The sequence below is a fragment of the Hyalella azteca genome, unplaced genomic scaffold (genome assembly GCF_000764305.2).
Source record: "Hyalella azteca isolate HAZT.00-mixed unplaced genomic scaffold, Hazt_2.0.2 contig4574, whole genome shotgun sequence".
Classification (NCBI taxonomy): domain Eukaryota; kingdom Metazoa; phylum Arthropoda; class Malacostraca; order Amphipoda; family Hyalellidae; genus Hyalella; species Hyalella azteca.
In genome coordinates, this window is record NW_025934787.1 from 116813 (window position 1) to 188901 (window position 72089).

Genomic DNA, 72089 nt, shown 5'->3' on the forward strand with positions numbered 1-72089 from the left:
TTGCCAGCGAGTTGAGGGAAATGTAGAGCTTAGTTTTACTGACGGGTAGCGGCACTACACTCTCGGTCCTACAACCTACTAGCTAAAGTGACGGAAACCAAGACTTTGAGGTGGGGCAGTCTGAAACTAAGCCAGTGTGTGTCGTCGTCTCTCCTCACTACACTTTCTTAACAAATTAACGAAAAAGATCACCTTAATCGCTCCAATTTTCGAGATTGTGGGACAGCCTGACAGGTAAGTGTAGCAGGATGCTCATATTCAGTTTTTTGGAGAAAAACTTGCAGACATTTGTAAATTGATAATGAGGGCACCCAAAATTAAGTGTTGACGAATCGGATGCTTATTCCATTACAGTCATAACTAATGTTTTATTGCTCCCATCATGATGCAGACCTGCCCTGGAAGGGTAAAGAGAAAAATAGAATAACCACCAGTCTTTACTCATCTTACGGCTAAAATTTATTTTAGCATCAGAATTATAGAAGAAGAACATTGGATTAGTCTGGTGTCCAAGAAACATGGGCGTGACATGCCAAACCCACCCAAATATCGAGCCAACTGTTCGTACATTAAAATGAGGCATAAAATTAGTCAAGATAAAATGGAAACTAAAACAAAGCCTTCGAGCTCGAGATGGCAAACCTATGTCATTTTTAACTTAGTATATAAATTAATACATAAAACTAAAATATCGCGTAAGATCACCGGTCGCATCGTACGAGTTTGCCTTAAATATTTTCTAGTTTTTAGAGACACTAATCGAATAATTTGTAATGAAGCTACGTTCGTTATGATGAACACTGTAGTGCAGATAGTCCTCACAGCTGAACACGCTCGCTCTGACCAAACTTTTGTTCACATTTGCTTGCATCTCAGTAGGATAAATCCTTCTTTATCAAAGATTTGATTACTCTTGGGAACACGTCTACAGTGCTGCGTGGAGTCTGCTCTGCCAACCCACACTGTTTTAAGTTGAGGAAAAAAACATTCGTGGATGATGGTACGTAGTGTGAACACGGCGAGACAATAATAGCTTTTCCGAATGCCGATTTTCATGACAAAAAACCTCGTAACGGTGACCGCGACATGTGTACAAAAACTTAGTAGCTTATTAGAGATACAAGAAGAAGATATTCCATTCAGTTGTCACAGGCAGGAGCTGCTACTACAGTACTAGCCAACCGAACTTTAGTTGAACCTATAGTTCACTACTGTCAGGGATGAACGCCCGCAGCTCCAGGCCAAGACAATATATAAATGAATTTCAGGCAACTGTGCTTCATTTATCTGACCTACAATGCTGTTTCGAACTCTCCTAGTCATCGTTAGTATAAAAGCCGGTGCAATGGCCATGGATTAAAATAATGAAAAATCACACTTAAAATAGTTTAGCAACTCACTTTTTGTTAAAATCGTAGCCACACAAACATGATAAAACAGTTTATTAGAAATCACTTTGCTAAAATCGTAATTCCGCAAAGTTAAAATACTTTATTATGCTCAAATTCCGATTAAAACCACTTGATTATACGAGAAGTTCAACACCGTATTGCACAGCATTAATGCATGTAGTTCAGGAGAAGCATTAATCCACATACGTGAAACGACAGCAGGGACACTGGTAATAGTCGGCAATACTCGACCAGTTAGCAAAACTAGACTGACAAACTAGTCAGACATCAGGTACTGTCTAGTCCGCCTTCGTAGCACTGGGCTGACTGCACAGGGCCACGGTCAGCTAACAACTGCCTAACAACTCAACAAGACTTCAGCGACTGCTAATCTCTGCTAACTACCTCGCGTTCAGTAGCGTACAGGTTCCTCTGCAGTGTGTATGATACGATTACTTGACGCGTGCGTGTCTCTTACATTTTTGTGAAAGATAACAATGATTTAACAGATACCACATTTAAAAATCCTACGCGTGAATAATTAAAAGCAAGTAATTTTGGGAGCGACAGTTTCTTGTCGTTCATACAGGTTTCAAGTGTGATATAGACGAGCAAGAGTCTGAGCGAAATAGGAAAACAATAGTATACAAATCGAACACAACGAATTAATACAACTCTAAAAAACAGAAAAATGAAACTCACTGTGAATAATCTAAAAAAAAAGAAACCTGATGTTGTAAATAATCGCTAATTGAGGGTTTCCTAGGACTGCCCATACTTTTGGAACGGAATTAGGAGGGCTAGGCGGGGACTGGTCGACCCTAGTTATCCTGCATCACAGGGCTAGGTAGGGTCTGATCAAATCTAGTTATCCTGCATCACAGGGCTAGGTGGGGTCTAGTCGAGCCTAGTTATCCTGCATCACAGGGCTAGGTGGGGTCTAGTCGAGCCTAGTTATCCTACATCACATGGCTAGGTGGGGGTCTAGTCGAGCCTAGTTATCCTGTTCCTGGCGAGGGCCCCCAAGGGGTCCCAGGCTGGCAAGACGGTCACGGGCGTCGTGAAGACGTCGAGCACGTCTTGCGGCACATACTTGCGGTCCACCACAACCTGCGGGTCATACACAACAGCGTTCTAGTGCAAGCGGTCCATGCCTCGTCGGTTACGATGCTTACAATTTACCATGGCCACTTTTGAATTTAACTTAGCATGGCGACTTTTTAATTTGATTTAGCATGGCGACCTTAATGGGTCGAAAAAACAGTTGCGAAGGGTCAGAACTATTATATTTTCCCTTGGGTTGAAATGCTATGAGTCAAATGCTACTAATCGAAACACTTTAACAAAACTTTAAAAATAGTCAAACGACCAATTTTAGGGAAGCGATGACTAATTATGAAAGAGCCTTTAATTACGAACGTTTGATAAACTAAAGAAAAAGTTTATATTCTATTACCACCAAATTGTTACTACATCACATCGTTCATAACTACGATAGAAACCTCATTATTTATCTCTCGTCGTCAAAGAAAGCTATTTCAGTGCACTTCAGTTTCTACTTGTATGCTCTTCGTTAGTAAGCCCATGCTGCATAATTCTCAGGAATCCACGTGATTTCCTGATGACCGCGCTAAGAACGGACTAGGCAGTTATTACTTAGACAACGTTATGACATCGTTTCTATATCAGAAATTACCATGACAGGCCTCGTATGTAGGGTATCAAGTCTTCAGTTCTGGGATTTTTCACTGTAAAAATAATCTAACGTAACATAAAGCCTCAATTAGATGGCATGTTAGGCATGTCTGAACCAAGAAGCTCGTTTAACAATTTTTGGAGCATAGACCAGGAATAACCATACCTTCAATATTAATAATTCACCGCCAACTGATCAACACAGTTCTCACCTCAAAAAATAGACCAGGAATAACCCTAACTTGGAAATAAATAATTCACCGCCAACTGATCAACACAGTTCTCACCTCAAAAAAATAGACCAGGAATAACCCTAACTTGGAGATAAATAATTCACCACCAACTGATCAACACATCGCTCACCTCAAAAACAAACTGCTCGAACCAGGGTCTGCTGAGCACGTGGTAACCTTTCTCGCCGCGCTCCTCGCCCCAGCTGTTCTCCACCCGCCACTTGACAGGGAGGGCGTCCGCCTCCTTCTCTGGCGCGCCATCGTCAACTTCGTTGCTCTGTAGATGATTAAATTCACTTTCTGTTCTGGAGTATTCACGATTTGAATACATACATAAATATTAACAATAAATACTTACAAATTATAACATTATGATAATACAATTCTGCGGCTGGAAATAAATTTTCAAAGTCTTTATTAAATCAAGACGGAGATGGTGAGGGCATACCCATGGTCACCCAGCGCTTTATGTATGAGAAGAGCAGAACACGAGTGTTGATGAAGAAAAGAAGCAACTGATTTCGTTCAGGATAATACGGGAGTATAACTAAAATATGAATTATTCCTGGCATCAGAGGGCAAGGGTGGAGGGCAAGGGTGGAGGGCACGAGTATTAGAGAGATCCGAAAAATAAGAGAGGGAGACCAAGAAGACAACCATCTCGATGGGAGTATTGCATGAAGCAAGGAGAGATGTAAGGGCAGAGGAGAAAAGGAAGCCCCCACCCTAAACTTGAATGCCCTTAGAAGCTGCAATGGAGCAATGGAAACAGAGCCTCTGCTCAGCAGCAACTCATTTACGAGGACTGCTCGCAAATACGAGCGCTGCTCGCAAATACGAGCGCTGCTCGCAAATACGAGCGCTGCTCGCAAATACGAGCGCTGCTCGCAAATACGAGCGCTGCTCGCAATTACGGTGCAGCCGAGCAACAAGTGACGCAGTAACGGCGGCATGGGCCGATTTGTGGCGTTTTGATCGAGAAGAAAATGCACCTAAATTGCAGCGACAAAGAAAGAACACAGATTTGGTTGACATAAATGTCACAAGTAACTCATCAAGTCGGAAGCAAATAAACGATGCTTCCTAGTAACAAGACTTTAAAAAAAAACTCATTGAAAGTGAAAATTTCTATGTTAATCTTCGTCTAAGCGACGAAATAAATGCACTTCATATCCAGATGACAAAAATCGAGAGTTTCCATCAAAAGACAGTGTTGCAGATCCGGTCCCAAGTAAAACATTTAGAATGTGAAGCAACATAGGTGTGCAAAACATGGATTATCATTGAGAGTGAATATTGAGAGCGCCTACAGGCTGGAAGTGGCAGGCTGTGAAGGTCATGGCGTGCGTCATCTGGGAGTCGCCATAGAAGAGGCGCTCAGCTTTGTTCAAGCCTTTGTTCACATCCACGCCCAGCAGACGTCGGTAGTCGAACCTGGTGGCCACGTCCATATTATTCCTTCATCATCATTGTTGTTATAAATTATTATTATTATTATTGAATATTTAATCTTGAAGTCTGGAACAATCCGAACTTCCAGGGTGCTTCACATATTGTTACATACTACTTCTTATAACGAGTCATCACAAACACCCTGAGGAATGGAAGCAAGCATAGAAATTGAGATAGTGTAGCAAAGGGCAATTAAATTTCTATAATAATGATCTACCTTATCATATAAATATCATCGCAATATTCGTGTACAATTCAGACTCACGCCTCCGTGTCCTGAATGCCTAATTTTCTAACGAAGCCTTTATCAACCTCGCTGCCAAACCAGACAGCCTCTCCATCTCTGATGCTGTCGCCCGACACCTGCACACAGCATAGTAATCAAGTCAATCATCAGCACCTGATAATGATGAAAATGATGATACCCAAACTTCTCTCCTAAGTCAAGCAATCGACCTTGCTACAACACCACGGGTCTACAGAAATGCTTGAGAGATAATGAGATAAAGGAGTATTTATCTAGAGCATTGCTAATTGGGGGCTACCTTCATAAGGGTCTATGGGCTATGTTGTAGAGCTACCTTCATAAGGGTCTATGGGCTATGTTGTAGAGCTACCTTCATAAGGGTCTCTATAGGCTGGTTGTTGTAGAGCTACCTTCATAAGGGTCTCTATGGGCTGGTTGTTGTAGAGCTACCTTCATAAGGGTCTCTATGGGCTGGTTGTTGTAAAGCTACCTTCATAAGGGTCTCTATGGGCTGGTTGTTGTAGAGCTACCTTCATAAGGGTCTCTATGGGCTGGTTGTTGTAGAGCTACCTTCATAAGGGTCTCTATGGGCTGGTTGTTGTAGAGCTACCTTCATAAGGGTCTCTATGTGCTGGTTGTTGTAGAGCTACCTTCATAAGGGTCTCTATGGGCTGGTTGTTGTAGATCGTCATGCGGCCGCCCGCCATGTTGCCCAGGCAGTCGACGCTGTAGAGGCGGCCGTAAGGGTTGCTGGGCCTTGGGTCATTCACCAGGCACACCTAAATAAACAAATAAATAAATTGAACAAACACACAAGTTATACAAGATTTAGCCCGAGGTGCCAATGCATATATTTAACACACACATATTATACAAGATTTAGCAGAAAGCACGCGCGAGGCGCTAATGCATATATTCAAAACACACATTTTATATAAGACATAGTAGAACAAGGCACACCTGAAGCTCCAGATTTATAAATTAAACACAATTATATCATATAAGAATTAGCAGAAATGAAAATGAAATCAGTATATCATAGATGACTGATGAAATCATAATAGTTTTTAAAGATATTTTATAACTCTAAGAAGTCAATTGGCCAGGAAAATGGCTTTGCTTTAGTTTAACTCAAGGTGCTGATAGAATGATGTGTTATTTCATCAAAAGCAGCCGGCAATTCAGAAAAAAATTATCCGTGTTCACAGAAGGCATTTTGGTGCATGGAGACACAGTTATCAAAGCCAGCAGGCACTCTTTGGTTGTTTTTGAGCGTTGTTTGGTATTGCATTACATCTCCTCATATCTATCCTTTTTGTTATTTTTTAGCTTATATCAAATTTCTTTGGTTGGTAGTAATTAAATGAAGTATATAAAATGACACAAGAGACGAGAAGCCTAAGGAATATTACTGTCATCTTTCTGACATCGCCAGGTAGTAAAACATCACAACACACACAGTCAGCCTTCACCTTCTGCTCAACATCAAAGACCGGCTTAACGTGCTGCTCATAGAACTCCTTGGGACTGATTGGCCCAATCTCCTTGTAGGCCTTGGTCTTGTCGTAGTACTGCCACGTGAAGGCTGAGGGCGGGACGCCAATAGTCACGGCCAATATCCTGTAGACCTCGAGCATCTGGCGCCGCAGCAGCGCCCGCACCTCGTCGTCCGGAGCGGCCTTGTCCTCCAGCAGCGTGCGTATCTCCTTCGTGTACTCCCGCAGCTGACGGGGGATAACTCAATTAGGAAGGATAATTATTTCGTTGACAAAGAAGAAAGGTTATCACTTAATGATCGCGGGCAACAACAAGAAGGAAGTTGGAATCAGGAGGCTTCTATTTTGCATTAAAGTTGATGGAGGAGTTTTCACAAAAGAGAAAAAATTCATAGCAAAATCATTATCCACTCATCGTTCATCATCTCAATTTCTTATGTATACCCTGGCTATGATTATTAAACAACCAACTACCATCATTCACGAAGTACCTCACAACATAGCTTGACAATGATGATGTTAACCAAACATTAGTGATTCGGATCCAAACGAGCGGAATTAATGAGTGATGGATCATAGCACATCACAGAGCACATATACCTATTGTTTGCATCACCCATGAATGCAATGTAGCTAATTTTTAAAGAAGATAGAACTTTACCATTTTATATACTCTAAATATTTTCATATGATTTCAAGTCAGCAATTCAACACAAAACCGAGCAAATAACGATTTCCAAACAATGAACACGAGTGCCGTTCATTGAATAACCTAAAAATTCAAGAAAAAAGGGCTACAAGAAACTTTTGATGTGACATTTTTCATGAGACAAACTCGATGCAAAAGAGCATTTAGGTAGTATACAGATGAGCCATTAAATTTTTAAAATAATCTTAGGGCACACTTATTATTTACATCAATCCCTCACCATATTCTGTAATGGTGAGGGGATTCTTCATCTGTAGTTCTTTGTATCACAATTATGACTCCCGTACAAAATATTTACAAATGAATATGACACGAGAATAAAATAACTCATCATTCATGAAAAACAATAAGCCAACATACATTTTTAGGAACTCGGATTGCTGGTGAAAAAGTGTGAACAAAATAAAAATTTACTAAAAACATTGCTTTCATAAAAAATCAACTAATAGATAGGAAAATTTGTCGGGACTTGAAATAAAACAAGAAACTAAGTCACAGAGAAAGGAAATTATAATATAACTACTTGATGGGTTCATTAAAAAGGCTGCATCCCCTACCTTGTGCCGCAGAACCGAATTCATTGTTCCAGAATTTTCTGAACTCTGGGACTCGGGAAAGCATTTCTTGGGCATCAGGCCGTACCTTCAACACAGAAACAGTAATGAGGCTTCAATTTTCCTATTAAATGGATAATTAATGCAGGTCTAGTCATCATTTCAATCTATTTAGGCCAAGAAGCAAGCATGGTTTGTCAATATTGAGGTCTAAATGATTTAGTGTTATGAATAAAATTCAGCTGCCGCAAAAACATGTAAAACGACTTGCATATGAGCAGGCGCTCTGGTCATCAAATTCCCTTTTTAATTATAAGGGCATTTCAACAAAATAATTTTAATGAAATTGTAAGGAAAATGCAATAGTTTGCAGTCAATGTTATGAGTCTTGCTGAGCATAGATCACGTAAATAAAAACGCCCCTATATAGGTAGTCAGGTTGAATAAACATGTCAAGCTGGCCACCGGCACCATCATTGATGAGGTCTGCAGCTAATGCTAATATAAGTCATCTTACTTGTTGACAAGGTTGAAGAACATGTCCCACTGGCCACCATCATTAATGAGGTCTGCAGCTAATGCTAATATAAGTCATCTTACTTGTTGACAAGGTTGAAGAACATGTCCCACTGGCCACCATCATTGATGAGGTCTGCAGCTAATGCTAATATAAGTCATCTTACTTGTTGACAAGGTTTATGTCCCACTGGCCACCATCATTGATGGGGTCTGCAGCTAATGCTAATATAAGTCATCTTACTTGTTGACAAGGTTGAAGAACATGTCCCACTGGCCACCATCATTGATGAGGTCTGCAGCTAATGCTAATATAAGTCATCTTACTTGTTGACAAGGTTGAAGAACATGCCCCAATGGCCACCATCATTGATGAGGTCTGCAGCTAATGCTAATAAGTCATCTTACTTGTTGACAAGGTTGAAGAACATGTCCCACTGGCCACCATCATTGATGGGGTCATGCAGCAAGAAGCTCATCAGGCGGCCATCAACGGGTTCTCCGGAGCGACAGCAGTCAACCATGATGTTAAGGAAGTAATTGCAGCGCTCCAACTGCAATGAATATTTTATTAGCTGACTTGTAATTGCATAGCTGGGATTTGATCCAAGTGAGCATAGCTTTTTTCAAACTAATTACAATGAAGCTGGGGTTTAAATCAACTCTAGTATTGGATTAGGCCTGAAACGTATGGTACGTACTTCCACATGAAGTAAATGAATTTCGAAATGTTGTCTTCTACGAGTCAAAATTACAAATTTATTAAATAATATGAGTGGAATTAAAAATAATAAGATGAATCCCTGCGAAGTAAAAGTTAGTTTCTATATAATAGTTCAGCTACATATATCACAGAAAAATAAAATTCGAATAATTTTACCCAAAAGGCTTTATAATTGCAGCCTCTTCTTGAATGTAAAAGAATTGACTGCACAGCAAACAGAACATTAGGCAGATAGGATTCAACTTAAAACAACAATATGCTCTTAACATGATTAACATCTATACTGAGGAAACTTTCCAGGAACATCTATGCTGATCAGACGTATTATTATTATACAAAAGATATGGTGCTAGAGTTAACCACAGAGTTAGTGGAATCAGTAGGCCTCTGTTGTAAGATTGATGAGAACTCTTGTGTCTGTGTTTCTTACGGCACACAAGATGAACAAAAAATAAATGAAAGCATGACATTAAGGTCAGAAAATTTAGGTAAGATTCACTTAGCTGATTCCATTCACTTAACAATCAATCTATCATAATGAACATTCATGATAAGTAAAATATGAATTCAACATTGGCTGAAGCCTTACTGCAGGCTGATCATTTTTTTTTTTAAATTCAAGACTTGGCAAATTATATTAAAAAAAAAATAGATATGGAAAAGTTCTGAGATGATCATTTGTTTATTAATATCAAGCAGATCAAAACTCCCACTGCAATTTCAAAAAAGATCATCGACAATTTCCTGTTTTTTCCTGTCCTGTTTTGACAATTAGTTTTCAACAATATTATTCAGTGTCTACTTGAAGTTTTATTTTGATACAACATTAGTTAAGCACCTTGTGATGATGCATCACTGCTTTCAATTCCCGTCATTCTAAAAACTATCCTTCTTTTAAATGAATATCCTCATCAGCTTCAAACTAAAGTCTCTGTATGAAACAAGTTATTTTCATACTCGAGCGTGAAATATACAGCTAACTAAACACATTTAGCAAGCTTGTGCACAGTTGCATGAAATCAAGGATGTTGTAACATGTTTGAAAGAATAAGAACTAGCTTCATTAATACTCAAAAGTCTACTTTTATGTACCTTATCCCAGAAAAAAATGTAAGCTTGAGAAAACTCAAATTCTTCAAGCCCAAGGCTCTTGCAGAAGGGAATACGGATTGCATTGAGGGCTGCAAAAATCCAACAGCGGCCAGTCACGCGCTGGTTGGTGACGGGCTTACATTCTGCTTCCACCTGCAAACGCAAGTCCAGTTCATTTACTACATTAAGAAATTCATAGTCCAAGTTTGATTCTATACCTCATGAACAAAATTTTATGTAACAAATGAACTGCAATGATAGCCAAGGTCAAGGTGTTCAGCCTAGAAGTGCAAACCATTTATTGGGATAACATTTTTGTAATGATGTTATCAATGTTATTGATTGGAACAAATTTTGTAATCAGAAACTAATTTTTCTTGACACCAACCATGATCATTTTACAAGTAAATGATTGGCCTCAGTTAATGCCTTAACATCTGCATGGAAGGAATGGATTTGTGGGATCAATCATAAACTGATTCCTCACTAGGTCTATCAAATTAACATAATGAACATAAAAACTTTCAAAAACCTTCTTTCCTGTTTTCCATTTAAAATTCTATGATAAACTATTTCAATCATAACTTTAGGTAGTTTAGCATGGATAACTAAGCAAAATATGTTGAAGCACAGAAAATATGATAAATTGAAACACAGTTGCAGTACTTTGAAAGACTATCTCTCAGCATAAAGTATGTTTCTACACCTAACTGCACTCTGAGTTTCTTCGGATCTTGCAGAGCATAGCCTAATGCCATTTTTACAGCTCTACGCCGTATAAAATAGTTGCAATACATGACATGACACAATTAATTGATGTTTACCTTGTGTGAGTACACATGCTGCAGCTGAGCCACAACTTCCCTCTTGAGGCACACATCCTGCAGGTCATTTTTAAAGCAGGCAGTGTTGCCCAGCCATACGGTAGGATCCTCTTGAACATGGCGGTTACATTCTTCTATTGCACTTGCATCTATACCTAGGAAATATTTGTAACAATAAATTTCAAGTGCATTCTTATAACACATTTCAAAATATTTCTCAATCATAGAAGTAGCATGACAGAGAGTTATTCATGCTCACATGCAATGGCATCAGTAAATCTAAGAAACAAATTTACACAAATAGTCTAACTTGATATCATTGCTAGTCTCAAAAGCCAAGATGAGGTATTAGGTGCAGCTCATTTAGTCATTACCTATGTATTTACACAATTTTTTGGCAATTCAAATCTATGGGAAAATGTTATATACATAAAAATAATAGCAATGATCAAGGTTTATAACTTTTTATTTGATGTGGTTTATCTGACAAATTAGCTGGAATATTTTCTTCTAGTTCATTTACAATATTTGGTGTTCTAGGGAATGAATTTTCAAGTCAGAGAACTGCAATAATTCAGCTTTGGGTTAAAAAATCCTCTAGCATTATCATGAATTTGGTGATTAATTTCCTAACAAGACATCTGCATCTCCAACATTTTTCCTTCTTGATTCACTTGATGGCCAAAGCTAGGATACAGGCTAAAACTCTACTAAACACTGGATAACAAAGTTTTAAACATACACTTACCAGTTATATAACATGGATATAAAACATTACAGATATAATGGTTCAGATAGAGATATTTTTTATTTCTTTCAGATATTTGCAGATTCAATGCACACTGGGCTAACCATGATAAAAACTTACTTAGAGTACAATGAATTTTCATCAACATAAAGAGTGTGAACCTGTTACATATTTTACTCACATTTATCTTAATATGAAATAATATACTTTATCTTAATATGAAATTGCATTACTTACTGAAAAGTGGAATCTTTTTCAGAGGCAGAGTTGCATTGTTTGTAACATTGGCCATCTTCAAAATAACTTGAAAAAAAGGGAAAATTTCTAAAACAATTAATTGAATTTTTAAAACAACCCAACAATCCGAGATCATAAAACGTGCAACATCTGAGGAAGATGAGATGCTGTCAGGATGGACAGAGAAGCTTACATATTTGCCTATATTTGACCACCTAATGCCAGCCCTGATGGGGTAACATAGACCAGCTTGATAATTAATTTAAAATGACCATATATAACATTTCATGTTTGATACTTATTAATGTATTTTCTTCATGTTTCAGACTCTACAGACTCTGATTATTGTTAGATATAGAGTTTAAACTTATAAGTATTGGCCTTAGTTCAAGATGCCTAGGGGCTAGGACCTACAAACATCCGAAGGGGGCTCGTACCTACCAGAATTACAGCGGAGATCTTGTTGATCAAGTAGTGCAGAAGATCAAAGACAAGGAAAGAAGTTTGATAAAAGCTGCAAAGCAGTATGGCATCGGCAAGTGTGTTCTTTTCAACAGAGTGCATGGAAAAACTGTGCTTAGTCCTGGATGGCAGACTGTTCTCTCACAGGTAGAGGAGGCCCTTATAGTGAAGAGGACACTTCAGTGCAGTGACTACCTATGGCTTCTCTCTCCAACCAATGGACTTATGCATCATAGTCAAAAGCTACCTTGATTCAGAAGGGTGCACCATTCCCATTTTTTCTGTGAATTTGCCAGGCCCAGACTGGGCCCAGTCCTTCATTAAGCAGCATAGTGAGATTAGAAAGAGAGTAGCCAATGATACAAGTAATACAGGAACAGTTAGCTCTTATGTTTACTTCTTTGAAATATGTTCAAAAAATGGAAATTTTTTGCTAGTTGTGTGTTCATTGCTAAGAAGTTAATATTGTATTCCCTGTACAGGTACACCAGCAGGCACACCATCAAAGGTGCAGAAAGAAATACCCTCTCCTAGTTCTGAGACCCCTACAGCAGGTAATACATCTAACAAAGTAAAATCCACCCCTACCAAGAAACTAAAAACAACTGCTCCTATCAGTGCCACTGATGAAGGATCCTGTACCTCAACAATAACTAAAAGCAGTGCACTTAAAGTGGGTAGCTTTGTGATTACCAAAGTCTATGTCAACAACAGCAGTGACAAACATCGAATATTTAGCCACTGTTGAACAGTTTGATGAGACTGAGGTGTGTGTCACATTCCTCCATGCAAGTGAATCCAAGACAGGGTTGGCTATTTTTTTTATTTTTTTTTAAATCAAAAAATAAAAAAATCAAAGATTTTTTTTATTTTTTCATGATTTTTTTTATTTATTTGATTTTTTTTTAGCTTTTTGTCTTTTTGAGGTGTTATTTTTATGTTGCAATTAGCCTACTAACAATAACAGTATAGGATCATAATGGATGGCTAAAAAGGGCACTTATTGCCTTCAATAATGGCCAACAGGCCAAGGTGGTGTTTAGCACTTAGCAATTTTTGGGTAAACAATTATTGATAAGTCTATTCATTAGCTTTGTAAAGTTTGTATGGAGCAAGGTAATGAGCTAAATATTGACCATTTAACTGGCTTCAATATAGAAAAAACTTCAGGAATGCAGATCTCCTAAACATTGAAGAGTCACATAACAGATAGGTAGCTGATAGCACAGTGCACAGCACTATCAATAGTCGAACTAGTTTTATGTCCTATAAATCTACCAGACTCTACCCTCTATATACACTGACTAGTAGTGACTGAGTGACTGACTGCACTGTTCCCATTTAATTCAGACCAATAAACCAATACTAAACATAAACTGAATGATAACCAAACAAACCTCATTCGACTTGAAACAAGACTTAAGTTATGAGAAAAGCTAACACTGTTTGAAATAAACATGTGCACAATTCAAATATTTCATATCCATTCACTGCATTTAATTATTTTATATATAATCTTATAATTGTAATTGTTTTGTTTCTAGTTTTAAATTCACATATTTAAAGATTGAAAATAAATATTTTAATTAGAATACTCGTATTAGGGTGCAAAATCTTTCTACTTGCCTAAAAGGCAATATATAGGCAACCTCTCAATATATAGGGTGGAGCAGAACTGATTGAGCAGTTTTGAGGTAAAATAAAAGAGTAATGGAGGTACATAAAGAAGAAAGTTTATTTTCCTAGAGGTTAGCATAACATACCATTTAGAATACTTATGTTTTGAAAACAATATCTGGAAGATGGGGGCTGTTAGCTGCAACACACTGTTGGAGTCGTTCTCAGAGGAGGGAGTAACCATGACAGTGAATTCCGATTGCTATGCTGCAATGTTGCAAAATTTCTTGCAGCCCATAATGGAAAACATTGTTGAAAATGATGCATTGAGAGACCTGTGGTTCCAGCAGGATGGGGCTACAGCCCACACAGCCCAAATGTCACTCAATGTTTTGAAACTCATGTTTCCCGGACGTCTGGTGTCTCTGAGGGGTGATTTGCAGTGGCCTGCAAGGTCACCTGATTTGACCATTTGCGATTTCTTTCTTTGGGGACATCTAAAAGAAAGGGTGTTCAGAAGTCGCCCTCACACCCTACCACAGCTAAAGGGACAGATTATTGGAGAGGTTATGGCCATGCCTCGCCATATGTGTGAACGTGCTTTAGGAAACTTCAGAGAACGACTCCAACAGTGTGTTGCAGCTAACAAACCCCATCTTCCTGATATTGTTTTCAAAACATAAGTATTTTAAATGGTATGTTATGCTAATCTTGAGGAAAATAAACTTCCTTCTTTATGTACCTCCATTACTATTATTTCACCTCAAAACTGTTCAATCAGTTCTGCCCCACCCTGTATAAGCTAGCTAACACATTTAAATTGTATATTGTAATCAATATATAACAAATAGGTAGTCAAATAGTTAGACTACTTATAGCCTTATAAGAATTAGCTAAGCTGCTAGCTACGTACAATGTATTGCACACTTGATGCCTCTGTACCAAAAACATTCAATTTATTGGAACCTAATACACACTAAAGGCAACAAGTTTATATACCAATTTGTCATTTATAGTACATTTATACTAATCCATGAATAACTTCCTTAATATAAATTAAAGACTGCTACTCAATATTTTTAAAAATCAAAATCAAAAGCTCTGGGAGACAGGATCTCAACTTCAGGGGTACAATGTTGATGAGTCCTAATAAACTGTCAAGAACCATAAAAGTGGATAGCAAGAGTACAGGTATGAGCTGCACCTTGATGCCCTCTCCTGAAACTGAAAAAAAAACCCACCGAGGCAGCCTCCTACAGGCCCATTACACTCCTCTGCACACCATCCAAAGTTGTAGAGCGCCTCATACTCTCCATAACCACACCTCACATTCCCCTCTCAGACACACAACACGGTTACAGAACCCATCACTCCACCACCACACTCCTCACTAACCTCATGCAACGTATACAAGATGGCATTAACTCCAAGCGACCTGCACATCGCACACTTCTGATCACAATCGACATTAGCAAAGCATTTGATGCCATCCCACGCTTCCCACTCGCAGACAAAATCTATAAAACAACACTACATAACAACACCAAACATTGGCTTGCCAACTATTTAACAGGCAGACAGTCATTCGTTCGCTACAATGGCATATCATCACACACAAAAAACATACCAAACAGAGTACCCCAAGGATCAGTCCTCTCACCTACACTTTTCAACCTTTACATGCACGACATTCCAGCCCCACCAGACAACATTCACATTTCGTCTTACGGAGACGACATCACAATTATATCAACACACACCAATGCTAACACATGCTCCACACAAGTACAACCGTACTTGTGTGGAGCACACAAGTCTGTTGTTTGTGCTCCACACAAACAACAGACTCAAAGTAACCCCCGCCAAATCAAAAAGCACACTACTAACAAGCCACACAAAGGATCATCAACACAGACCCACAGTCACTCTAAACACCATCATACCACACACACATGAAACCAAGATCCTAGGTGTCACTTACAACACTTCTATGTCTTTCGGACCACACATACAGGACATCAAAATAAAATGCAGACCTAGGCTAAACACACTCAGAGCTCTCACAGGAACAACATTCGGACAGAACAAAGAAACCCTCACACTAGTGTACAAACAATACATACGCTCAGTGCTAGACTATGCAAGTCCAGCCTGGGCACCCACAATTTCACCCACACTTCACAAACTCCTACAAACCATACAAAACCCAGCCCTCAGAATTGCAATTGGCTGCACCCAAACCACACCATCCAGTCACGTCAATGCAGAAACCAAAGTCCTCTCTATGAAAGAACACCTAGACATGAGAGGCACTCAATTCCTTGCATCAGCACTCCACAACCCCCTCAGTCCCTGCCATTACTTTCAGTACCTACCCCCCCCCCACCCAGACAAATTGCCAACACTCCATACAACTATTATCTCACAATAATTAATTTCATACCTCCGCCCACAGACCCAGCCAACTTCATTAAACACATACACACACACCTAACCCGGAATGCACTCTTATATCTACCAATCAACAGCGTCATTGATGACATACCACCAGACATCAGCCATACAGAACAGCAGTTGAGCCGTGCAGACAGGGTGCACTTCAGCAGACTCTGCTGTGGTCACCATCCCTCGCTGAACTCTTACAAACACCGCCTGGACAGCACTCAAATGGACCTGTGCCCCCAATGTCAAGCACTCCCCCACACCGTAAAGCATCTTCTGCTGGAGTGCCCGGAGCAGGCGGCACCCAGGCCCCGGGCAGGCATAACATCCACAGTGCAGCTATGGTCCAAGCCGGCTCGGGTGGCGGCTTTCCTGCGCGGCGCGGGCTTCCTGGCGTGCCCGGGGCTCGGGGAACATCAACAACAACAATCTTGATGCTGAGGATTATTGCTGACAACCACAGGAACAGAAAGCACAAGTACAGGTATGAGCTACACCACAATGCCGACAACCACACAGGAACGGAAAGCACGGGTACAGGTACAAGCTGCACCACAATGCTGACAACCGCACCGTAATAGATAGCAAGGGTACAGGTACAAGCTGCACCATGATGCCGACAACCAATGCAAAGATCAGGGATCCAACCCCAATTGCACTGCCAAGAACACAAAAACTGGGTGGCAGTTACGCCTTAAAAGCACGACTATTGAAGGGTACGAGCCTCCAATAAGCCGCTGACAATTTACTCAAGGGCAGAGGTTATTAGCCTGTACAACACAAGGGTGCGAAAGGTACAGCTGTTAACTGTCCAATGCAGCAGAAATCTGGAACTAGCCAAGAACTCCACCTATGCCGTTATTAGTCCATTAGATTAACTAATGAAGAGTTATGCCTAGAAATAGTGGAGTTTATTCTTGGAAGCCCAGATTTGGCTCCCCTGAATTCAAGCCAAAATTGCAGCACCCCAACCCAGTAACACTGAGCACACAACTTGCACTTGCCTACAAGGGGCAATTCAGCCAAAACAATGTCAACACAACACCCCGCCTATAAAGAGCACAAAACAGACAATTAACACTCTAAGTGCAAAAAAATAGGTAATATAATAAAATAAACTGAATAAAGTCATCATAATTTTAATCATTTGGCAGACTAATCACAGTTAATAGTCGAATAATCTTAAACCAATTCTAAAGTGACCAAACTCTCCACCGTCCATGACTGTCTAGAGAAATAAGTGTGCACTGTTGCGAGGCTAGGAGCAGAGCTCAACCAATCACGTTGGAGCTACAACATTCAGTCTAGCTCCAAGATGCTAACAACTAAATCCTAAGAATTAACAAAATAATATCACAGTTAAATAAGATTGAATGTTGCTGTCTCAAAATCAAAACACACTGACATTACTTAATCTTATTCTAACGCAATATATAAAATCAAAATTCTTATCTTATAATGAAGTCGGATCTTAAAATTCCAGCCATTACACGTTCTCAAAAAATGTATATATATTTCACAGAATTTGGGTTCCATCACACTAGGTTCACATAATCACTCATAGCCCTAGGCTGTCTCATAAGTACCTAACCAACCAAGGATCACCTTTCATCTTCATGTACCATTGAGTTTATTTAATATATTTCTGCTTGGTTCTTTACTCCATTCGTTCCTCTGAGTTTATTCTGCTTGGTTTCATGTGCTGGTACTATACCGGCCGGACCGTTGACCTTTAGAGGGGCCGACCCACAACAGAGTGATCTTGACCATTTTGCAGGGTTGTTTCTGTAGGTCTAGAAGGCATTCTATGTTGAAATCCAGGACTACTGGTCCAATGACACCCAAGCAGGAGCCAGGAATTGCCCAGATTGAATCATTCCAATGTCAGTCTATGACATTTGATTAGCCAGTTTCCAAGCTTGGTTGCTGAAAGTAGTTTTTCCCATTCCTGTTTTTCAGAGGGTTTAAATTCTACTGCAATAATGTTGTGCTGTTTATTAATGCGTATGTCATGGCTTGAGGCATTCTTAGTTATTTTTTGTAATTGTCTTGCAACTATGATGGGGTCCAAGGAAATTTTTCTAGTGTCAGAAGACAGCTGCTTGATTATCACCAATTCACTGTGTTGTTGTTTCCAGATTTTTTTATCGCTTGCATTGGTTGGTAATGCTTTATTTTGTTCTTTTGGCAGACAGTCTAGGTTGATCTGATTGAGTTGTCAGATTCTTTTTCACATTCTGTACCAATTTGTTATTTGTGCCTGCTAAGATAAGGGAACTTTTTCTTGCAAGTCCATGCTTGATCTGGTTCTTCTGTCATTTTCTACTGCCTTGGGGGTTTGGGCTTAGCTTGAAAGCAGCAGGTGATGTCATCTGATTGATCTAAAGATGGTTGAAGTCCAGGTTGCAGGTGAGAAGGCCAGCATTATCTTGTGATGGTGTTTCTTGAACAATATTCTCTACATCACTGCTAGGGCTAGCCTGCTAAGCATGTCAGACTCAGATTCTGACATTATGCACATGCTTTTTCCAATCTCAAGCTACAGCTTGCAATATTAATGCACAAAATAAAGTATATGCCAGTATAAAAATGAAAAGTTTATGTAGCAAATAGGGTAAACGTGGTATATTCCGTCACATTAAGGACGCATCGAGAAATGAAAAACTATAAAAAAATAACCGTATGCGTTACTCAAGTTCTGTTTGCTTTAGGTGACTCTCAAAACACCGTAGTATGCGTCGGCAACAATGAAACGTCACAAAATGTTGCCATATTTATGTAAAAGCCTTTAGAATGCAAACCTACCAAATCCCTATATTCCGTCAATGTGTGTGGCAATATTCGGCACGTGGTGAGGCGTATTCCGTCCGCGCTTCAAATTCTACTGATACGTAATGCCGTCATCCACATGTTCAAATTCCATTCGCTGTGTGAGCTGTATTGGAATACAACACGGCTTTGAATTAGAACACTAATGAATATTGAATGCTACTTAATTACGCCTTTAATTAACAACTATTAAGCTTTTAATTAAGCAAATTTTAATTTTTGTACATAGCTTGGAACGATCTGTGTGTGTCCAATTCAAGAAGTTGTGACGGAATTAGTTTTCATGTGTCTAAATCCATTTCTCAACTTGATCATCTATTTATTTACCACTTGAAATCAGCTAATACAAGTATACTTAAAGGATTCCTAATGTATTCACAGACGTATTTAAAAGTCTCAAACCATAATATTCTTCCTATACAAACAGTTATTCACTATTTGGTAGAGCAAGTTCAACTGTCAAATTTGACACATTTTTCGATGATCTCACTGCAGTGTGGAATTCTAGAGGGATATTAAATTAACCAGTACACATAGCATATTGGAAAGCAGGACCTGAAAGGTTGGAAAGTCCAGGAACTTTCCACTTCCAGTCCATTTTATTATATACATTATATAGTCAAATGGGGTAAGACAGGATCGCAGCCTTCATGGGGTAAGAAAGGACCAGCCCATATCATGCATTCTAATTGCACTGAATTTAATTTGATAGAAGAATATGTTAGAGCAATTATTGCCTGTCATTTCAGTGTGTGTTTCAACCTTCTTCTGCAAATAATGAATTTCTGGCTAATTTTTAAAGAAAACTTATGTAAAGAAGGGTCACAAAATAGTTAACCCTGTTTGGGAAATAAGCTCTGTCTAATGACAAAAATTTTTTTGGCCAATTTTGTGGATTTAGGCATGTAACCTCAAGTAATAAGCAACTTTTGAGACATACTAGGCATTCCCACCTGCTACCATATTTATGGGATTGTGATTTTAGCCCCTTCCAGCTTTCCAGCTGTGATTGGTTAATGGAGTTGTAATGTTATCTGCTTTCTACCTGTGATTGGTTGCTGGGGATGCTTTCAAGCTGTGATTGGTTGATGGGGATGCTTTCCAGCTGTGATTGGTTGCTGGGGATGCTTTCAAGCTGTGATTGGTTGATGGGGATGCTTTCCAGCTGTGATTGGTTGTGCCCATAAGGCATAAGCCCTGCCCCCAAATGTGGTATATGTACTACAGTACTGGTTAACTAAATACTTAACTTAAACTTGATCATTACAAACAAAAAGCCTGGAAAAATTTCAAAAAATCTATTAAAGAAAAGAAAAATAGAGAATATCTATCAAACAAGAGACATTCAAACAATTTTATAACAAATCTGAGGTACTATACAACTGAAACAGTTTGTCCACTTTTGATCCTCCTTTTCATTTATAGTCAGTCACCTGGCAGAGCACTGTATCTAAGGAAAGCATTCTACCTTGGGTGGAAAGCTTTTTTATAAGTGAACCTCCATTTCTAGAATTCCACCCTGTCTCACTGGGTAGGCTAGCGTGCATTGTCTCTCTTTGGATCTCAATATTTTCCCGCTAGATGGCCAAAACCTAGTGACTAGTGTTTTGGCATTAGTTCGACGCGCAAATGTATGACGTCACCATTTCAACCATCAACGAACGCATGGAACTAAAACAAAGCATAATATAAAGGAAAAACTAGAGAGGTGACGGAATTACCCACGATGACGGAATATACCGCATTTACCCTAAACAAAAACAAGTAAAAATTTTCCCCAAGACCTCACCCCAGTAGTGATATAAAGATGAAGTATAGGCTAGTATTGATGTAACAATTTTACATAGGCAGAGTTTGATATTGATAAAGTAGTATTGATAAAAAGAGTTTGATATTGATAACAAAAGCAACGGTTATATTCAAGCAACAAAAACTATATAGGAATTCTACATAGGTAATTAGTCTTCGAGACATAAAACATAAACTTGACAAATTTGCAGTATATGTTTGATTCTAAAAGATGAAAAATATTAATAATAAATAAAATTATAAACAAGTACAGATGACAAGTTAGTACACAATGACAGAATGACTTAAGTTAGACACTTGAGGCCTTTCTGTGTTTCTCAGAGCCTCAGAGTCAGAGGCCTGTTCGTCTCTCCGAGACTATACTAACTTTTGTAATATTAGCAAAATTCAGGGGCGGCTGGGTTGCAAAAAAAAAAAAAAGTTAGTGTCTACTTCAGGCATGATGGAGCATAGAGAGTAGGCAGATGAAGCCAATGTTTATCGAGGCAACTCTTGAAAGTATCGGGAGTCGGGACGACTGAAATAGCCCAGCACTGCCCAATACCAGCATAATTTTCATACTTCACCTCGTGCGCAAGCATGCTGGAGAGCAAATTAGCCAACATGATTACTTGCTGAAAGCCACAGGGACTAAATCCCTTCATGTATGTAAACCAGCGAGCCAATGACCTGCAAGCCGCCAAAACAATTGTCGTAACCCACACGCTAAACCCCAAAATATTTCTATTCCTTGCAGCCTATCCCCTTCCCCACTTTTGATAAAGAACGCCCTGCGCCACAGTGCTACTGCTATCAGTACACTGCTAGTCTGCTACCTCTCCAGCCTGTCCGTTCTTCTGGAGGCTAAACCTCCACGCTTACCCCCTGCTCCCCCTCCTTTTGGTACCAGCTTGCGGAAGAATTCTAACCAAACCTAACCTAACCTAACCCTTTCGCGGAAAGGTGGAGAGAAGGGGGTAAGTGTGGAGGAAGAAGATGCTGGTGAGCGTCAGGGCTGGGCTTACGCCTGCGAAGTGGGTAAGGTGATGCGACAGTCCGGTGCGGGGCCGTTCCCATTTACGACGGTCTGGTGCGGTCTGCGGCATAGTGACAAACCAGAGATTTTTTAGAATCAGTTCATTTTTAACTTCCTCATTTACCTAAGATTTAAACCAATTTCTTATGAATTATAAGGCTGGTATCCAGGATACTTTACTGGTCTACTTATGGGACTCAAAAATGAACTTGAGGGAGAGTCTAAAAAAACTCTCTGCTTTGCCACTATGGTCTGCGGACCCTGTGGCTTACGGCATTTGTAAGAAGTGACGGTATGGGCTTAAATCATTAGTGTAGGAGCTATTGGGCGACGGGCGTAATCCGTTTGGAGTATCAGCTTGTGGGGCCTGTGGGCTGAGGCATTGCTTGTTTAAAGCTGGTGCCTGGTGTGGCGAGATGAGGCAAGTAAGAACAGCTGCATAGGATTTAGGTTGACTATTTCTATTGCATGTAGAGGGTTGGCATTGGCTCTTGGGCTGATTTAAGAGTCAAATTTTTGGGCTACGGCAGCGCTCCCAAAGTATCCATACCTAGATGGTGCTTTGACGACATTCTCTGGCAAGCAGTTCCAGTTTGTGACAATACGTTGAGAGAAAATATTACCTATAAAGTTATTGTGACTGATGTAGCCAAGGTTTCAAAAGAATAATTCAGCCTTAATTAGAAAATGATAATACTGTTGACAGTTGAAATACAATCCAAGAATTGTAACTGCTTAACTTTGGCTGGCACACAAACCTACTTACTACTACGGCCTACCTACGTAACCTACTGCTTTTTCTCATAAAGAGGAGGGGGAGGGGAGAAAACGCCAGCCGGATTCTTGACGCTGGAAGGACCCTTCACTAAATATACTCGTCAAATAAAGATCTACCAAGATCAAATAATATGTGATTAATAGGTGATTATTTACCGGTTAACTTTACGAAATCAAGGGCAATAGACAGTTTAGATGTTTACTCGGTGAACGCAGCTGACTCTCCATTCGATGCAGTGTACCTCGAGCTAGATTTTAGTGCAGTGTTGCCAGGTTTTTTTCTCGGGGAGAATACCAGATTGCTTAGCTCAAAATACCAGAAATTCATTTGTTCATAAACAGACTATTACCTCCACATTTAATGAAATTATGCTTCAGAAACGTTGGTTATGAAAAAAATATTTATCTTATGTACTGTGAATTTCTTTAGCTTGATGATAATTAGCCAAATTGAACACGTTATATTTTTTCCCTCTGTTTGGAACATTTTGACTTTTCTTTTCCTGTGTTTGATTACATTGTCACTTTTTCTTTTTTTTACCACAGTATCGCACTTCTCCCCTTCGCTCAACATGAGCAAGCCACGGAAACAGGTAATCTTGCTTTTGCTTATTTTCGTACATGCTTGCATATTGCATTCATCTAACATATCGGATATCGGGTTTGATCACTTGTTGCGGCTGAGCAGATAGCTTTTGGTCCGAATAACGGACTCCAGTACCATAGTTGAAATTTTATTTCGTTGCTTGTTTTTCACATAGGTGACTTGTCAAAACATTCGCTCCACGAATGCGTTGGAGACAGGTCAAAGTGGAAAAGCGATTCAGCAGGCTGGCAGTTCTATGAATGGATGATGGTTTTCAAGATCACTGAAATATTGAATGGCACCCCAGAATTCAAGTGGCACACTAGAAATCAAAACCACCAAACAAAAATGGTGGAGCTTGCGTCGCAGAGATCGGTTCGACAACCTCACTCGTCCTAGGCCAGATCATCACTGATCAGTAATTAATCTAGGATCGTCACTCTCGTGCTTATATTGTACTAAACAATGTTGTTAAATGTTAACAATTAGATTGGGGTTATTTCATCAAGCGGTAAACTTGCGGGTCCAAATATGGCGGGAAAGCTCTAGTCGTGCCGCTCTGAAGGTAATCAATATAATCCGCGCCTACGCTGGAGGAAGTTCAAACTTCAAAGGTGGAACTTGATGCAGTAAGCAGAAAACGCCAGAATAATACCAGATTTAGGCAAATATACCAGATCTAAGATATTCATACCAGACACCTTCTGAAAATACCAGATTTGTGCAATTTGGTATAGAAATATACCATCTGGCAACGCTGTTTTAGTGTTGCCAGGTTTTTTCTTGGCAAGAATACCAGATTGCCTAGCTCAAAATACCAGAAATATACCAAAAATTCTATTCAAAAACAGACGAATACCTACAAATTTAATGAAACTATTCGTCAGACACGTTGGCTAGAAAAAAGAAAAAAATTATCTTATGTAATCTGCATTTATCTGGCTTGACGATTATTGGCCAAATTGAACACGTTCTATTATTTCCCTCTGTTTGGAACATTTTGACACTTTTCCTGTGTTTGATTACATTGACGCTTTTTCCTTTCTTAATCAAAGTGGAGCACTGCTTACCCTTCGCTCAACATGAGCAAGTCACGGAAACAGGTCATCTTCCTTTTGCCTATTTTCGTACATGAATGCATATAATGCAGCATATTGCATTAATCTAACATTTCGGGTTAGATCACTTGTTGCGGCTAAGCAGATAGCTTTTGGTCCGAATAAGGGACTCTAGTACTACCTTAGTTGAAATTTTATTTCGTTGCTTGTTTTTCACATAGGTGACTTGTGACAACACTCGCTCCACGAATGCATTCGAGACAGGTCAAAGTAGACAAGTGATGCAGTAGGCAGCCAGGTCCATGAATGGATGATGATATTCAAGATCAGTGAAATATTGAATGGCACCCCCAGAATTTAATTGACATTAAAATAAGTGGCACTCTAGAATTCAAAACCAACAAACAAAAATGGTGGAGCTTGCGTCGCAGAGATCGGTTCGACAATCTCACTCGTCCTAGGCCATATCATCACTGATCAGTAATCAATCAAGGATCATCACTCCCGTGCTTATATTGCACTAAGCACTTTAGTTAAATGTTAACATTTAAATTGGGGTTATATCAGCAAGCGGTAAACTTGCGGTGCCAAAAATGGCGGGAAACCTCTGGTCGCGCCGGTCTGAAGGTAATCAATATTCAATATAATCCGCGCCTACGCTGGAGGAAATTCAAACTTCAGAGGCGGAACTTAATGCAGTAAGTTAGAAAATACCAGATTTAGGCAAATATACTAAATACCAGATCTAAAACATTCATACCAGACACCTGAAAATACCAGATTTATGAAATATGGTAGTGAAGTATACCATCTGGCAACGGTCGATTTTGCCAACGCATTTGATAGTGTTCCGCATGAGCGGTTGTTGCGTAAAGTATTTGGGAAAGATGAAAATGTACTCCAGTGGATCAGATTTTCTAGCAGGTGGACGACAACGTGTCAGTATTAACGGAACCATGTCAGACTGGGCATCAGTGCGCAGTCGCATGCCAAGAGGATGCATTCTTGGGCCTTTTATGTTCATTGCTTCTATAAACGATCTGCCAGAACTCCAGAAGTAGTGTCAAGCGTGTGCTCCATGTATGCGGATGACACGAAAGTTTATAATACAGTTAAGGACGCGTCAAATAAAGTACAATTGCAAGATAATCTTGATAATGTCGTTATTTTTCGACTTTACCATCGTTTGCGAGTTATACGGCTTTACGTATACGACTCTTGGTCAATGCATGGTTGAACTAGTATAAGGTTAACCCATCAGAAGCTCATTTTTGCGGATGTAGTTCGTTGTTCGCCTGTGACATCACTGATCTCAGTGACGTCACGGGCATTAACCAATCACCGAAATGCGATCAAACCAGTCGACCAATCCGTCATGGGAGTAGGTCGCCTGCCGAAGACCACAACTGCCCTGGATGTAATGGACCATCATGATTCCTGCCTTCCGGAACGTAGCCTTCAACACTTCAAGTCGTCCGTATCTAGGCCGTGGGTCGAACCAGCCCTCGGTCGAACGGCCACTTGTCGAAGGACGATACATTTTGGAACAGAACCATGCTATCTAAAACCTAACATCCAGATGCGGTGAACGTAAAATTACGTAATTTAACGATGCCCGGAAGTCAGATTCGATCCACGGACTGGTGGTGCACGGCAGGTGGTGGTCAAGGCCGGAGGAGGACAAAGCCGAGTGGTGCACGGCTGATTTGTGGATATCCGGAGAGATTCAAGGCGTTCGATTCAGGGCTTATTGGTGCACAAAATTGGTAGTGCACGGCTGTGCTCCCATGGGAATGACGGGTTTGTTTACGTTTCTCGATCTACGTGACGTAACAAGGAAGCTGAACTGAAAGACGGAACTTCTCGTGGGTCAACCTTATATAGTTCAACCACGGGTCAAGCAAGTTTAAAAATCAGCCTGAGAAATGCCTGTCGTTTCTCCCAAACTCGCGAACGAAGGCAAAATCGAAAAAATTGTCACGAGCTAAACCTCACTGTTGGGAGGTCAAGTATTCATATACGAAGTTTTGTTCAAACATATTCAGTATTTTAGAAGTCTTGCTCACTGCGAATTTCGGCACGTATTGTTCATGGTTCAACCGTGCATATTGCTGTTTAAATTATGAATGAAGGAAAAATGAGAAAAAAAACTCGCGAACGAAGGCAAAATTTAAAAAAAAAGTGTCACGAGCTAAACATCACCGTTGGGAGGTTAGGTTTGTATATTCCAAGTTTCGTTCAAATCTGTTCAGTATTAAGGCTTGTAGTCAGAATGCAGCGAAGTCTGAGAGCGAGGTTTTCGCGACCATCGTGTAAAATTCTTGATCTGACCGAAGCTCGGCCAGTCGCTACCCTCGAGCTTTGTACTCATGTACTTTCTCGCGGCAACTGGTCGCTTTCAGGTCGCCGAGGAATGGCCAACGGTCGGCTATAACTAATTGGACTAGGCCGACCACTGGCCAGGTAATAAAAAAATGGCACGTATTATTCCTCGCCCCTCTTTGAGTTCGCCTTTACCATGCCGCCCGTCGTGAACCGACAGTCGAGTAATATATGACGCCTCTTTCCCTTCATACCTTCCACAACGCTTCCATTTGAGCAGCTAGTATGCGGGATTTTCCCTCCGCGTATCAGCAGGCTCGATCATGACTATATTTTGAGAAATAATATTTACAACAAGGAGGCTGATCAAGGAATACCGAGCATGCCAGTCAATGGAGAATAAAATTGACAACCCGTTTACATTTCGACAAAAGTATAAAAGTGACAGACTTGATGAACAATAATATTCAAAGTTCTTGAAATTTCCTCTCATTGAAACTCTTTAATACAAAGTTTACATTTTTTGTTACTGGTCGCCGCTTATAAATAAATAGCTGTCTAAGCATGGAAAAATCTACATTGGCATCTCATTTACGAGTGGAGTAAAGTCTATTGTAATTTTTTGAGAAGCGCTTAGGGACGAGCCGAGCCTGTTCGAAGCCTCTCGGTTCTGAGCCTTAAGAAAAAATTTCTTGGTCACTGCAAATTTCGGCCCGATATGCTATATAACTCACAACAAAAGCAAATATTCCAAAAATTTTCACGAGCTAAACATCATTGTTACTCTGTTTGGTCTTGATGAATATGTGTACCAAGTTTCATCGAGCTACGTTCATTACTTTGGGAGATATTCTTGTTAACTAAATTTGGGGATTTGCCCCTTGACCGGCCGCAATTCAGGCCGAAAATTTGTCCGAGACGTTGGTATGAACGCGTTCAAGAACCGAATATACCGTAGATAAAGTCATGCAAAATAAATTGTCGGACTTGAAATGCAAGCACCATATCGAACCCGGTGTAAGTCTAGTAGCTATTTCAAACTCTCGTCAGTTTCGATGACCCGGTCAAAGGACATGTATTCATCTTCTGTGAACAAGTCACGAAAAGTACAAGATTCGGTGACAGTCCACATCAGGCCTATTCTTCAGCGCCGACATCACTACGATATGATATGAAATCTTAATAAAATTTAAATTTTCTTCATTTCTATTTGAATTATTCAGTCCGCACTAAACCGAATTTTTGCTCTGTCTGTGTTTTAATATCTAGACTGCATTTCTAGGCTTCCGGCACTCACCTGGTTTCCCCTCTCCTTTGAGACATCATACTAATACCTAGTCTTCACCTTCTGGGACAATATCCACTAAGATGGGGAATGTATGATATTCATATCGGAATATTATAAAATTTCAAGCAAATATACATTAATGATTACCAATCATTTCTCACTTTCAAGGTCCAAGGATAAGAAGGTACGTCTTCAAAAATTTGGAGTTTTGGAACATACGGGCGAACGACACGGGAATCGGGATAACGGGAACAGTGACCATTTTCTATTCAAGCTATTGATAAAAACTCATGGTAGGGTACCTACCTATTGCTTCCAACTTGCTTGGGGCTTCTTGGAAATTTCTGCCTACAACAGTTCAACTTGAGCCTTCCAATAGCCTGGCAATAGGTACAAATCCAAGCCTGGTGGCAGTAGAAACAAAAATACAATAATTATTGTGTCATTGGTTTGCCGTTTTGGCATTTCCCGTTTGTGCAATTCTGGCCTCTGGGCTGCCCAACAATAATGACATTTCAAGTAGGCAATTCAAATGTCATAGTAGCTCATAGGCATACCTAGTGGCAAACCAGAGCTTTTTTGGAATCAGTTCATTTTTAATTTCCCCAAAACTCAAGATTTAAACCAATTTCTTAACTTCTTAAGTATGATAATGCTGGTAGCCTATCCATGATACCTACTTCACTGCGAGGCGCATCTGGCATTCTGGCTTGCCTTGGCGTACATCCGCATCTGGGTGATCTGGCTTGTCGTTGTCCCGACATACGTATCTGGTTTTGAACATTTTAGTGCATACTAATGCGTTTTAAGGCGATTTAGGGCCTTCTAATGCGATCTAGTGCGTTCTATTACGATCTAGTGCATGCAGTGATATTTTGTGTTGCAATGTGTTGTGTTGTTAATACCATATTGTTAGTGTTACCATATTTTGTGTTATTCGCTTGTGTCGATCATTAGGCATCGGCCACTTTGATTGCAAACAGCACAAATCAGTGTTGATCATTGGGCATCGGCTAAACTGATCGTAAATCGCGTGCGCTTGTGTCGTTCATTAGGCATCTTCCACTTTGATCGCAAAGAGCGTGCATCAGCATTGATCATTGGGCATCGGCTAAACCGATCGTAAATCGCGCGCGCTTGTGTTGATCATTAGGCATCTTCCACTTTGATCGCAAAGAGCGTGCATCAGCATTGATCATTGGGCATCGGCTAAACCGATCGTAAATCGTGCGCGCTTGTGTTGATCATTAGGCATCTTCCTCTTTGATCGTAAAGAGCGCGCAATTCAGTATTGATCATTGGGCATCGGCTATATAGATCGTAAAGCACGTGTGTTTGTGATGATCGCCAGGCATCAATCGTAAAGTACGTGTGCCTGTGTCGATCATGCAGCATTGGCGAGGGTTACACTTCCGTTTTTAGCAAGCATATTGGCAACTTTCTTTCCTGGCGTACTGGCGTACATCCAAAAACGAACCTCCGGCGTACACGCTGCACCTTCCTGACCATGGCGACTGCGTGAGGGAGAGTCTAAAAAACTCTGCTATGTCATATTGTCATTATGCATTTATGCTCATAGGTAATTGGTAAATGGGGGCTTCTGCCTATTTATTGCCTAATTTTCAACTCTGGCAATGCATAATAAAATTCAGGACCACATTCAGAAAGATGTTTATAAACGGTGAAATTTCCCACGCATTTTTAGTTCTTTATATTTTCTTCGCGCATGCGTTCGTGCAAATCACGGTCATCAATTCCACGGTGCGCAGCACTCGGCGCGCCGCACGGGCGGCGGAGCTGTCCAACACAGTTCTGATTTAGACACAGGTCACAGTTTTCATCAGAATGGAATGGCAACATTGTCTGTAGATTTCAAGTAACGCTGAACGATCTTCGAATTCGAGTGTGATGTGTCCCTCTGAAGCTATTCTCATTTTTATTAATGTTTGTTGTTCGCCTCTATAATTAACCTTCATTATTGCAATAAAAATGAAAATTTATAATTAAGATAGATTTCTTCCGGTGCCTGTGTTTTTTATGCAATTAGCACTTAATAGTGAATGAATGATTAGTGGTGTGGTTCTTTAATCTTGACTTCTGCAGTTCGCGCAATCCCGGCCATCAATTTTCTACGCCGCACAAGAGCAGTTTCGAGGAACAGATGCAATACTCAGTACAGTATGCCTTTATTTATCCTTCAATAATATATGATTTTTCTTGATACGAAAATTTGGTAAATGAGAAATCTAGAACTTTATTTTGGAAGAAATTATCTCCAAAGTCATATGGCAACACTGAACACTGTATTTTTACATTTCGTATGTTTAATAGCCGCAGTTTACAATTACTGTATGTTCTGTATCCAACAAGCAGAAGAGTCAGAAGTAACCTGGAGTCCCGGACATTTCTTACATTTTATTATTGTTAGTTCGACTCGCGTAGTTGATATAAACCTTGATGACTAACGGAATATAACTTTTCAATAAGGAAACTTCATGTTTATTATACTACAAGTAATGATCTTTATTCAATTATAGCCATGTTTAAATGTTTTTTTTTTTTTGTGAAGCCCGCTCCTAGATCAGATCATTAATGTTTTTATATACATCCTCATATTATTAGGGACGCTTGCCGCTTCCATCAGATCTTAAAATGTAAAAGTCTAATAGATACAGATTTGTATGAATGCCATTCAATATTGTTAGCTACATTAAATTGAGGGTGGAACATGGGAATGGCAATGATTAATTTATCTGAAGCAACCTTTACAAAATTAGTGTCAAACAAGCAAATGGATGTCTTGTCAACCGAAACTCGAATACCACAGCAGAGAGTATTTTATGCAGCTAATGAATTTCGCAAAATTTGCTGGAAGAGAGATTATTGAATTTTAGAAAAAGGCGGTATAATTCAATGAAGGGTGGTGGCAGAACTGCAATCTTGATACTCTATTGCGATTCGTGCTGTGATAACCTATGTAACAATTTTCACATGATAGTTATAATTTTTGCACATTCAAAGTACGCATGACATAACATAACGCACCCAGATTTGGAAACCATAATTGCTCAAATGAAGCAAAAATAAACGACAGACCATTGACTTATCTTGCAAATATATATATTCATATTTTGTATCACGTAGCATAATTACGCTCTGTAATTATGCCATATTGACCTAATTTGTATAGTCCATTTACGCGCATTGTTATTAGGTATTGATCGTGATCGTGTCGATTTTGCCAGCCGGGAGGATGTCGGTAATGTAGTCCCAACATTGACATGCAGGATCGTACTGTTGACGTACAGGTTCATACCCTACTTGCCACAACCAGTCCAGTCATTCATTAGAAGGCACCGATGGCACATCTAAAGCCATGTTGCCTTCTTTAGTTCTGTAATTCATGTCCGATTGAATTGTGATCTATGAATGAATATTCATTACTGTGCTGACTCTTAGAACCTGAGTCCTGAGTTGATGCATTAGCAATCTAGGCAACTCATATCCAACCACAACACAATGCGGAATTGCGGATAGCCTACACGTTTGTGTGTACGGTCAGTGAGATTATGTAATTTGCCTTGCCGCGTGTCAATATTTAAACTATTTTAGCTTTCTAAAAGTATGGTGCACGGCGCATTTTTTTACCAACATAGTACGGCGCACCGCGCAGGTCATTAAAATGACAATATAAATTCCCGCGCTCCTGGCACAACTTCCTGACCATGGATTCAGGATTGGAATTTTCCTGCTTGTTTCAGAAATCTGGCGGCTCTAACTGGACGACAAATTTTCAATACATTTGGAATCTTGTGGCTTGATCCTGCACTTTTGTTAAAAATTAGATAGGAGTTAATTCATCTGGCACCTGGCGGAAATTGCAAATTCGCATGGTTCCAGAAATGGTGGGATAGCTCCAGTTGCGGCCCTAATTGTAGAAGTTTTCCATGCTTGCATAATTCATAGAGTCTAATTAGAGAGATTGCAAGGAAGAAAATGCAAAGCAAAGTCATTCTCTCATGGCTCGCTGGGCACTGGCTGAAGCCTAAAGGCTAGTTACCGCTAGTACAGAATTTTCATGATTATTACTGGAATCTAGCAGCCCTAATAATGTGACTGTGACCTATTTTTTATATGCAAAATCCTGTGAGGCTGTGACCAGAATCCAGTGATGCAGCTGAGGCTATGACCACAAAGCTATCGTGAACTTGACATCCTAGTCCTAGCAACCGTTGCTTAGTTCCAGAATTATTATTGTTCATGTTACTATTCAGTATTTACTGCATGCGCCGCTTGTGCAGTTGTGGTCTTTCAGATTTTCAACTATTTTCTAAATAGTTGGCTGAAGACTGGCAAATATCTAGACTGCAATAATTTCATTCAGAATGTGTTGGAAAGATCTTCTGAAGGCATAAATTTTGCTGCTGATATGTAGCCAAAGATCTTGCGATATTCCTCCGCCTTCTGCACAGTGGCCAGCCTGCCACTTTCATAGCCCATTTGAAATATCTGCTTTATCAGGCAAATATTTCCTATAATTTTATGTGAAAACTATTGTTTTGCAAGCAATTTTTAAAAACCACAGGTAAAATTAGACTATTTTACTTATTTTTTGCTGAATGAATTATGAAAGGGACATTGAAATGTGTGAAATTGGTCACTGGTCAGATATCCAGATTCTCAGGTGTTGTCCAATTTACAGCATTTTTGTTGGTGGTTTCTGCCCAATTTTCCTGCTGGGCTAGATAAGAAATATATATATGTGTACCTATATATATCTATATAAAATTAAAACATACTACCCTATGATGCCCATTGGCCAATCCAGATTGTTGTGAATCAGCTGTGTGCTTATGAAAAGATGGGAAGTAGGCTCTTGATGGTTGAATAGTTGGCACATATATTTATATTATTTTAATCTGACTTTGAGTCTATTAAAATCTTTTCTTTTCAGATTAGTGCTCAAAGCTCAATGCAAATCATTTAAATTTTGGTCTGGGTTTGTTGACTTATTTCTGTGAAGATTGTAGAGAATAGTGATAAAACAAAGATATTGGTTTCTAAAATAGAGATTCCCATTCAATATTGTCATTGTAGATGAATTGTTGAAATTTTTTTATTTCAATAGAGAGAAATAGCTCAACATTATGCAAGCCACAGCAAAGAATAATTATATGCATTCTCTGATTGATTTTACAATTTCACAAGGTATAATCTTGTAATTGTGTATATTAATTTCAAGCTGATTCAGTTTTACAATTTGAGAAAAAAGGAATTTGCCTTGATTAAATTCTGTTATAAAATATGTTGGGGCAGTTTTCCTTGAAGAAGTATACCTATTAATGTAATATTTAAAATGTAGTGGTATGCATCACTTTTTTGTACACTAGGTATATTTGATGCTTATGAATTCATGATTGCAAACTACAATTCTTATTAACCTAAATCAATTGCAGGAGAGATGGAGGTACCAAATCATGAAGCGAGAGTAGTCAGGCAAGATCCTCAAGGTGAAGAATCTTGCATCAGTGGGGCCACATCACCCAAAATACCACCTCTGGCCTGGTCACAGCCCTGCAGTACAAACAATTTACTGGAAACTGGTTTGTCACTCCTCTCTTATGGCTGTGTTTTATATTCAAATTATCAAAGTGTCCCTATCTTCAACAAATATTTTTAATGTGCACAGAATATTGACTGTTACTTACTGGAACTTCTCCCACAATTCCCATCCTGAAACTGCGACTACAAATGTTTTAGGAGATCTTGGAGGAGACCATATCCTTTTCAGTAGTGCCCCTTAAGCGTAAGGTGACCAGAGCACTGAAGGTTCTTCTGGTGCCCCAAAGAACATTTTGGCCTCTTCTCAGCTCTTGTATTATTAATATTGAAATTGAAAATGGGTTAATAAACACTCGTCTCTTTTGAAATGTGGCTATGCCCTCAATATACTCTTCACAGTAGATTGCAAACTGCAAGCTCTTCTATTTAATAAACAAAACTATATTCAATTCAATAAAACTTCAAGATCTTTAAGAAAGTATGAAGCTTCCAATCTTCATACTTTCCAATCTTCATGACTAATATCTTTCTCATGTGCAGAAAAAGGTGGTGAGCACCTGCCTGTTCAGGAGAAAGTTCCGAGCACGTCATCTTCAAGTGTGCCTGTGCTCAGTGACAGCTCCTCCATCAGCAGGACTGGTAGCCCGGGGCCTCTCAACAAGAATGAGTGAGAATGTGCCTAGTATTTCAAAGGTCTCTTTTTTTTTGTGTGCAGGTGAAGGACTAATATTAACAGCTCCTTTAGTTATTAGTTATCCATTTTGCATTGTGCATCTGGAGCCCTGAAACATTTGTCACTGGTACTGGGACATTTTTGTTGCTGGGACCGGGACATATATGACACTGGGACTGGGGCACAATTTGTATTTGGACTGGGAAATTTTTGTCAATGGGACATAATTTGCCTAAGCTTAATTGTTCACACGACTTCTGCCCGGACTGGGACCAGTTCTTAGTTCTCTTCTAGAGGTTGTCTGCTGTAACACTTGATGATCTATTCTGAGTATGACACTACAATGATCATTCAGACATATTTGTGCACTAGATGTTTGTCCACAGCATGCATATCACTGTAGTAGCACACATTAAAATTCGTATTCCGTTTCTTCTCTATCATTTAATCTCCTAGATTTAGGTAAAATGTCGTTTATCATAGTTAAAATGTCTTACAACGCCATGCTCTTATTAGGTTACTACTGGTACTTTTCAGGTTTTGTTTATTATTGTTTGTTCATATTTATCAATCCTGTCTCCAAGATGGTACCTTCTTTGGAAGATTGTTGATTGCTTCTAACAAACTTAGTATTGGCAGGTCATTCCATGTATGTCTATCCATTTTCAAATTATTTTTTGCCACTTTATGCAAATTTCAGATTTATACTCAGCAGCCCCCCACAAAACGTAGCTCAAATTTGAAACAGGTTTTGTTTGTTTTGCAGCAGCGGCAGCAGCAGCAACAACACGCTGGTCATACACGGCTCTTCGAGTCCTGACTCACCCTGGTCCCAGAAATGGACAGGTTCCATGGTGCACTCCAGGTGGGTGGTCTTCACCTACATCACTCTACACACTTGCTCTCACCTGCATCCCTCTACACACTCATTCACCTGCATCCCTCTACACACTGCTTCACCTGCATCCCTCCACACACTCCTTTACCTACATCACTTAACACCCTAAGCTCTTTATGACTAAGCTCATTTTTTCGTGAATCTGAACAATAAAGAACGCATTCTGTTTGATAGTTTATCCATAAAATATTAGCACAGCACAAAAGGGATTTGCAATACAAGCTTTTTATTCTCCGTCACAAAATCCTTCTTCAGTATTTTTGACAAATCTGAAAATTTGAGAGCCCATTTCATGTGTCATTCCTCATTATTTATGAACAATTTTTCAACAGTTGAGTCTTGCAAACCTGCAACCGTAATTGATGAATGGCAAGTAGATATATATATTTTTGAAAACAATTCAAAACCCTTTAAACCCAAAGTGTCATATAAGTTTGATTTGGAGTTTAAACCCAAAGCATGTCGTCTTGAGAATGCATTGGAACTGTATTTACGGCAGTTGTAATGGGTCCCACTTCTTTTTATCTTCTTACCTTCATCTTATAACACCCTTGTGCTCTATCAACGATGTGGAGATGGCTGTAAAGTATTTGCATGTGGGCAGAAATGCAAGTGCAGCCCTCATGGACCCGCAGAGAACGGCACCAACCTCTTCGTCTTCCAGCTCATTAGCGAGGCCAGCCAACGCCACAAGCCAATCAGCCAACACCACGAGCCAATCAGCCAATGCCACGAACAGATCTCCTGAGCTGCTCAGAGGCGTAGCACATCCATTAGACCATTCAATAGTAAATTTTTCAAAGTCTTCTTACTCGGCTTCCACGTTGCCTTATCTAAATTCTAACTCTTCTTACCCATCGATTAACTCTTCCTCATTGCTTCCTGAGAATTCCATGCATTTACCTCCCAGCTCTTACTATAACCCATTAACATCATTCTCGACTTCCATTAGTGCCAACCAGTCACTAGACTGCGCAGTTCCTCTCAACCATTCACTCTCCTCTGACCTGGCCACTAGAAACAAAGTCTACGGTTACCTCGCCCAGTCCAACAACTCCCCTAGCATCACATATTCAGACTTGGACCAATCGGAGGTGCTCAAACATCTCCTCAACTCCGACATTGATGGTCGTCACGTCGACAGACGCCGGCACGACGATGCTGCCATCAGTTCGCTGTGTCGAGCCAAGCTCGCGAGTAACTCCTCCAGCAGCGGCAGCGTCCATGAGAACGTCACCCCCACCAGCGGGTACCTGCACTTTAATACAATAAGAATATACTGTATGTTCTTAAATATAAGTTGGATGCGTACCTTTATGTTCTATATTAAACTATATTCTTACACGCTTCCTCTTTGGTAAGACTTTGCTTCAGAAATTAGGTTTCTGTGTGTACTATTATGATGAAATTTAAAATTATTCATTGCAATTCCTCGTGTATTCTTGGTAATAAATTATTTCTCATCCTATAGGGCTCTCGTTGCTAGCTAAAATTTTGTATTAAAAGCATTGAGGAAATCATCAAATGGAAGATATTCAGGATCTTCAAAAAATAATTTCTAACGACAGTATTTATTAGTGGCTTCGTTTGGAAGTCTGTTATGGTTGTGAATTTTATGGTTTAGTTTTGTATCGTCTAATTAATTAGTTGATTATATCCAGGCAGTATTAGGAATGCTCCATCACTCCATTAAATTTAAAAGGTGCTATTGTTGCCCAGTAACTCATTGCAGCGACTAACAGTTTCATCTCACTCCGTGATGGTCACTGAGATCCGGAATACTAACCTGCTGCCGACTTTGTTATGTAGTGCGCCTGAACTCATGTTGCCCCTTGTTGCTAGGTCGTCACAATTGTCAAATGAGAAAAGCTTATAAGATGGAAATATGTCAAAATGTTAAGGAAGAAGCTCCACTATCTATATTGCGTTGTGGCTCTGACGTGCGATGACGCGCTTTGGTGGCCGTACATACCTTCCTAACTGGTGTCCAGTTGAAGCCTGGGTTCTTCGGTTGTGTTCTCTTCAAGAATCACAACTGAAATTTGTATTTCTGGCGAAAATTGCTAGTAATAGGCTATATATTTTAACTATTGTAGAACGAAATTTGTTTGAATTTAATAATGTTATGTGTCTAAATGAACTGTAGCGATGTAATGTCCCTGTTGACAGGTATTCCAGTGCCTCAACATCGACGCAGTTTAGCCTGAATCGCTCGAGCAGTCAGCATCGGGGTGCTGCTGATGATTTACTGAGGATCCCGCCCCCTGCGTATCCCAGCTACAACCCTGCTCAGGAGGTCCTTCTGGCGAGGGAGGCCCTGCGCGACATTTCTTTGGGACGCGGGCACGCCTCGCGGGACAGAAGAAACGTCCCGGCACAACGCGACTCGAGACGTGACCTCTCCTTGGGCCCTGACCTGACCCGAAGATCGCGCGATATTCCATGCCCCGACGACAAGAAACTGCAGCGGGAAATGAGCGCCCCTCCTTCAGAAGCTGCGTTCTCGCGCTCCCAGCCTGACCTCACCCGCGTCACCGAGACTCGGGAGCTGCAACTGAGCGAGCGTCTAGAGCCCAGCGAGCTGCCTACTGTAGTCGATTTGTTATACCACGAGAACACGGCGCTTAGACTTGAGCTCGAAGTGATGATACGTAAGGTCAACAAACTGCAAAAGTTTGAGGCAGAGATAATAAAAATGCAGGAGGCTCATGAGGCACTCGTACAAAGCTGTACAAGACGAGAGCAGCTCGAGAAACTAGCACGCACCAAACTACAGAGCCAAGTGCAGTCGCTAACTCGGGCCAACATTGACCTTAAAGAGGAACTAGACGCCTTACGTGCGGCCAACTTTAGTGAACAATCCAGAGTTAGTAACTCGTCCGCCTCTCATGACCACGAGAAATCTGTTCCTCAGAACTGTGACAACAGTGAGATCTTACGTCAGGGGCGTGAGAAAGACGAATGTTTTCGTCGCGAGCTGAACCGTCAGGACGTGGTCGTGGCGCAGCTGGTGGCCCAGAACAAGGAGCTGCTGGCTGCCAAAGAGCGGCTACACATGGAGGTGACGGCGCAGAGGAAGACGCTCCATGAGCAGCGCTCCCACATCGAGGTGCTCGACTCGGCCCTCAGCAGCGCCAGGCTCAACGTCATCAAGCTCGAGGAGGAGGTCTGCATTGTGTCCCATTAGCGCCTCTAGAAATATCATAATTGCCGATAATTTGACTTGCATTTCATTCATATGTTATTCTCTTTCTCAGTCTTATTACTTGACAAAACAGGACCTATTTAGTGGGGCAAAAAGCGGTCCTAGGATAAATATATATTTTATTTTGTAAGATTTGTAAGTAAATGTATGGAGCTTTATGCCGGATAGGTCGCCACACCTGTTACTTGACATCCACAAAACGAACAGATCTCCTAACGCGTTACTCAGCGCATCAGAAACATTATTTGACATTGCAGGTGCGGTTAAAGCAGGACAGCGTGACGGAGCTGCAGCTGCAGGTTGCTGCAGACCGACGGCTGCAGCTCAACGATGCCCGACTAGAACGACAGCAGCAGCTGCAGCTCTACTTGCAGCGGGTAACTTACGACTGTACAGCGTGATATTTATGCCTATACGGCGTAATATTTACGGCTATACAGCGTGATATTAACGGTTAAACAGCGTGATATTAACGGTTATACAGCGTGATATTTACGGATGTACGGCGTGATATTTACGGCTATACGGCCTACGGCGTGATATTTACGGCTGTACGGCGTGATATTTACGGCCATACAGCGTGATATTTACGGCTATACAGCGTGATATTTACGGCTATCCAGCGTGATATTTGTGCTAACCATTCTGTTTCTGAACCTAACAAGAGTAAGGCATTACTAGGCAGCCGTGTCATACAGAGACCTGCTGCCTAGCCCAAGCGTCTGACTGAGACTTGTGTCGGAACACGTGGTAGGAACGTTGCATCGAAACAACACAGCTTAGCCTCCATCGGAATAATTTTTGCTCTCATATTGACCAAATTAGGACTCCTGATTTGCTTACAAATTGTTTCTCGATTTTAGCGGTCATTAATATTAACAGTAACAAGTAACAAACTGCCAAAGATTCAACATGTTGTAGAGTTACAGGAGGTTAAACCTGCTTATCATGAAACTTAAGTTTACTTTTTATTCCAGGATACAAATTTTAACGACCCGAGACTTCAGGAATCTACTGATCGAACGCGTGCTGAGGCACAGCTACAGTCTAGCAGGTGCGTTACGAACGGTTGCGTGAGTGTAGCGACTGTGTTATGGCGGGCTGCTGGGTGCGTTACGAACGGTCTCGTGAGTGTAGCGACTGTGTTATGGCCGGCTGCTGTGGGGTGCGTTACGAACGGTTGCGTGAGTGTAGCGACTGTGTTACGGCCGGCTGCTGTGGGGTGCGTTACGAACGGTCTCGTGAGTGTAGCGACTGTGTTATGGCGGGCTGCGTTACGTTGAGCGTTACCTACGATGATAACTAGCATTGCACCTCTGACCAAATTGTGATCCACAATGGGCAGGGAATTATTCCAATTAGGAATAGTGAAATTTATGAAAAACTGTTTTATGTACTCGTTGCCGCAAAATAAAGCTCGTGTGTGGATCTAACTATAAAAATTAATAAAGAAGTAAACTTTTTTTCAACATGTGCAGTGGGCAGCAACGGTTTGCTCAGAATCAGCTGAGTGAACGGCTCAACGTCACTCCACGTCGTGATGAAGAGCTTGGTGAGATCCTTCTCTAGAGCTGTGCTCTATTTTCTAGAGCTGTGCTCTATTTTCTAAAGCTGTGCTTTATTTTCTAGAGCTGTACTTTATTCTCTAGAACTACCTGTGCTTTATACTCTAGAAGGCTTTTCTAACGCACGGTGAGATCTTCTACTGGGACCATACTTTCAAAACTCGCTAAGTGAACGTAAGTACTTACGCTCTATTTTCTTGTCTATGATTGGTGGATTTTGCTTGAAAGGCCGTCAATGATTGGCAGATGAACTTACGATCTCTTAACTTTTTTTGAAAGTATGGCCACTGGTCACAATCGACTGGCTTAACCGTTGCGATGTAAAGTGTGCTTTCGTTAACCAAATCTCAAAGTTAGATCTGTGATGAACAGCACATTTGTTCTCATGCCCGGAACGGGTGGTGCGATCTAGAAAAATATGATAACATCCGTGGAAGTCATAATAATCTACACTATCAATCACTGTCCCGGGAGAGCCCTGATTATCGACATTTCTTTGGTTAGTGTTACCTATTATTGTTATTATTTCATGCGATGATTAACTGGGTAATTCCACTTAATACTTGAATGCCTGGCTACGCTCCATGTCCGTACTCAGCGTCCGGACTGTCTTATTAGCATGGCTTGTATGCATTGCTTGATGAATGTTTGATTACGTCTAATACATTTGTTCTAAGTCGTTGTCCAGCTCAACGTAACATCTACGACGACTTCATTTGTTATGTGTGGTGTCGACGTGATGAACTATACGACACTCTCTGTATTGTTTGTATTTTGCTGCCATGCTTCACACATAACTTTATGCGTACCTAGGATAATTAATTCTATTTTTCTATGATTATATTATCTAAATATTTGAACGAATGATTCATTACAATATCCTAATGAGAACAAATTGTTGGAACTCATGAAATTCGTGATCAATAGCAATTTAAATGCATCTCACAAGACGAGTCTTTACTCGTCTCTCGCTCTCTGCTGCTTGTGATAGGCTAAATATTCGATTAATTTTTACCCTTTCCCAAAGAATATGATGAACAAGCGAGAAGAATTTATGAAAAATACCTATTTATATATTTAGTACCTGAATTTAATTGAAAATATATTGAGGAATCAGGCTAGTCATGACTTGATTTTTGCGGGAAATCCACCAATAGAACTGGATCTTGGAGCTGGTGTCGAGGGTGGGCTCCATAATCCACCAGTAAAGATTTCTATGCTTCCATCCTTTTTAATGATTGTTTTAGTGTTTTTTTTTAATTTATTTGGCAGTGATGCGATGTTCTTCAGTGATGTGGTATGTGTTGGCTGTATCTGGCCTGTAAAGTCCCTCTATGTGGGTTGGTGTCTCGCACATCGTCGGCGAGACGGCACTAGTGACTTGACTGCAGTTGTTGACATGTCGTTCCAAATGATGGATGAAGCCGAGCCAAATGTACTGTGTTGAAATGAATTTTCAAAAAATATTATTCAATTTATTAAGTAATTCAGCCGCTTAGTCGGCCGTGAAATACGAGTAGTCAGTGAACATGCGATCTACTCCCTGAAGCAGATGGAATTGAATTTATTATGTGATAAATTTTCTAACTAAATTGATCAAGTAATGATTGCGGGACTATAAGACGGTACGCTTGCTTAAAATTGTCTTGTCTAAATGCCTTCATCGTCGTAGTGTTTAAATGACAACTACTTACCGTACAGGTATTGTTGCTGTTATCTATCCAAATCTATTCTCTACCGCCTAGTGCATTCAAATTATGAGTTGTGATTGTTACATGATTTATGTTTTTGTTTCTTCAAGTCAGTTTGTGACGCTAATTAATCCGCACTAAAATAAAATATTTCAATGTTTTTCTCGCTCATGAATGTTTTATTGCGATATCGGTTGACATATTATACTTACATAGCATGAAGTTGGTGTCTGTAATGTGTCTCATTTATCGCATACCCGTTTGATTTGTACTGGAGGCAGCCTTACAATCTGATAGCTTCTACTCTAGTACATTTGACGCTATGAAAAGACAAATGTGGATCGTTTAGAAGCTCTAATGGATTATTTTTCACGTTACTCAAAGTACCGCTAGGTTTTTATTGTCCTTTGAACTGGTTTTCTATGTTTTTATGTTGCTTTTGTTGAATGTTTTGTAGATAATTGGTGTGTTGCCGCTGTGTGAGCTCAAGCCAATAGTGTGGCCGCTATACAGCTTTTGTGCCTTGCGTGCGTATTTCTTGTTAAGCATTTGCTTCTATGTCTCGATAGATCTTCGCTGAACCAAATATATTTTGTAAGAATCGTTTTCGTTTGTTTTAAATTAACCTTCGACTGCTTGTACAACTGCTTCTCGATTGACTAGTTAACCAGTTTTTTTTTGTGTTTGTACGTGTCTGACTAATTTTATATCTAGTATCTGTCTCGCTTGAAGAAAATAGTGCATTTTCTGCTGACATTTTATTGATTAACAAGGAAATTACACTTCCTCGTATTTCGTTTCATAACATTGTACAATCTTTGGCATTGATGCCTGACTTAATCTATCTTGCGGTTTGTAAAAGAATTTTACAAACTGCAATATTCCATTGTAAAATAACATTTTCAATTGAATTCTCACGATCGCATCAGAACTTGGAAGAAATAGGAGAGGAGAGTCGTAATTATTCTGACGAAACAATTTATTACAAATTGTCTTTTCATTACAAACACACAATTACAAATTGTCTTAGCATTGCAAATCATTTGTTCCCACAAGCAAGCGCCCTCTTCTTGCAACTCTTATTTCTGCATGCTTGATCCTTTACATGTGCCCATTGCCTACGCTGTTTCCTATCATGTTGTGCATGTGTTCCGGCTACGCGGCCACCAAAGGTATGATATTATAAGCTTTTTCTGTATGTAATATGTAATTTCGTTCAGTCGTCATTAAATATGTCTTCCATCGCGACACAAACGAATTGAGTTCCCAGAAGGATTCTCGTGTCATGCAAACGAGTCCATCCACAACGTCGATCGAGGCGAATGACGTGCAACGAAGTTTAAACTTAATATTGGTATGGACGTTTTTATTTGATTTCGAATAAGATGTGTGGTGAAAAATTTGCTTTCCATTTCAAATGGACAATTGAGATTTAATTGAGCGTAAACTGTCGTGTTAGATGAGAAAAAATTTCCGAGGTTCAAATGGGTGTTCTATACAAGTACGCGGAACAAAGAAAACGCCGTTCGTAAGGTTTTTTTCTAACTATCGAGGATATGCTTTTATTATTAAACTGATTATAGACAGTAAGAATTTCGGGTATCAGATAACGGGACGAAAAAAGTGGTGTGTGGCTACAGTTATCTTTAAATTTGATCATTAATTAAAAATACAGAATTTATAGCTGTGGTGGCTGCTTCTCGATATAGGTACAAGTTGGATTCACTCCAGCGCGCTCTGTCCCATTTCGTTTCTAACACCACATTGAAATCCGATTTGAAAATAAAATGTTAAATTTATTCTAATCTCCCAGTTTTCAAATCGTTTCCTACTCTCCCACTTTTAGAAATTTTTTATTTCCAGGTAATATCCTGACACGATGAGTATCGTGGATACGCGTCCGATCAACCCTTGTATATTTGCTGCGCCAAGTTGTCAACATACGCACACAAATACACAGTAAACTGGCAAAGAATCTACAATTAGGAGCAACATTAGGTCACAGCTACTTACTGGACCTCTAAGTGGTAGCGATTACGCATTCCAGATGCATAATTGGACGCAGGTTACAATAAACCCAACCTCCACAATAGGTAGGATGTTTTATTTATTTAGGTCCCGAAGGACCCCCTCCTAACCTCCTTCCCCCAAGAGCAAAGCAGTAGCCAGGTGAAGGCAGCGCCCCAACTCCTCAAGAATTGGGTGCTACCATTCACCGGCCACCGTCGCTCTCGCCGCGTGGCCTGCAACAGCCACAAAAGAGTCGCCGCAAGAATGCGGTGAATCTCTTCCCCCTTTTGGGGGGCGGCGCCTCGCTTCGGCTCAGCTCTGGTGACTCACCCCGGACCATCACTGAGAACAGATCCCAGCTACTGGGGTCACCAGAGCCTCGCCAGTCCGACATGTCTTAGACCGACACGGAAGAGCATTCCATGAGCCTTCGGAGACCAGCCATGTTGTTAAAGATTTTTAGTTCAATCGAAATTTCAAAGAAAATCGATGATGAAGACGAATTTTGAGACCAGACTTTATATAGTCCGGTATTGTGGATACGACATTGGACAAACCTCTATATATGGCGTCTCGAGACAGCAGACAACTTCATTGCCAATGTGACGTCCATTGGGCGAGGAACAATAGTCTCTCTCGCGCAAAAAATTTCAATCATAATAATTCTCCCGCTAGAATAGTTTTGGATATAAGAAGCAGGATTCGATTTAATTTTGTGCAGTAAACTCATTTAGAAATGTTACTCATTCGGTGATAAATGAACCGGTGATACATTAGTTTGCTGGCTGCATGGGAGGGCGCATCACCAGCGTATCAACAATACCTGGCCGACAATATTTGTGGCTATCACGGACTGTATCACCGGTTCATTTATCACCAAGTGAGTAATAATCTTAAATGCGTTAATTGCACAAAATTAAATCACATTCTGTTTCTTCTATTTAAAAACTTTTCAAGGGTAATTAATATGATTGAAATTTTTTGAGCGAGAACGACGATTGTACCTCACACGACGGACCTCAATTTAACAATGAAGTTGTCTGCTGTCTCGAGACGCCATATATAGAGGTTTGTCCAATGTCGTATCCACAATATCAGACTTGAAGACCCTAATAATATAACATCTTAATTATTGGAGAGACGGGGTTTATTTTAACCTACGTCAATCTACTCATCTGGAAGGCGTAGGCCATATTTTCCCAAAATTTTTGGATCGACTCCCACTCTGAGGGGTCGATCGAAAAATTCATCGATTTCATATTCTCCCGCAAGTGACTGTGACCTGAGGTTGCCTACAATCATATGAATATCTGGCAACGTTTCTTTTCTTGTTTATTGTTGATTTGTGCGCGCGTGTTCGCAGCTTGGCACCGCAAATAAATAGGTGCTGATCGAACGGATCTCCAGGATACTTATAGTGCCGGGATAATACCTGGAAATAAAAATTTATTCAAAGTGAGAGAATAGCAAAATATTGAAAAACTGGGAAGAGAAAATTGGACCGAAATAGTAAATTATATTTTTTAGGTCGGATTTTTTTTGTGGTGTTGGAGGGGCAAGGATTATGACGCGGTAGTGGAAGCTAAGTGGTATCGTGTAGCTATGGTGTACATGGTTCGAAGCAGCGACAACAGGCATTAATTCTATTTCTTAGATGATCAACTTTGAAGATTAAATTAGCCACTCGTCACTTTTTGGGAACGTTTTCTCGCTCCTGAACAAAATGATACCTGCTGCAGCATGCCAGCTTTGCTGAATTATTATCTCAAAGTCTAAAAGTCCGAAATTCATTGCGGTTTTCGCTGCTGCCAAGTATTGAGCTAAACGATCCTCCTAAGTGCACTCTGTCCCTCTTCCTAAAGCCTCTTAACTGCACAACGTTCGCTGAAGTACGACCAAGCATCTTTTCTCTACATTATCCATTAATATCGCAACGGAAATTCTTCACCAATACATTATATACGAAATTATTGCTATAATAAAACGTCATCTGAGGAAGTTACCACCCCGCTATAACTGACCGCCATGCACTGGAACAGCAGCAGAGAGCTAGTGTCTCCCCACACTGCATGGTAGCCGTCTGTACACATAGAAAATAACGGGAAGATCCATTACGAGCGGAGTCGCGGACGGATAAATACTTTGTATTTTATGTAGAACATTTATATATTTCAATCTAATTCATTAAATGTATGATACAAGGCCTCTAGAAGCAAGATTTTATTACTATGCCACGCTGTACTGTGCAACCTCTCTCTGACGCTCATTTACGAACGCGAGCGCGAACATTAATGTCGCTATTACTTGGAACTCGTCAAACAGCCTTCCCTACACAACTGTCTATTACGGAAAGCTGAAAAGTTATTGGAGAATAGTGTATATGCTGGGAAATCAGATCACGAGATAGTCTGCTGGATAATAAATCTTGACGTTTCTTAAAACGAAGTGCGCCTTCAGATGACTGATGATCAAATGAACGAAAACTTTTCTAGTGTGTGTTTTATCATGGTGCTTAAACGCATTTAAAGTGCACGTTGTCTCGAATATTTAACTCTGTTTTATTATTTCAAGTTACTATTAAAATTTGTTTGGAACTTTAACTCGCAGCTATTCTAACTAACTTGCCACGTGGTCAGATGAAAAAAATATAACTCAGTACTCACTGCAGTGAGTGACAGAGAGCGCATTTTCTCGTCGACAAAAACTTGAGGTCACGGACAGACGACGGACAGACAGACAGGCGGACATGGCGAGCACAATAGTGCATTTTTTCCATAAATGAGAAAATGCGCTAAAAAGGTCTTCGGATTTTGTTAGACGTGCATGAGGGCATGACAATCGTGAGGTGACAAAAATAAATATTTGCTTCTTTTTACGCACTTGACGATGGAAGGAAGGGAGCGGCGCTGCTGAGGTGAGTTGAAAAACTCCGCCAAATTTACGATCAGAATTTAGCATCGCTTCGAACAACTTTTAATTTCTGCATGGAACGATAAAAAGCTTGAGTTCTGTGGGAATTTTATTTTTAACATGCAATTGTTCATCGTTTTGACGAATTAATGCCTCATACACTCCTAGTTCGCAAACTAGAAATCAAGTTAGTTTTTCTTTTTCAGTACGAAAGGCTAGTAATTGAATTTGTGGCAAACCAAGCGATGGTATTTTTAAACCATTGTACACCTTCATTTATTTTCGTCAAGCATTTAAACTTAGTGGCCATCTCAAGAAATTTGATGCACACTAACATTTTGGTGTCGCATTAACTTCAGTTCATCAGAATGCTTGTTAGTATTTTAATTTTGCATGCGTGTTTGTCTTATGCTCCTCAAGAGGGAACCACACATTCTGCATGAATGTTCTCATTTCTCTTCATTAAATCGCAATCTTGTAAATGACAAGAGTTATACGGCATCCTGGGAAGACAGATGACGGCCAATGAGACCAACATCGTCCGTTTCTGCATGCAGCTTCTACATCTGCACCTTGTTCTTTGTTTGAGATGTTCAAATGTGACATATTTTTGGCAAAATGTCGGAGATTTTTAGAGCTGTCGCAAGATTTAGATTTTCAGCCAGCAGAATCGTTGATGCGTATGCTATTGGAGATATAATTTACATCAGGGCATATCACAGAACTTGATGTGCGCGCAAATATTGAGCCGAATTTTAGTGTCAATAAAGCGGACGAAGTAGTAGTAACCTAGTCTCGGCATGCTCCTACATCCCAATTAAGTCATACTCTGCCCATGCTCCTTCACCGCCCTCTTGAGCTGACCTTGCTCAGCTGCTCTGATGCAAAGGCTTGCTCATATTTCTTAAGGTAAATGATGTTGAAACATTGAGTTGATTTCGTTAAAAACAAGTTTTAATCAACATTATTTTTAACGTGAATATCGTGGTTTGACCCTTTGCTTGTTTGCTTCTATGATTTTTATCTCTCGTGAGCTAAGGTCCGCTGACTGTTCCGCTTGGGCTGAAATTCTAACTAAACTTCAGTCCTATGGACAACATTTATTTTTACTTTGCGAATATCACGAGGTTGCTTTATGAGAAAGCTGGAAGGAAGGAAGCAATGAATCAGGATACGTTTTATAATAATCCCTGTTTTCATAGATATCCAAAATATTTTTTAAAAACCGGTTGTAAAATGTAAACCTGGCTCACCTCCGAAACGAGGGCGTCTCGAGGGCAAAAATTTTGATAAAAAGATAATTAGACAAAGTAAGGTTTAAATTGTACTGTAGGAAAATAGCAATGAAGCCCTTTCCCAAAATTTAATTTTGTCTGCATTGTTTTGGAATGCCAAGGCAATTATTTGGACAATCATTAAGACATGAGCGTAAGATACGAGTAAATACTTCCGTTCTGATGTGCGCAATAATGCTTGACTTTATAGGGATTGATATTCCCAGGTTTTTGATGAAAATCAAGTCTTTTCCTTACTTATTCATTAAAAAGATAAAATATCATTTGGAGCTTATAACTAATCTTTATAGGAGGCTCATCACAATCCCACAATACTGTATGTCATTAATTATATTATGAAATTAGAACTATTCCAAAATTTGGCAAGCACACTCGATTTACTTCCGTGATTTTTCGAAAATTCATGATTCAATCAGGTCATTAATTTAAGCTGTGCCACATGAAGTGTGACAACTACTGCAACTATATACTGCTGTATGGAACATTCCATTTGTATAGATATGAAATTACTACTGGAAAATTGAACTATTGGATGCAGTTTCTGATTGCGAATAATTCCTTTACATCTTGTGAAAAGTGCTCGCTGCGTCTACAGTTAAAATGAAAGACATCACGAAAATAGTACATTTTATTTTAGGACGAGAATGCCCTACACGCATGTTTGTTTAGTGAAATTGGCACACACGACTGCTTTACACCAATATCTATACTAGAGTATTCGAATTACTTTCATTACCGTGTTAGCATCAGTTGTATGGTGGATATTACTTTCAGTTTGGACCTTTACATCACTTCCACTACCAGTACGTGTGTAATGGCTTGTATTACTTTCATTTGGCAACTGCGGCAAATCATCACGCTATATTGGCCTCGTGTAAAGGGTTACATATTCCTTGCATGGCCAGATACGCCCATACTCGAGGTAAATAGAACGGTAAATAGTGGCGGTTGGCATTTGAAAGTTGTAGTGTCCGCCACTACTGTCTTCGTGTATACGCACTCACGTTTACCAATATGCGCAGGCTTGAGGTAGATTTGCTTAATCTCGTTTTCATCACTAAACTGATGATTTGCGCAAATGGCTGCTAGTAATTTTTGGACTCCTCCGGTACATTTTAAAGTTAGCTGGACGAGCTCATATTGGGCCTCATATGTTTATTATCTCTGTTTCTATTTTATCTGGAAAATATATATTTTTATAAAGCGGTTTCCTCCATTTCCGAATAAAAAAGACGCTCTCTTTGACACCAAATCGGTCTCCTGGCTCTTGTTCATTCCATAAGTATGTAAATCTGATGGGTGTCTCAATTTCGATTGAAGTTGAAGGTTTTTCACAAAAATTCTCTTTGTGTTCGTACAAGTTTAAAAATTAAATTAAACGTCAAAGGTCAAATTAAACGTCGTCCTATTAAAGGTCAAAGATAGTTAAGATTGAGCTTATTCCACTTAATTAATTAATTCTGGTTATTTGATTCACCTATCAATTGATTATGAGAGCTCATACCCATTTATCGTCATACATTTATAGGTGTAATAAATTTTCGCTCTGTTATCAAATCGGTGTTTTTACTTGAATTCTCTGTTAAAAAAAGTCCAACACACCACTTCTATCTCTGTGTTTAAAATATATCTGCACACGACTGCTTTACATCCTGCATTCTTTTTGTAATTATGCACGTATTCAACATGACAATACGTTCTTCCGATAGGAGCCTTCCTGTTTAACGGTAAGGACCTCATATTCACGAATTTAATCGATACAAAAAAGTTTACTTAATGCCTTTCATTAACTGCTTAAATTAATATAAATTAAATAGTGATTGGAAAATTTACTACGGTACAAATGAATAATTGTTCGGGTAAAATTATAGGACACTAGACGCAAGTTATCAATGCGACTGTTAGTAGGATGAGCTTGTTAATATTTGTGAAACATTGATCAAAATTTACACGATGTTATTATTATTGGCTTGTATCTCACCCTTTCGTAACATATAAAACACAGGACGCATCTTTTACGACTATACAACAGATCGCTTCACTGTCCGTCACTCAGCGGACGTGTCGGCCGCTGCCGGCCGTCCCGCGGCGCCGGACCTGCGCATCCACGAGCTGGACAGCTGCGCGGAGCCCGCCGTGGGGCGGCAGGAGGTGCGGCGTGTCCACGCGTCCAGGTGGGTCACTTGCTTTACGGTGACTGTACTAATAAAAAATAGCGACATTTTGTTCAAATAGCGATGCAACTTTTGCCCATTTGTGACCAGGGACTATACTTCCAAAAGTCGTTAAGTGAACGTAAGTACTTACGCTCTATTTTCTTGTCTATGGTTGGTGGATTTTGCTTGAAAGGCCGTCAATGATTGGCTGATAAACTTACGATCTCTCACCTTTTTTTTGAAAGTATAGGTCCGGGTCATCTTGACCCAATTGCGAGCAGAAAAAGGGCGTTTCAGTTCTACATTCGCTCTTAGCAGCTACGTTCGCTACTCGAGCTTTGAGTAAGGAAGTGTTTCACTATATGGACAAAGTGTCCCATTCATTTTATATGAGTGTTTACTCATATGAATGTTTATCCTCACTCAATTCTCATGAGTACATCGTCTTCATGAACTGCAGTCAGCAAGCTTATTTACAATTTACATGACATTAATTTAATTTTGACGGTATTTTCTTCGGAAAGAATCTTACTAAGTTTTTCTTTTGATGTTTTCTTCGGTTTTATTTTAATCTGTAATAAATAATACTATAATTTAATATTGATACATTTAATCGATACTATAAATTAATATCGATACATAATGCTGTACATTTCGTTACTCATGCCTTATGAACCGCTCATGATGAATAAAGTTTTATCAACTACTGTTTATCAATGCAAGTATTGGCTCACATTGTCTGAACAATCCGCTGTCTAAAATATGAATTCTTAATCTTTGCGCTGCAGTCTGGCCGCGGACGAGGCTTGCGGCGCCGACACCGGCGACCAGCGTCGGCCACGAGAAGGCAGCGCTGCAGAGCGCGACGATCCTGCTGCTGTGAGTACAAGTAATACAAAATAATTAAATAATTACTAGTGTTCTGCAGTGAGTACAAGTAATACAAAGTAATTACTTGTGTTCTACAGTGAGTACAAATAATACAAAATAATTACTCGTGTTCTACAGTGAGTAAAATAATACAAAATAATTACTTGTGTTCTACAGTGAACACAAATAATACAAAATAATTACTTGTGTTCAGCAGTGAGTACAAGTAATACAAGATAATTACTTGTCTTCTCATCCCAAGAAACGCGCCAATATAACGACGTACTGCTAATCAGTATTGTTCTTAATTAACAAACATATTTATAATATACTTCGTTTTTCATAATATAACATATGTTTAAATACATTGAGATTGTTCAAATATTTTCGTTCATTTCAGCATCAAGTTCTTACTTGACGTTATCTTATACTCGGCGAAATGAGCGAAACTTTGTCCAAAAATCGTTTTCTCTTATCTCTTCGCCTCAGTAATTAAGCTTTCACTTTCTACTGTCGTAAACTCTAATCCCTTTGCCTCAGTAATTATGCTTTCACTTTCTACTGTCGTAAAAACAATAAAGAAAAGCCATGCTAGATATTGGGTGTAGAATGTGTCTGGAATTCCTGTATGACACTAGCCGATGCGTACCTCTGTGAGTCTTCGAGAAAAATATTAGCGTTTATAAACGAAAAGAATTTCAGCAACTAAAACCATTTAGCGATCCTAGGGACATAATACGATGCGAGATAAGACGTATAATCAATTCATCTATGTTTTTGCTCTGTTAACTTAAAATACCTGAAAATAAAACACCGCAAGTCCATATATGGAGAATAATATTGCCAATGAAAGTGACTCGGTCACCAGCGCCATCTACCGTTCAAAAACTTCTAGTTTAATCTACGGAACGATTATTTTACGCCGAAGATATTAAAACTTAAATTGCAAAAAAAACTAAAATAAGATGATAAATTATGTACATTAATTATACTGGAAATTACACTAATTACTAATTATTAATAACTATGAATTATTAGGAGAAATGTTCGAGCACGACTATTGCTAACGCTTTGCTTCCCATGCTATTATGTTCGCTCAATAATTGTTCATAATCCCTAATTGATTTGTTGTTGATTAGTATGATTACATTCCCTGCACATAACCTGTTATTGTGGGAGCCATGCTCTGCACATAACCTGTCATTGTGGGAGCCATGCTCTGCACATAACCTGTCATTGTGGGAGCCATGCTCTGCACATAACTCATCAGTGACGCAAAAACATGTCACTGAAAGCCTTCCATTGAATGGTCGTGCTATACTTATTGTCCTGTTATTTTGAAATTTTGCTTGCTCATCAAAAATACGAAAATCAATTTAGAAAAATCGTTTAGAGTTTCGCACGGCCAAAAGTAACAGAAATTAAAATATAACCATAGTCTATTTTGTTTTTTTTTTATTTTGTTGTACTAACAAATTTTCATATGCCTCTTATGAATCATCTTTTCAGTTCTGTATAAACTTCTCTTTTTCAATCAATTAAAATTGAATGTTCAAATTGTTCATCCGTTGTATTCTACCTCGTTTGCTTCTTTATGTTAAATATCGCTCCTGTTATTACGATCGTTCGTAACTGGAATCTCATTCTTTTAAACCCACTTATCTATGTTGTAATCATATGTGTTAACTACATAGATGTTGTATATATATATATAGCTCAGCAGCCTAGTCTCGAAACAAACCTATTCTTCCACTACGCTATCATTTCCTTTCTCTCTCTCTTTCATCTCCAGGCCAAAAATGAGGCGCACGCCAGACGCAACTACACTTCGTTCTCCCCTGACAGCAAAACTTCATATTTGCCATCGACTTCTAGGGATGTACCAACTTCTTATCCCTTAAATGCTTCGGGGAATTATGATATCGCGAGAACGTCGGCATCCGAAACTAGAGAGAGCGTCATGAACCTGCAACGAGACCAAAGTCGACTTTCTTTACCTAGAAATGAACATTTTCGTTACTCCTGCGAACCTGAATATCCTAGTAGCCGAATAAAATTGAAGGCTTCTGAACTCAATGAACGAAGTAGAAGTTCTATTGACCAAACTACCTACTCTCAGTATTTAACAAAACAGTTCAATAAATTCCGCGATGCAACTCAAGGAAAGAACGTAAACCCGAAGCGACTTAGCTATCCTTTGAAACATGAACAGGTAACGTCTTTAAAATGTAGCGACGAATCTCAACTTGATCAAGAACGTAGAGAAATTAATGAAACGACAAATTTTTACTTCAAAAATACGTCGAAAACTGAACCGAAATATATCTTGAATCGTCGTGAGTTGGCGGTGAATATCGGCTGTCATGACTATGTCAACTTCTGTCCTGGGGACTGTAGCGCAGACCGAAGGTCCGGCCAGTCTCCTGCGATTCCAGAACTTGAAGTGCCGGAGTACATGGAACCCCCCAAGTACGACTATCACCAAGGGAAGAAAATCGGTGCCGGGTCTGTCGAAAGCTACGAAATACAGTCGGAACGTCATCCACTTTATGCAAAGAATGAGAAAACTACGGAACCGTATCCACATGGATTTTCTACCAACATGGCTGGTAGTCCAACAGACATCAGGAGCCATCACCATAGCTTGGTTCTTCAAGACTCAAACCAAATCCATTTGACGACACCTCAGCTTAACGTGCCACGAGTGCGTCTAACTCCTCCTTCTCTTCCGCCTGGCGTTTCCGATGCTCATCTGTGCGAAGCGCCGTACTTGCATCGTATTTCAAATGATGCAAATGGTGCAGCATTTGAAAATGTTCCTTTGTCGGTTCCGAAAGGTAGTCCACCTCCATACCACAGTCATCATGAGATCGTTGACTCAGGCCACATTAGTAGACAACTAAATAGTTCAAGTCATGTTCCTGAAAATATACGTACAACCAATTCGATTAACCTTAGCAACCAATCAAGTGCTGATTACGTGAACGGTAATTCGGTTCCTAAGTCTTTTTTGACCGTAACACCCACTGAAATATGTCAAACAAACCACCCTCCGAACACTATGTGTAAAACGTGTAACAATGCCCGGTCAACATACCGCAAGAACGCTGCTAATCTTGTTCGCAGGGCCAGCTCTGGAGCCAGCCTCCTCAAACGAAAGTCAGCGAAACTAAGGTCATCTTTCCACACCGAGGTTGACCTCGAAGAATCTCAATCAATTCTTTCACGTTTGCGCAAAGAATGGCAAGACAGGAAAGGCGGCAGTAAATCTCTCGGTAATATACCGAATTCAGATAACTCCTCTGACATTCTTTCTGGGGGCAATTATTGCCTATCATCGAAAGCTTCCACAAAACCAACTGAATCTCTTCGCTTCGAGCTATCTGCTTTCTCACGGAGCTTATCAAAGAAAAAATGGGTCATCCAAGAAAACCAAGCCTTTGATCACATCCACAACTCTGCCGAAGGCTCCTACGTACTGAGTAATGAACATGCCACTGGTGCCTCAAAAATAGCAACTTCTCCAAGTCGACACTCCGGTCTAGAGTCTGAATCCAGTAGTAGGAATGCGATTGTCTTCAAAGCTGGGGAGGAGGCTAGCCTGGACCACTCAACCCAGTCCACGAAAAACCCCAGCGCTTCTGCCAAGCGCCAACAGAATAGCACCGAGACCGTTGTTCCGAAAGACGAGTGTTTCTACTATGATGTTGACTTGTCAGATAATGACTCCACTTACGATACCCTCATTATAAAGAACATCCCTGAGCTTAACGACAGCAACACGACTGATGGCTGCGACTGCTCTGATGCTTGTGCAGTTTTGTCGGATAATTCGAAACCAAAAAGTCGATCGGCGTATGAACAAAAAAGCAAAGATGTAAATCGTTGACAATTTCTAACCAAAAAGTCGATCGGCGTTTGAACCAAAAAGCAAAGACGGAAAGCGTTGACAAAATGACTTTGTCCTGAGCAGAACGTTTCTTTAAATGTGCGATCACTGGACCTAGATATGATATTGTACATATATTTCCAGCTTAGTTATTTTGTTCGTGACTTTTTCGGTATCTGTTTTATCTCATAGCATCCGCATGCCACTTCTAAATTGTCCGAATTATCTACGTAGAACAAAAATATGATTGGCTGTAAATGTCTCAATCTCTTGTGTTGTATTCATGACCATAAATGTGTAGAGTTGACTTGTGAATCTTTTTCCTCAAACTAACTCGAGCGCGCTACATCATTGTTACATGTGAATAACTCCAGTTCGTCTGCTCACCATAATGCTTGGTCATTTATATAATCGTAATCGTAATGCATTTTTATAATCGTAAGAACAGTTGCGAGCAAATAATTTTATGGATACAAATATAGAACATGAATGCAGAAACAGCATGGAATAGAGTGAAAACTGTCCCATTCTCGTTTTTTGACGAATAATTAAAAAAATTAAATAACCTAAAAATATTTCCTTCTTCTCAATAATCGCCAAAGATTTAATCTACTTTTTCCATCTGATAGTGAAGATGGAAAAATCTGAAGATAATCGAAAACTATGTGGGAATTGAAGAAGCAACATGAATAACTCGTGTTACTTCATTTGAAAGAATATGACGACCAAACAACGAAATTACCTGTATAATAATCGAGTGTATTCACGAGAGCGAGAACGTTCGACGAGTTAATTCATTTGTTTGCAACGAAGCTGCGTGCTGACGGTGAGGTGCAGCTTGCATTTGAAAAGTATACTGGCTGTCACTATTCAGGATTGCCAGATGGCCTGACAAACAGCCAAGTCCGCAAACAAAAAAGTTTAAAAAGGCCTTTAACTCAAAATGTACTAGTATATATATGTAGGTTACTGTGTAAAAATTCCACCTTCATTTTTCTCACACTTTTTAAAATTAAATGAGGAAGTACTGCAATTATAAACTTTGGCCGGCCAATGCAATTGAAAAAAATACCAAATCGCGGAATTTGTCCGGAAAAAAGACCATCTGGCAACCCTACCACTATTGTGGGTCGCCTGCCGAAGACCACCACTGCCCTGGATGTAATGGACCATCATGATTCCTGCCTTCCGGAACGTAGCCTTGTTGTTGTTGGTTGCGACCGTCACGCTCGCCGGGGGGGAGGCTCTGGTGGCGGGCGGGGGACCGGAACCGGAAGAGGAGGGAGGTGGACGAAGGCAGGGAGGGTGGCCAGGAAAGCCGCTGCCTCCACAGGGTTGTCCCACAGTGAGGAGACGCTGAGAGACGTGGGGAAGGCGGGGCAGACGAAGAGGTGCTGAACAGATTGGAGGGTATCCCCGCACTCCGGGCAGGTGGAGCTAGGGGAGCGTCCGATCCTGGCGGAATAGGACGCCAGGGAGCTGCAGTATCCCGAGCGGAGCTGGGATAGCGCTGAGCGGTAGGGGCGAGGGAGTGAGGTCTCCGCTGAAGCAATCGGCGGTGGCGGGGCAGCAAGGACAGCGTTTATGGCGGCAGTCGCCGCCACGCGGGAGGTAATCTCTCTGCGGAGAGACCGCTTGGCTTCTCCGTATCTCCCGGCAGGCAGGATACCATTTGTCAAGAGTGGTGTGACAAGATGGCCGAACCTTGACTGTATCGAGACTTTCATAGGGCGGTCACCCAGAGGGGCAGAGACCATGCGAAAGGAGGCGTGGGAGGGCTGGAGGGCGCTGGCGAGGAACTGGGCGCAGGCCAGGTCCAGGTGCTCGGGCAAAGGGCGGACGCCGGTCTCCTGGTGCAGATGGGAGATCGGGCCATTTTGAGGCAGCCGGTGGCTAGTCTCAATGCGGTATTCTGAATAGTCTGCAGGCTGGCAACTGCTGAATGGGAGGCAACAGGGTACCAGATGGGGGCCGCGTAATTGAGAATTGGGCGCGTGATGGCACGGTAGGTGGCAACTATGTCCTCCTTGGAGAAGCCCCAGTTGGTGCCAGCAAGGGCTTTTAATATGCGGAGAGAACCCGTCGCTTTCGTGGCTGTGGCTCTTGCATGAGGGGAGAAAGTGAAGTGTGTATCCCAGGTGACGCCTAGGATTTTGGGGGTTTTGTCCAGTGGGATGATGCCGTTGCAGATGGTGGCAGCTGGGTGGTATCGGGATTGGTGCGTATCTGGGGTGAAGAGCGTGACCGAGGACTTGCCAGGAGCCACGGCCAGTTTCTTGACTGCCGACCAGTTTGAGACGTTACGAAGGAGCGAGGTAAGCTCGGCCTCCGCAGCGTTGAGTCTCGGGGACGACACGAAGATGGTAAGGTCGTCCGCGTATGAGGCAATATTGGGGGTAGGCACTGGGATGTCGGAAATGAAGTGATTAAAGAGGGCTGGCGAGATCACCGAGCCCTTGGGAACGCCTGAGTGGATGGCTCTGAAAGGCGATTGGGACCTGACATAGAGGCAAGATGCCTGCCTGCCTCGGAGGAAGCAGCACAGCCAGCGGACCAGGTTGTGATTTAGGTCCGAGGCCGCGATCATGCTCAGGAGGAGGGGGTGGTCGACACAGTCGAATGCCTTCGAGAGGTCGACCGCTGCGGCGACTGTGCGGGCTGGAGGGCGCCGCGAGTTAAAGCCCGTCGTGATCTGATGCGCGAGCGGGAGGAGGGCGGTGACAGTGGAGTGTCCCGGCTTGAAGCCATGTTGCGAGGGGACGGTAGTGAGAGAACCCGAGATGTAAGGGAGCACAAGTCGCTCTAGGATCTTGGCTGCAGGGCAGAGGAGGGAGATAGGGCGGTATGAAGAGCCCTGGTTACCGGGTTTGCCCGGTTTGAGGATTGGAATAATTATTGAATTTTTCCAAATGGATGGAATAGAGGCTGTGGCGACGGAAATAATAAAAATGCGGGTGAGGAATTGGATACCGCGTGGTCCGAGGTGCTTAAAATGCAGGACCGTGAGCCCGTCCGGGCCTCGAGCGGAGGAGTTCTTGGCAGCCGCGATGGCGAGCTTGACCATGTCGGGCGTGAACGGGGAGAAGTCCCTGTCAAGGGGATGTTTCGCCCGGATTCTACGTATGAGGCGGCGGGTGGAGGGGCTCTGGGAGTGGGGGGCAAGCGAAGTGAATAACTTGCAGAAGGCTGAGGAGATCTTGCGCTGAGATGAGAGGGTATTCAAACCAAATTGCTGAGGAGTAGGTGATCACTGATCACCTACTGAACGTAGCCTTCAACACTTCAAGCCGTCCGTATCTAGGCCGTGGGTCGAACCAGCCCTCGGTCGAACGGCCGCTTGTCGAAGGACGATAAATTTTGAAACAGAACTATGCTATCTGAAACCTAACCTTAGATGCGGTGAACGTAAAATTACGTAATTTAACGATGCCTGGAAGTCATATTCGATCCGCGGCCTGGTGGTGCACGGCAGGTGGTGGTCAAGGCCGGAAGAGGACAAAGCCGAGTGGTGCACGGCTGATTGGTGTAGGTCCGGAGAGATCCAAGGCGTTCGATTCAGGGCTTCTTGATGCACAAAATTGGTGGTGCACGTCTGCGCTCCCCACTATTGTCACCATATGGTTCAACCATGATTGTCAGTGTGTAGAAGCACGTAAGTGTCGCGAGCAATAATTAGATTAACTTCTACGAGATTAAGGTCTTGAAACTACCCGTGGCCTTAGTGCCTCATCACAACTCCCTTACTTTGTCGCCACTACCAGGATTGGTAATTACAACGACAAGTTCAACTTCTAGAATTGCAAGTCGAGAAATATCGATGCTTCTATAACGACAATCCCTCGCCAAAAAATCTCCCCATCCGTTGAAAAGCGCAATCAACATTAATTGACAGAGAATGTCCAAATTCTATCAGTTCGAATTCAGGTTCAGCACATACGTGTAACCTATAATAGCGGTTTCAGCGTTTAGTAGGCCGTAGGCCTGTCGCCGATTCTTAACATCGTAGAACATCCACAGCATTTTGCGGTCTCGAACTCGCAACTCACTGCTACAATTCTGCTGTGCTTAACCGCCCGGCCTCCTCGCCGATGCTGATCAGAAACTGGCGCACAGAGCTAAACCTCAAACGTAATCGTGAACCATCACGCACATATGCCCTTACAAGAACAACATTTGGCGCTACGCGACTCATCTAAGCAAATTTGTATGGAATTTATTATTCCCGCATAAGGGAGATTTTCCTTCGTATAAAAGAACAAACAAACGTAGTCATTGGCATCAAAAAATCATTAACAGAAGCATCGAAATTTCATTATCTGATTTTAATATGAGTAAATTAAGCTATTAAACATTCATAATTATAAGAACGATTTAGAAATGTTCATATAGAGCGATTGATGCATGGAATTCGCTTGAGAATAGGCGATTAAACCCGATAAAATCAAAATATTTGCAAAGTCTACTCTAGACTAACCTTGAGCCTACTCGATCACTTCATGAATGTATTTGGTCAGTTTACTCATCATACTACTTCTTTGGTACTCATCATAATCAAGTGTGCTGAAGTCGACTTAATTGCGCTTTGGTACTTCACTTAGATCCACCACGTCTGACGGTCTCAGGCACGGAGGAGGTGTTCCCACCAGATCACGTCACCCAATGGAGGTACGTTGTAAAGAAGCTCAACTGTTCATTAGTTTGCGAGATCGGTATAAGAGTTAGTTAACATAATTCGTTTCTGTGATACAATTAAGTGGGAAGAAAAAACCCACACCGTCAATTAAAAGCCTTGATATGGAGATACATTTAATTTTGCGTTTTCAATTCGAGAAATAATTCAACATATATTGAATACACGATTTACCCCATTTCATAAGAATCATGTTTCATGCAAGTGGGTACCATTTTTATATTAAGTATTCGAATAACTTTTTTGTATTTCTAGGGACACGATGTGGCAAAATGCGGGTGCAGCGTCACGCAAACACATGTACAATGACCAGCTAATTGGAAGTTAAAATCACGACAATATCTGGCGTCCATGCTACAATACTTGATCAATACCTGGCGTCCATGCTACAATACAAGGTCCCAGAAGGATTACTGAAATTTGAAACAAGAACCAACACCAGGGGCCACGGCTATAAACTAAAAAAACAGCGTTGAAACAAGAACCAACACCAGGGGCCACGGCTATAAACTAAAAAAACAGCGTTGGAACACATCCATGCGACAACATTTCTTCTCGCTTCGAGTCACCGACATGTGGAACAGCCTCCCTGATAGCATCGTTGAAGCTCCGAGTATGAACATCTTCAAAAACAGACTAGACAAAGATATGCAGATGCATATGTTCAGTCTTAAAATGCCTAGCAAATTACGGGCCAGGCAATAAGTCCAGCAGCTATCTCAATCAATCGTCAGCTATAGAAAGATCGGGTTCCAAAGGCCGGATCTCTTATGAATCAAGTCACGAAAAGTTCAAGAATCGGCAACAGGCCATAGGCCTATTTCTTCAGTGCCGACACTTCTATTCTATTCTAATACTTGCACCAGGCGTCCATGCTGCAATACTTATTGACCAATACCTGGCGTCCATGCTACAATACTTGACCAATACCTGGCGTCAATGCTACAATACTTACACCTGGCGTCCATGCTACAATACTTGACCAATACCCAGAGCTGGGCAGCGCTACTTTGAAATGTAGCGGCCGCTATCGCTACCACTACATACTCTAAATGTAGCGGGCGCTACCGCTACCGCTACACCCACTAGATTGTAGCGGGCGCTACCGCTACCGCTACATACTCTAAATGTAGCGGGCGCTACCGCTACACCCACTAGATTGGAGCGGGCGCTACCGCTACACCCACTAGATTGTAGCGGGCGCTACCGCTACCGCTACATACTCTAAATGTAGCGGTCGCTACCGCTTCCGCTACATACTCTAAATGTAGCGGGCGCTACCGCTTCCGCTACATACTCTAGATGTAGCGGGCCGCTACATACTCTAAATGTAGCGGTCGCTACCGCTTCCGCTACATACTCTAAATGTAGCGGGCGCTACCGCTTCCGCTACACCCACTAGATTGTAGCGAGCGCTAACGCTACAGTAAAATGTAGCGCCGCTACATTAGCCGCTACAATGGCCAAAATTATTGGAAATCTCTAAATATTTATTGTTATGCTATTGGGATTTACACATAAGCATTTAATGACAATAAAACATTTTCAAAACGTATCAATACAACTTTATTGCAAGTAACCTAACCGAACTAGTACGGGTTAGATAAAGTAAATAAAAGAGACAGTTATTTTTATGTTTTACCTTCCCTACATGGATGTCTACTTTAATCTACCAATCTCAAAAATTATATACACATAAATATAAAAAATCAGTTTTTTTATTCGTATATATGTGGAATATTTTTGAGATTGGTAGATTAAAGTAGACATCCATTTAGGGAAGGTGAAACATAAAAATAACTGTAAGCAAACTGAAACATGATAAATACCTATAAGTGGTAACTGGTAACAACTTAACAAGTAACAACTAACATGTTGACACTAGTAACAGGCTGAGGTTGACAACATTACACCGAAATCTTTCGTAGAGTTTTATTCTATAATTTATATTATGTATGTATCATGTGGTTTTTAAATAATATTTAATACTATTAAGTAAAATCTTAAGGCTTTATTTATACATGTAGCGGTAGCGCTGTAGCGGCAAAACATCGTATTGCTACTTAAATATGTAGCGGGCGCTACCGCTACCGCTACATTACCTTAAATGTAGCGCCGCTACCGCTACTGAAAATGTAGCGGCCGCTACATGTAGCGCGCTACTGCCCACCTCTGCCAATACCTGGCGTTCATGCTACAATACTTGATCAATCCTCAGCTGGGTGAACAATCGAGACCATCACGGCAATTTGGTTACTTCGGACTACGAGTTTGAAGTTGTGTCTGAGAGGAAGGATCTGCAGGAATGACGAATTAGTCACGAACAGGAATGACGAATTAGTCACGAACATTGACAACTTAATGCACATGTAACCAAACTGGTCCATGCAGACCAGTTCAGAGGAGCTATGCATACCTACTCAACAACACAAAGAGACATGCGAATAAAGATTTAAAGTACATGTCAAAGCGATCCCGAGAAAGTCAATGACTCCTGTCTCTTTAAAGGACAGGACTTTTTTTAAAAGTCCTGTCTCTTTAAGGAAGTGAGAAATGATTTTTTTGTATAGAAGTGCATCCGTGCAGTGCAAATTTGCATCCCATACAAGTGTGCAGCGGATCTGATCTATCAGAGCTGTGATATATTGGCTGATCTCTGCACATACAGTTGAGTGAAGAGAAAACAACATGTGAAAAATTTTGTGTTCACAGAGGATAAAAATTAATTGGAATGACGTATGTTTTCATAACGTATTTGATGACTATTGGTAACATTCTTAAATTGAATTGCAATTTTAATTGGGCTTGCTGGATTTTTGCTGGCCTCTCATTTTGTTTTTTTTTTTTTTTATTTTATGGACTTGTTAGTTCCAAGAATTTCGTGTTGCTGATGTTCCAATATACATTGAGAAGAATTAGAAGGTCATTGTCCAAATACTGATGCACTTTTTGTATTTGTGAGGATCATATGGGCGTAGTTGGGCACAGCAACAGAAAGTGTCAGTGCTACGTCCGATCCCTGCTAGTGCTGTGGGTAAAAAAGTGTGCTATTGGGTCACTATGACTCATTCATTGGGAAATTATGATTCATATATTTTTATGAGTGCATTGGACAAATCCGGGAATGGCCTTCTAGTCCGCAATTTTCGAGGACCAGCACCCAATTAACTGAAAACATTTTTGATGGAAGTAAGATTGCGAACTCCTTAGAACCTTGAACTCGTGCTTAGGTAGCGAAATTTTTCACATGTCACCTTAATTCACAACGGACAGTCCGTTAGAGAATGATTTTAACCGGAAAAATGGCGATGAAGTAATGCATGGCGCGGTTTTGAAAAGATCCGGCAACAATTATGAAAGCTTGCACCAACGCCTAGCACCATTTTACTAGTGAACTGTGCACGTCAATTTAACTTCAGATTTGACTTTGAGTTATGAGTCATCTTCAATAACATATGCTTAACAATGAGTTCAACATTCAATAACATCTGATAACCCTATGTATTCCTGGCGCTGCTGTAGTATGAATTTATATTACATACGAATAAATCATCAAGTTCCGACTTTGATATTTCTATCGAAGTAGAAAATTATTTCCTGGACTCAGGCTAGAATGAAATAGACTGGCAACAAACATTGACGTATAGAAACGAACTTGGCCGATGCGACGATTAAGGCCAGTATATTGCACCACGTGCCGTGCGCAGCAGATATAGGATTATTGGAGGAACTAAAGGATAAAATTACGCGAAGTAATTAACACTGAATCAGTTTATTCGATGCGTACAGAGCCACCTTAGCGGAGCCAAATGCGTGCCATCAATGTTTACATATACATATATATTTAAAATCAAATCTTTGTAATCATCGTACATGAAAACGACATCACCGTGACTTGTGCAGTGTGCAATAGCATTTTATTACCTTTCTATGGACATGTCCAATGCAATCGCTATGTTCACGGCTGTGTGCTGTACTACACTATGTGCTGTGTGCCGTACTAACTCTTATAAACGGTACTCGTATATCTAAAATATTCGGTATTATATTCAAGAAACCAATTATCAATGAGTCTTCGTTGTTACGGAATACTGGTGCTTAATCTCGAAATTCATCGCAAGACAATCCTTATAATCCTATGAAAGTGATATTGTAGTTCTATAAACTAAAATCCGCATCATGCACGGAATTATATCAAAATGGTTTTTAATCGCCCTCTATGCGCTGTTATTATGTGCGCTCTTTTAAGAGGAAATATTTGCTTCGCAGATGGCTTGCAAGGCTTGGGCAGTACAAGCGTAATCGGCGAGTCCTATGCCATTGTAGTCGCTGTACAAGTGACCGCACTGATCATATTGCGGTTCAGTCGGGTGCCAGTCATGACTGACGTACGGGTCCCTGCCTGTTGACAACCAGCGCCACACACCTTGCTGCTTCACCACCCCCAACCACAGCCAGTTTTGCAGTCCAGCTGCAAATAAAGTGTTCTTTATTTTCTAATCGCTAAGAAAAGAATCATTACCTGCATTACCTACCCATTGCAATGATAATAGGCATGAAGGCATCACATTATGCATTAGTTGTTTATGTCAATAGAAAGGCATGTATGCATGCATAAGTTTACGACAACAATGGGAATATGTTTCATTTATGGCGTAAGTTTTCAACCCATAAAGCGAATTATTTTCTGTCAGTTGCAACGTAAAAAAATAAGTAACTTAGTCATGTTTGCAAAAGATTCATGGATACACACATTATGTAGTTGCAGTCAATATTCAGAATCTAAATACTACTATAGAACTGAATATGTGATTAAAGAATCGACTTGAGCATGACTAGCAAGTTATTAAACAGAATTATTACGGGCAATGCCGGCGAAGGCGTTCTTGAGGTTCGTGAACTGCTGGTCGGTGTCCGGGACGTACAAGTCCCCGCCGATGGACAGGCAGTAGGCGCGAGCCTCGCACCAGCCGGTCGATGTTGTCGTACGCAGGGTGCAGCCGTACGATGTGGAGGTGAAAGGGCTCTTGCACGAGCTGTATTTGGGCGCTGAATCCGGCACTAAATGAATAAAATTGTCTTCTTTACATGACTCAACATCAATACCCAGGTTTTTCTTCATTTCAATATAAAAATCTGGTTTAGATTTGTCACACAACGGACACTTTCTGCTAATATTCATGTGACCCTGAATGGACACCGAAATATTGTTACTTTGTGGTCCAGAATCGCCGCTGTGTCTGGTTTCAATCAATGTCACCCATGATGGACATAGAGTTTAATGTTTTATGGAATGTGATCCGAGGCTGAATATTATTGTTTCACAGCACAAAATCGTAACCATTGCTAAGTTTGGTTTAATTTTTTTCGGGGTCCTTATTATTTCTCATTCAGAATACATTCAAACATCAGCTGACTTCTTTAGTTCTTAATACGATGGTTTTTTGCTCTCTTGGTTTTTTAAAACTTGTAAACTGAATAAAACAAAATATTTTTCCGGTTGATGATAGCGTTCACGTCAGAGTCGTTTGTTAATGGTCAGTCGTCGGCGATAGCTTGCCAAAACTTCGTCGTGATTAACATATCCCATGAAACTTTGGAACTCCACAGGTAGATGAAACATGAAGAACATAAATTATATAAAATACCTGCTTATTACATTAATATAGCCCACTATCCTAATCATAATGTGGCCGCTGGGATCTGCCATCATAAAGTTCTTGTATTGACGGAAATTCTACTTATAAAATAGTGTGTACTCACTCTTTCCGCGAAGAAGTCCGTCCGAGTGACATACGTCTTGTATTGCAGGACACACCGTGTACGTCCACACGGACCCGACTGGTCCAATGGTACCGTTGGGCAGCTGGCACTCTGTCCATTACCAAAATGAAACATTTCTGTTTTCCGTGCTTTCGCTTTTTATCAAGAGAAATCACCGTAATATATTCCCTTAAATGTAATACTCGAAGGTGAATATGAAATCATTCCACTTAATCAGTTGCTGAATAATCCATTTGAATGAGTGACATACATCTTAAATTTATTACACATCATTGAAATATATCAATTAATTAATAACCTAACTAGTTATCAGCATGATTTTCCCTTCGACTTTAACTAAATAATCAATTGCATAATTAAATTCCTAAACATCTAATCACATCACATACTTTTATCGCATACTAACTCACCAGCAAGAGGCTTGTGCAAGGTCTTGCAGTTAGTATTGCCTAAAGTAGCGTCACGCACCACGCGTCCCACACTGAGCGCCTGCTCGCTCCACAGGACGCAAGTGTTGTTCACGGGGAAGTAGCACGCCAGGTAAGGCCAAGTCAGGACGGTTGCCCGACTGATGCATGCTGTTAAGGATGACTTAACTAGTTTTTCTGTGATGTGTTTGGTCTGAGTAGACGAGTACAGAGCTGATAAGTTTACTGAGCATGAAATCCACTCTTGGGAGTACTTGGAGCTCGACGATGACGTTGATATTGTTATGAAATAATAGAACACCGATACGAAGATTTTCATGTCGAGTTAGGCAGTTGCCCGAAAGAGCTGTCACAGAAATTTAGCGTTAAATTGACAAGTGCGCTACGTTGGTGGCAGCTGTCGTAAATGAAGTGCAGGGGACTGCTGCCAAGATCTTATAGAGCGACACGGCACTCAGGGATCGATGCTCATTATAATATCAATACATCAATAAGGCACTCAGTGGGAGTCAAGTTTTCGTAAATGACGTTAAAAGTAAGGGCAAAGTAGAGATATCTTATATAGTAGAGCCAAAGAGCATTCAGGGACCGATGCTCATTATCACATCAATACATCAATGAAGCACTCAGTGGGAGTCAAGTTTTCGTAAATGAAGTTAAAAGTAAGGGCAAAGTAGAGATATCTTATAGAGCCAAAGAGCATTCAGGGATCGATGCTCATTATTATGTCAATACATCAATGAAGCACTCAGTGGAATTCTAAAATTCGTAAATGAAGTTAGAAGTAAGGACAAAGTCCAAATTGCGGGCGTTTTATCTACGGCAAGATGGAATTCCAGCATATAGTTCCAGCATATTCCAGTTCGCTCGCATGAAGTCTCTATTAAAGAATTCGAAAATATATAATGAATACAATATTATGATGTTTAATAATAATGTTGAATCATTTCAGAGCGTTTCCAGGATACTGGAAGCAAAAGAGACGAAAACCAGAGTAAATGAGCAAATCAGAAATGCGTCCCACAACAAAAGATAATAAAACCTTTAACCCCTTTTTAATTGCAAGCAGGTAAATCCTGGTATTAATAATCTGTTATTTATGGATTCAATATCCACGCACCTTTTATACTCGCAGGTTTTGCGCACATGACTTTTTAGTAAAAATTAACGTATTAGCGGCAACGTTTGGTGCCCAGGACTTGTATACATAGTCGAACGAACCGTTTTTATTTCATGTTTCCGGTAAGAAAAAACATTTCTATGAAACGTGACTTTTGCCAAAATATTTTGAATAAACGTTAATAAACTGAATAGGAGAAATGAATGCATTATAACGTCCAACGCTTGACCAATAGCCTGCATCATAGTAGTGACGACCAGGAAAGTTTCATCTACGTATATATGCTCGAATATATGGTAGATTGGCATGATTGAACAGCTATACTCGTATACTTTATCACCCAGAAACATTCATTAAGAAATCTACTTTTTGATCAAATCAATCCAAAAATTAACTTAAACGAACTTACTTGATTTAATGCAAATACTCCTGGCTGTGCAATTCGAGAGATTGAGAAATTAATTGTATGGTTGAACTGAGACATTATTATCGTCGTATTATTTGAACTTTCTGTCAAGGCACAAAATTTGCGTCTGGTTGTGCAATCGCAATTATTGCGAGTCCACTTGAGTTTACGTTATCATGAAATAAGATAAAAGAGCCTCTCTTTTCTTCACTACTAACAAGCATACAGCCTAAAAATACAGAAGCGTTAAATTCTTCGTAGAATAACACATTACTTTTTTAAATCAATTCCCGAACTTCATAAACTTTATGGATTTAAGTTAATGAAAATGCTTTTGAATTCGATGTTGGGAAAAGGAACAGAAATAAACATCGAACTGAAACTTATTATATGAAGGAACTGAAACTTATTACAATAAATCAATCAATTATGATTCACTTGAATGCAGTAGCAATTATTTCCGTGTCTCCAAAGACAAGGAGATAATTGCTCACTAACTCAATGACAATAACAAAGCAGTGCTGGCTAAATCTAAGGTGTGCTGGATATTGTCAAATGGCTGATCAAATTCTTTATAAACTACTTATTCGGCAATTTATTATTATTTTTGGTTTTTCGTGAGGGGAAATTCCGTTCCACGACAATTATATGTGTTTATAGATGCCATAATTTTCCTTGCATTTCAAACACGGAAAATAATTTAATCCCTATAAGTGAAATCAGCTATATCCTTCAGCAAGTATATAGTTAGTCATTAGTAAATTGAGCTGAACAAGGTTCGGTGGATTGAATACTGCATGTTCTCGTACAATAACATTAAAGTCAGCGCTATGATCGGGCTGTTAATATTGATATTGAAATTAGATCTGGGAGTTATAGGTTCTAACCCAGCTAGATGTAAAACTTTCCGTCGAAATCAGAACATGCATCAAGGTGGTCAGCCGCGATAGTCGCCTATGGAGTTTCTTAACTATGAATTTGACAGATAACTCCATAGACAGATACTATCAAGCTTAATTATTTTCAACTTGAAGACATTAGGATGAATTATGTAAATTTTGTATTACCACTGTTATCGCGAATTAAAATTTTCAACCATGAGGATAATAAATCGCGCGACTTTTCAAACATTTTCGCGATACCAGTTGGTTTAATTATTTATTCTTCATTGATCGCTGTACCAAGCATTAGTGAATCAGTCTTCTAGTGGTAATTATATTAGTAATTTAACCACAGGTCAGTGAATTTTCCGTAGATTGAATCAAGATTTAACCCTCCGTTGTCTTACTTCGGTGGAGGGTCAGCCTGTCTGTCCCAAGGCGATAAATCTTCTGTGGGTTCACGATAAACATCCCTCCCCCCCCCACACACTTTGCAGTCCACTCAGCTTTCGAAGTGCTTGTCTGGTGCTGGGGTCATGGGTCATGTCCGTTTCCTCTCAGCGCGCAAGTGTAGAAGAAGAACCGGAACGTGTAAACCGAACCAACTTGCTTAACCTTTAATTTAAATGAAATAATTATCGTTAAAGTTTATTGCCGAAACGCTCAAATGCTCGATGCCAAATATTTGAGTAGCGTCTCGATCAAGGATTGCTAAAGAAATTGTATTGATTTTCATCATGACGACGGATGAATTTGGTCCGCTTCATCAATAAAATTTTATTTATGTTAGTCATTACTTTAGATATTCGACATCGCGAGTTTTCTGGCCAATTTTTTTTCCAACCTCAATTTTGTGAATAATTTATTACAACATAAAATATTAATTTCCCTTGATTTTAATAATCTTTAATGGCTTATAAGGAATGTTCGTTTTAATGTATAAACATGGACTACTACTGTCCGTAAAGATTAAATTTAAGTAAATGTTTTGCCTCATCACTGATAATTACGAGGCATCACATTTGCTTTCATTTCCATGCATCATACAACTAAGTAATGATGAAGAATTAATTTATGCAATAGCTTATACCGACGGGGTTGCCTGCCAAAGACCACTACTGCCCTGGATGTAATGGACCATCATGATTCCTGCTTCCCCGAACGTAGCCTTCAACGCTTCTGGACAATCATATCTAGGCCGTGCGTCGAACCAGCCCTCGGTCGAACGGCCAGCAGGTACAAGAATACAGTGATTTGACAGACAGTTTGCGTGCGTCTCTCGTTAGGCAGGACTGGGGAATAGCAAAACCCCTTCGGTCGAGTTGTATTCTCATGTAAACGTACAACTTGCGACTATTGTACAAGTAGACAGCCAGAGTAAAAATTTAAACGAGACAGCCTAAATATGAGATTAGGAATCGAATGAGAAAATGATTAATGATCGATTAACAGTTTTGAAAGCTGGAAATGATAAATAAAGACTTCGCTTACAGTAGAAAAAGGTAGCTTCGGTAATGTGCAATGATTATCCATGGATTAGCGTTGCTCAATGTCGCACTTTTGCGATTACAAACCGACAGTAAGGGTGTTCTTATGAGAGTTTATCTAGCTCTGTGCAATAAATATAACCTGTCGTGACAGAAATGCCCGCGATCGACTCGGTCAATAGAGGCAAGAAGCCTTCTCGACTCTTTGTACCTTGAACTTGTTTCAAGGCAATTTTTCTGTTCTAAATTAACGACCTTACAGTGAAATTAAATAGAGTGAATTGCGCGTGTTTTCTGTTTAGATTTGACTGCCCAGTAAATTTTGAACCTCTCCCGTAAATTATACATAGTATCACCGTCAGATATATTCGTATTCCGTATTGACCGCCTGCAAAGCCAGCATTATCAAGGAATGGTTAAATACGGTTAAATATATACTCGAGCGTGTCACTTGGTAAATATTGACAATTAGCAATTAGGTATTCTTCAGGGCTCGACTCAGCCTGTTATATCGGGACTTGATATCACTAGCGCTGTTTGGCAACGCACTTGTGGACTTGATATCACAAGTCCATAAAAGATCAGAGTTTGGCACCGCATTCAAAAATCTTGTATTAGAACTTGACGTATCAGATTCTTACATTGATGCCAACAAACAATCGTTTGACGCTATAAGCGAGAACATTTACATATTAAACTGCTTTTTAATTTATCCCTTCCGAACCACGCAGTAAATTATTCCAGATATTAATCGCTCAATGTCGTGGCGCACGTCAAATGTCGAACTTTCTTTAGCGTACCAAACGTCCACGTAACGCGTGGTGTAGGATCTCACCTGCGACGCTTTCTTCAAATCCACGCACTGCCAGATTTCTGCCGTCGGGATGTTCCACGTTTGCCACTCGGAATCGGCAAAATATGACACCTGATTCTTTCATCCACTCACCATAAATAAATATAATTCTAACTTAGACTCGGGCAAAATCCATTCACGATTGAAGAGTACAGGGACACGCACAATTTTTAAGAGAACACACGTAAGCTGTTCCAGACGATAATTCGAGTTAATCGTTATAGTCAAATTATGCTGGACAGTTCCAGCATTAATCTCCAGATAATCTAATCCATCTTATTTATTTTCAACTTTTTATGAGGAATGACAGACATTTTCCAAAAAGTGTTGATTGAATGACCTAATTAAGCAGAAAGAAAAACATTGCAATGTGATATTACGAGTTGGTAATTAAAATAAATAGCACGATTTTTAAATAAAGCACGATTTAGCACGATTTACGAATACGAATTTAAATAAAGCACGAATGAAGCACGATTTAAGATTTAAATAAAGCACGATTTTTTTTAAAACTTTGTTGCGCCACAGCTCGACTACGCCCAAACAAGCTCGACCAAAACTACCGCATCACGAACGTTCGATGAAAATTCTAGTCAGACTACAAAAATAATTTAACCTGTAACAATGGATATATGTCACTTTGCGTCACCGTGTAAATATATTTTCACACTAGGTAAATTATGAATAGGTCTGTTCACGTTAAGAAAACTTATGAATGCATCTTTCGACAACCAAGTTAACGCATTTTGACATTGAAAAGAGAAGTACTATAACGGTAAACACACGCGAGTGCAAGCTAGACCTCACAGATATGAGTGAGTGGCATCTGTTCTATAATTTCTGCTCACATGACTGAAAAATGATGTATTATCTGATGAAATTGCTTCTTAAATTATTGTTTTAGTCAAAGAAATTATTGCGTAGGCTGCACGGATAATGTACGTAAATCCCATTATTTTAGCTAGATTAGCGGAAAACCTTGATCTACATATATTGTGTTTCGGTAGCTAATTTCATTCTTACTCGGTTTTTGTTAGACACGATATGTGTTTGGACTTCATCTTCTTGTATGCATTTCAACGATATAACTCATTCATCATAGGACATGATAATTTTTTTGATGGCAAGCCAGCCTAAAAGAGGGCAAGCCTCTTCATGGAACAACGCCGTTGCACTAATGGAAGTGGAGCGATCACCTATGATTAGCTGAACCAGATGAACGCGATCTATACACGAGTAAAGCCTCGACGCTGAAGGTTCTTAGCGCTCGATCTGTTCATGAGAAATGATTTGACGCTAATGGTTCTTAGCTTGCGATCTATGCCGGAGAACTTCCATGACGCCGATGGTTCTTAGCTTGCGATCTATGCCGACGAACTTCAATGACGCTAATGGTTCTTAGCTTGCGATCTATGCCGGAGAACTTCCATGATGCCAATGGTTCTTAGCTTGCTATAATGCCTGAGAATTTCAATGACGCCGATGGTTCTTAGCTTGCGATATATGCCGGAGAACTTCAATGACGCCGATGGTTCTTAGCTTGCGATCTATGCCGGAGAACTTCAATGACGCTGATGGTTCTTCGCGAGAGTG

The 72089-nt window shown here is 40.3% G+C and overlaps 2 protein-coding genes across 3 annotated transcripts; one reads left to right on the forward strand and one right to left on the reverse strand.

Annotated features, from left to right (window-relative positions):
- Positions 1–424: 424 nt before the first annotated feature.
- Positions 425–12068, reverse strand: LOC108678899 (bleomycin hydrolase). 2 transcript variants are annotated; one of them, XM_047880060.1, is made up of 12 exons: positions 11919–12068; positions 10934–11088; positions 10110–10262; positions 8702–8847; positions 7781–7865; positions 6491–6742; positions 5669–5797; positions 5037–5134; positions 4630–4753; positions 3450–3596; positions 2395–2501; positions 425–2307 (listed from the first exon to the last, which is right to left on the reverse strand). In XM_047880060.1, exons 1-12 carry the CDS (start codon positions 12052–12054, stop codon positions 2289–2291), a joined length of 1551 nt encoding a protein of 516 aa, XP_047736016.1. In that variant the 5' UTR covers positions 12055–12068; the 3' UTR covers positions 425–2288. The 2 variants fall into 2 exon arrangements, with proteins under 2 accessions (XP_047736016.1, XP_018022885.1); XM_018167396.2 differs by having other exon boundaries at positions 425–2341; positions 2386–2501.
- Positions 12069–28127: 16059 nt separating this feature from the next.
- On the forward strand, positions 28128–55154 carry LOC108678894. The gene is made up of 12 exons (XM_018167389.2): positions 28128–28307; positions 33580–33726; positions 34226–34352; positions 35125–35223; positions 35861–36505; positions 37426–38422; positions 38719–38838; positions 39439–39515; positions 39940–40013; positions 49965–50106; positions 50877–50967; positions 52751–55154. Exons 2-12 carry the CDS (start codon positions 33585–33587, stop codon positions 54845–54847), a joined length of 4611 nt encoding a protein of 1536 aa, XP_018022878.1. The 5' UTR covers positions 28128–28307; positions 33580–33584; the 3' UTR covers positions 54848–55154.
- Positions 55155–72089: the final 16935 nt, after the last annotated feature.

Coding starts and splice junctions, on each gene's coding strand:
- LOC108678894 (XM_018167389.2), top strand. CDS start 33,585: ATGGAGGTACCAAATCATGAAGCGAGAGTAGTCAGGCAAGATCCTCAA. Junction 35,224..35,860: donor GGTTCCATGGTGCACTCCAG/GTGGGTGGTCTT, acceptor GCATGTGGGCAG/AAATGCAAGTGCAGCCCTCA. Junction 38,839..39,438: donor TGCAGCTCTACTTGCAGCGG/GTAACTTACGAC, acceptor TTTTTATTCCAG/GATACAAATTTTAACGACCC.
- LOC108678899 (XM_047880060.1), bottom strand. CDS start 12,054: ATGATCTCGGATTGTTGGGTTGTTTTAAAAATTCAATTAATTGTTTTA. Junction 5,798..6,490: donor TCTTTGATGTTGAGCAGAAG/GTGAAGGCTGAC, acceptor TTGTTTATTTAG/GTGTGCCTGGTGAATGACCC. Junction 3,597..4,629: donor CAGCCTGCCACTTCCAGCCT/GTAGGCGCTCTC, acceptor AATCATCTACAG/AGCAACGAAGTTGACGATGG.